Genomic DNA, 63594 nt, shown 5'->3' with positions numbered 1-63594 from the left:
CTACAAGAAGGGAGAAGAAAAAGCTTTTTTTTTTTTTTTTTTTTTTTTTTGGTTAAAGGGAACTGTGGTAGTAAACAATAGCTAATAGCTTCACTGTGCAGAAGAAAGGAAAAATAAGGCATGTTGTTGTAACAGACACCTGAAAGCACCTTGAAAGAGTGAGCCAACTGATCTGACCAACTGTCCAGATTAGATCAAAGACAGATGAAGATGGAACTACTTAAATAAGCCATCTAAAGCACGGTCCACTAGATTTACCTGTGAATCAGCCTTCTGGTTTGGGAAAATTGAATTGCAACAAAATGCAGATGGATAATTTGGAAAACTATCTATCTGTCCTGAGGTTTAACAAGTAATTCTGACTTCTCAGTACCAGAATTCCTAGAATATTGAATATTACCCAACTTCTTCTATATGTTTTATATTATGTTTTAACTTAAATAGGCAAAGATCACAAAACTACCTTTTGTCATGGCTTTGCTTTGCAGATGAAAAGGCTTAAACCACAAGGAGAAAAAGAGAAGTGAAAAAGAAATACACAGAAGGAACATGGTACTGTAGGAAAAAGAAAGAACTAATGGATGAAAGATGATAGGTAGATGTAAGAGAGAATAGGAAGTGAGGAGGATAAAGACAAAACTCAAAGAACAGATAAAAGACAGAAGTATTGAAACAGCTGGAAAGTTTACAATAATTGCTTTTCTTAACAAGCTGACAAACATAGGTGCTTCAGTAGCCATATGTCTGTAGAGTCTGTTCTCATAAGTTAAGTAGGTTTCATGTCGTCAGAAGTGCTGTGGCAGGCTTCCAAAAAAAACTCCTGTGCTGCATAAAAAAGTGTTGAGTTACTAAGTTCTGAGTCAGGGTGGAGACAGTTCTTCAGGCATGCAAGGCATGCCTTCAGATGAGTCATAAATAAAGTGAGATTCTGATCACTAAAGGCAATTTAAGCTCCCAAGGCAGCCTTCATGAACACTGTAATGTTAACTCTGCAGGCCTGAAGAATGTCAGTTCTGATAGATGCCTTCTGGTGAATGAATATGGCTATAACAGTTGGAGTTACTGTTATGTTTAGCTTTTCTTTTTCCTGTCTGCCGGAGATTACAGTTCCCATAGCAAAAGCAGCAAAGGGAGAACATCTGACTCTATCTCAGCTACCTCAGTTTAGAGTCTGGTGTCTGTTCAAATTTATCCTCATTAGTGTTTTCAGGCAATATGTCAGACTCCCACTGAGGCATCAGAGTCCATGTTTCCTCATGCTGCTCTTGCTGCCAGCACTGAACCCTGTGTTAGCAAAGCATAAAGGAGAGCTGGGGCAGGAGTATCCTCCCTGGGGGTAGTTCTGGACACAGCAAGATTTGTCTAATGATTTCAGTGAAATCTCTTGGGTTATAACATGCAAATTCTTGCAGTATTTTCATTTTCAGCTGAGCCCAGTTTAACTCTGTGATCCAGTAAAATGTCAGATCGATTTATTTGCAGACTTTGAGGACATTAGGATCTATCTGTAATCCTCTAGTCAGGCTTCATCTAGACCACAGAATTTCACCAGTGGTGCCCAAAACAGACCATAACTTCTGCCTGAACTGGAGTGTATCTAATGTGAATATACAAAATGTTGGTTTAGAGACATCAAGAGAAAGGAAAACCACTACATTTCTGGGAAAGCAGGATCTAATAGTTAAATTACTGTTACTGTTAAATATATGCCCCACTTTTACTATGCCTAGCTTCTTTATCCAGTCATTACAACATTAAAACATAGGACATAGATTTAAAAACATATAAATGTGTAAGTCAGAGGTAGAGAGTTGTTTAGTTTATTAAAGGTCTTTCCAATGAAGTCCCAGTTGTGGATTAGGTACAGGAAAAGCACAGTCACCTCTTCTGTATTTAAGTGTGGAGCTCAATTCCACCCACTTCCTGAGTTTCCTTTCCTGTCTCCTCTCCCTTAGGCTTGATTCAGGGTTGTGCATGAAGGAGTCTGTTGTCTGCAGGATCGTTGCTTCATCTGCTATAAGAGTTGAAAGGTATCTAATGAATGAGGACAGGGATCACAGGAAGAGAGAGGAATGCCATGTTGCTTAAGCCCTGGAAACCCAGTCTGCCGAATCCGGTGCTGTTCCCGCCTCTGCCGCAGGGTTCCTGCAAAAGGACAAACAAGTCCTTTAGTCAAACTCTTCCTAAGTGACCACTGTGTTTATCTCATTTTTCAATTGCCTCATAGAGGCTCTGGAGTTTAATTTGCAGAAGTGTTCGGCACACACATGACTATGACTGAAGTCACTCAGGTGCTGATTTAACAAATATTGTTCAATGATTCTCACAAAAAGTTCTAGAACTGAGAGCTCAAAATAATGCAAGTTAAATGCCTCAATTCTCTGACTGTATCTTGGGAATTACAGTAGAAAAATAATTAGTAATTGTTTACACAGCAATCAGACACTAGAGTGCCAGAAAAGACTGTGACAACATTAATATTTTCATCTTTACAGCAACATATGAATAGCAGGCAGGAAATCAGGCACAGAACTGCAAATTGAACACTGGAAAATTGTACGTTCACTGAGCTCATTCCATGGCTGATGAAGGGAGAGTAGAAATAATATGTTATATTGTCATTAAAAGACTGGATTTTTGACACACAAAGAGGGAGTCAGAAACCAAGTAACCTAGGCAATTTTAATTCTGTCAGTTTCTAATGCTAAATGCTTGATTTGGGTGAAGCTCTTTTTTTCTGTATTATAGTGTAATTTATTCTGTATAATAGTTTTTCATACTGGAATTCTTTTTTTCTAAAGATTCAGAGACAAAATTCTTTATGAAGTCTAGATGTTATCAGTGCGCAGTGCAGCACCTGCTGGTCTGTTCTAGAAACGCAAACAGTACCTCAGGATTTTCTTTGCCGCAGGTTAGAGCAGAACCAGTTAACTTGCTTGAGCGGACTCTAACTAGAGGCAAAGGACCTTTTTAATACAGTTATTCTACTTCCAGTATGGCTGTGGGTGCTCTCTTTTACAATTTGTACATGTTTTGAGTGACCATTTTTAATGTCTCATTGTTGCAAGGGAGGAGAACTTCCTAAGAAACACAAACACAACTTACTTTCAGCTTCAAGAGAAATGTGAATTTTGGAGTATGTATTATTTTATTAAGATTTTCACAGGTGCTGACATCGATACTGATCTGATGGTTTCTATTATTCTTTGAAAGTTGGCATACAATTAGTAAAAAAAATAATAGTGTATGGACGATGGAAAATTACTATGCTATTGCCCATGTGTTCTAATTTCAGTGTGCAAAATCTGATAGCATTGCCATTTCTTCCACTTCTCTCAAATAGGTAATCCTGAAATCCTTTCTGCAAATATTTCAGGAACTAATCGAGAGCCGCTTGTTTGGGTGTTTTAGGTCTGATTCTTTAGAGCTCTCCAATATCCACAGAATTCAAAGAAAGGTAAAACCATGCCCTTCTGCTGCCAGTGTCTGAATTCTGGAGCAGAAAAGTATTTCTCCTGTCCCAGATTTTGAATTTACCTCACAAAGAGCAGGTTTAGCTCAGTTGGTTAGAGCATGGTGCTGCTAATGCCAAGGTTGTGGGTTCAACCTTGCCTGTATGGGCTAGGCTGAGGGTTCGACCAGATGATCTCCAGAGGTTCCTCCCAACCATTGTATGATTCTGTGAAAGAGACTGAAGAACATGCTATCCACTTCCATGTCTCAGCTTCTCTGGGAAGGAAATTCAGACTTTTTGGACAGAGTGGGATTGTGGTTGGAAGACCCTTGGGTCTCTGTGTTCAAAGAATCAAGACTCTGAAACATGTCAAACTGCATTTGCTGCACAGATTAGACAGAGCTTTCTTCTGGCCTTAAGCAAGGCTGCATCTTCATAATGTTCTCATTTAAAATCTTTAATAAGTTGTGTTTCATGATATATTCAGAAATGAAGATAATGAGATTCATTTCCATTACCATACAGGAATTTCCAATCCCCTAGATGGATGTGTTGCCCGAGCTAGTGGCCTACCTAGTCTTTGCTTATTTTCAGATTACATGTTATTAATAGTGTACATAAACTATGTCCAAGAAATAGACTGTATGGAGCCCAGTGTTTTGGCTAGGACATCATTATAAATAAATAAAAATATATAAATATAATAAAATAAAGGCATATTCTTCTATAGCCTCTTGGGTAAAATCAAGACATGTGCATTGACAATGCAGGTCTGACCTCCACGGACAAATGCTGCTATGTTGATAATAGAATGTCTCAAAAGATCATGACAAGGGATAAAGTAATGCAGAAAACAGCAAATAACAGCCTAGCTTTCTGGAGATAAGAGCAGTATCTCTGGAACAAGAGGGGCATTCGAAGTCAAAACAGAAGAAGATACTGCCCTTCAGTTGTCAGCACCAACGCTCAGCAGAGTTGCGCCACCTGGACACAGGTGGCACAGTCATGTTAAGTGCTACCATCCATCACATGTCTGCTCTTTCCATGCTGTACAGTGACCACCACGGTCTTGATGACCACCACTACCCAGGGAGGGCACAGGGCTTCACTCACACCGAGCTCATCGCAGAATGAAAAGCTACATACACACTTCAGTCTTTCACTTATGTTAAGTCACTTTGGATTACGTGGAAAATTTAGCACTAAAAAAAGCAATAATTGTCTGTTAATATTCCCTTCCTTTCTCTCTCCCTCCAGGAGGTACTTAACAGAATTTTTATGAACTCATACAGTAAGCCCAAAATCTCACTTAAAAATATATTTAGTGATCTGCAGTTGCATGACTTGGGAGTCTACAGTTAAGATAGATCTGACTGATGACTGGATATAAAAACAGAAACCTTCTGAGCAGCTGGGGAGCAGCTATACCTCCAAATTCATCACTTCTGCGACTGCTACCAGAATACGATGCACTCCTCTGATGCTCACTGAAGATGCTAGCAACTGGAGAGATCCTGAAAGCTTAGGAGGGCTGAAAAACATGTATTACAATAAAATCTGTTTAAATGTAGTTTTAATTTCACAGGCAGTGGAAATGATGTAACAGCCTGCTGCTGTTAAAAGGGAGTGATCTTCCCTTTCCTTCCTCTTCTTCCTCTTTTCTCCCGTGTCCAGCAACGCCCTCCCTTCCCTTGCTCTGGCACTGGTGCTTGCCAGTCAGAATAGTTACCTATGTGAGGAACAAACTTTGGTAACAGGCAGCCTTGCAAAGACGGACTTAAAAGACCGAAAAATTGTTGCTGGAGAAGTTAATGCTGCAAATAAGGCAAGGGAGCAATAACTACAGTAGTTAAGTCTGAGAGCCGCTTTCCTCGTTTTGGTAGAGTTTTCCTGCAGGTCGCGTACCTCAGGTCATGGTTTCTCTCGGGGTGTTTCCCTGAGGGACGTGCTTCATTTCAGACCGACACCAGCCCAGCGAGGTCCCCGCTACGGCACCAAACCCGCACGTCAGGCGACGAGGAGCCTCTGTGTCGCTGAAATTTATAAATACACCTCGATGGGGAAAAGAAAGAAGAACCCGAAACGATCAGTAACGGATATAAAGCATACAGAACACTATTTTTTTTTTTAAGGGGGAAAAAAAGTGGAAAATGGATAGAAACGGCCCCGCCCGCCGCTGCGTCACCGGCTCCCGCGGCCGGAGCATGCGCGGCGCCGCCCGAGCTGTTCCGCCGCCCCCGCTCCCCTCGTAGCGGCGCCGCCGGGATCTGCGGGAGCTGTTGTTGCCGCCGCCGTCCCTCTGTGTGCCGAGGCCCCTTCGCGAACGGCGGCCGCCGCCTGGGTCGAGGTAAGAGGCGGGAAGCTGCCGGCCTGCGCCCCACTTCGGACCTTCCCGCCCCCCTCCCGCCGCCCTTTGTGCGGGGGGCCCGAGGCGGCGCCGCGGGGCGGGTGGGGGCTCGCGGCGGCCGCGCTAACGGCTCCCGCGCGAGGCGGGGCGGCGACGCCGGGGGGGGCTGGTTGGGGGGTGAGGGGGCAGCGCGGCCGCCGCCGCCGCCAGGGAGAAGCGGTTTCGGTTTCCCGCCTGTGGAAGCAGCGCGTTCCCCTCCCCTCCCCGCCGGGGGGCCGCCATGTCGTGCCGCGGCCGGGCCGGCCCGGGGGAGCCCTGCCCCGGGCACCGGCCCGGAGAGAGCCCGCGGCTGCCGCGTTAGGTACGCTCCGGCTTCGCGGCGCCGTGCAAACGGGGATGCAGGAGCGGTTAGGAGTCTTTGTTACGAGCGAGACTCGTCTGGGGGAGTTTCTGGCTCCTTGGGTGACCCGTACCTCTCAGCTGGTACCTGTGGGCTCGTGAGGAGACTTGTAGGCCGTTATTGTACCTGCTTTTAGACCAATTTAGTATTGTTTTAGAGGTGGGATGGATGTGCCTCTTTAGGCTAGAGAGCCCTTCCTCGGGTCTGAAATGGAGGCAGCGGATTTTGGAGGTAAATGCAAAATGAGAGCAGCTGCCAATTAGACATGTATCAGAAGAAAAACCCTCAGTTATTAGTGGAAAACGTGTCTTGCAAAAAAATTGCTCTATTCCTGATACCTCTGCTTGACCTTCAGGAGGTTTTGTACTCTGTCTCCCTTAAAGATAAATTTTTAGTTCATAAGTTTCCAGCTGTTCTGGAAGTCAAAGCTAATGCTTTGAGGTACTGGTTTTATGACCTGCTATAAATCTATTTAAATGTCACAAGCATAAAATGTTTCTTTCTTCACCCCCCCCCCTTTTCTTTTTCTTTTTTTCTTCCTGTCTTCTCTGTCCTTCCCCCTTCCCCAAGTCCTGGCTGCTGGTGCTCTCAGAGATAGCAGTTGCTACATGCTGGTTAGACTAGGAGTTCAGGGCTTAAACTGCATTTAGCTTTGTCATTTCAGACCTGAAAAATATGTCCAAAAGCCTGTTTTCTGCCAGCTATGCCACTTTGTTATGTTAGAGATTACTTCCACCTCCAAAACTTCCTGCTGATAGCGTAAGGATATCACGAGTGCTGCGTTTCCATGGGTCCCTCGGGTCCGTGACTGGTTTACTCCCTCTGGGTAAATAAGATCTACTTAGTCAGAAGTGCTGACTGCTGTGTAGCAGTATTTCCAAGCCAAAGGTACTCAAGAAAGTGGGGAGGTCTTTACAGAAGAGTTTTGTGGGTTTGCTAGCTGAATTATAACCAGATTTTTCCAACTCAACTCTTTCCTTTTTTCTGTTTACCCTTTTGCTTTTCTAAAACTTTTATAGGTTACTGCATGTATCCTTTACAAGATTTAGGAGTATATAAAAGATCAAGGCAAATGATTCTGTAGATAAGGCAATCACTAGCTACACTACTATCTTTAAGAGAGGAAAGGAAGCTAGTGATTCCTTTTGCGGTAACCCCTCTAGCTAGCTCCTGCTTAAGGGTGTTCAGAGTCTGTTTAAACTCTTATTTATACTGTGGATAACACTGGGTACAAGTTGTGGGCAGACTGTTCCTGAGATTACTGGTAGTCTCTTATAGTGAAAATGGTTATCCGGTGGTTTTATTTTATTTATATTTTTAGTTTATATTTTAAACTAAATTACTGTTTTTTGGAGTCTTAAATACTTATCTGACCTGTAATTAGCTAAAGCAGGTTAAGTGTTAAAACTGCTGGTTTTAATTCAAAGGAGCTGGAAATACTCCTTTTTGACATAAAAGCAACAAAGATACACGCTCACTAAATGTAATTACAATAGTGAACATTTTTCTAGCTATTTAGTTGGAAGCCCAAGAATAGTAACCATTAAGATTATAGCCAGGAAGTTAAGAGCTGTTCCTCAGTGTTGATAGATGGTTAGGTTTTGTGAACTTCCAGCAGATGAGGCAAGGTGGCCTATATGACTGTAAAATGGTGGGGTAAGCTCCTGGAATATTTCCTTAAGTAATCAGAGAACACATGCGTGCTTAGCTTTTCTATTGCTCTCCTGCAGAAAGCATCACACTGCTCTTGGTGAACTAGAAGATGTTTGAGATGGCCCTCTCTCTCAACCATGATGAGAAATCACAGTTCAGAGTGTGAGTGGCCTGTGGAAGAAAACTAAAGCTGGTGGAGGTGTAAACTAACTAGCAAGTGGAAATTGGTCATCAGGACCAGAAACACAACATATTTTAGGGAGAGAACTGCACAAAATCTAAAGTCACAGCTCACTGTTAGCAAAACTTCCCACTTCCCCACCTTCCCCTCATCACCTAAAACCAATGTGTCTTTGCTGTGTGTGGGAAACATGTTTTCACAGTGCTAGAGAGTGTGCTGATTTTAATAGCTGTGTGTCAGTACTTGAACCTGTAGTTTAATTTACCAGCACAGATGTAGCTTAAAACAGGACACAATCTACTTTTAGAGGTATCAGCAGCAGAATGCCAAGTCCAGAGGACTGTTTACCTAAGTGAGGGTTTTGTCAGATTTGGACTTGGATTTGCTATTGTCCATTTTGGATGAGTGAAGGCATGTGACTGTTTGAGGTCAATAGTGGCTTAAAGAATTTTAAACTGACTTTTAAAAAAGTGAATATTTAAATTATAGTTGGGACCTGGAAGCTCTTTTATGTTTAGTTTAGTTGCAGTGATTTGAAAAAAGTATTGGTCACAATTAGCTGTTACAATGTAACAGGCCACATGTGCACAGTTTATCAAATTTGTATCTCTTACCAGATTTCTGGCACTTCTTATGTTGATAGTAGTCTGACATGATACTGGAGCTGTCAGGCAGTTTACTGAACAAGTAGAAACATTGTTCATGACCTTGGTGTGATAAGAGATGTCTCCTCTGTTACTGCAATATCACATTAGGCATCAGGGTTTTTCATCTGCTTAATATCTGTATGTAGAGAAGCAGATGAATTTAGGTAGTGGTCACTTTCAGTCCAGAGTTATTTCTAAATTGTTATACAAATAAGGATCTATAAACTAGGCATTGGATGACAAAATTAATCCCTAAAACCAGAAGCTGCTGTGAACATCATTCTAAGTACACCATGTAACTTGCAAAAACTGTCTTATTTTGTTGTTTTTCATTTGTCCCCCTCCAACTTAAATGCTTACATAGTTTGGGAAAAAATTTATTGCGCTTTTGCAGTGAATTGCTGTTCCGTTGACCTTAGCAATAATGTGTGTGAGGGAGTTCATGAAAATAATAGTTCCCAGTGCCGCTGTTAACTAGGTCTAGCAGAACTAAATGTCAGTATGGTGCCTTAGAGGATCATGTGAAGTTGTGTGTGGGGTGTTTTATGTTCCTCCCTTCTTTCTTCCTGTCCCTCCTTCCTGTTATGTTGCTACAGCCTTTCCCAGCATCACGTGAGTGTCAGGTTGAAGTCTCCTTGCATTTTGAAGCTCTCCACTGGCTGAGTCTGGTTGGTTTATGGTCGCTTGCTGAAACTTACGTAGTAGGAACAGATACTGGAAGCCAGTTATCTTTAGTGACCTCTTTAGGAAACTTCAGAATCTGTAGAAATTTTTAGATAACTTGTATGACGCTATGAAAACTTCCAGAATTGTGTATATAAAAACCCTTCCTACTTACAAGGAGGAGTGTGATTAGATTTCCTATTATATCTTGTTGTCATTGCATCCTAGCCTCCTAAAGTCTTTCTTTGCAATACTACTTTTGGAACACCATTTCTCTGTATAGGCTTTCTTTGTAGTTGAGATCTAAGCCTTGATCACACTGAATATAGTAAATAAAGCCTATTATGGAAAGACTGTTGTGGATAACAGATTAAATGGCTAGTCTTAATGCAGTTTAACTACAAGTGCTAGGTATTAGTAGACTTGCAGGCTACATACCAGCTGAGGATTTCACAGCTTGCTCATTAAATGCTTTGTGTCTTAATTTTTAAGTTGCAATAGTGAGTAAGTGTTTCTGAAGTATCTGACCATCTTGTATGTTCACTTTTCTTTTTGTCCCTTTTCCCCAGTGAGATTGCATCAAAATGTCTCTTTACCCATCACTGGAAGATCTAAAGGTGGACAAAGTTATTCAGGTATAGTAAAATGTGGTAGATTTTCATGAGATGAGTTTTAATGATAGAGCTAATGACTTTAATCTAGGGGAAGAGGGACTGCTAATGTAAGCATGAGTTCTTGTTTCGCCATTAGACCTTGAAATGAAGAAACAAAACTATGGTGTGGTATAATATGATTAATGCTTATTTTACCACTACTGGATATATTCATTTTGATTTACTAACTCAACCTATTCTTTAATGTGTTGATGTATGTGTCTTTTTTTTTTTTATATATATGATCTTGACTGGACAAACATGAATAGCGTCTTCTCATAGTACAGGGCAGCTCTGAAGTGATGAATAGGCACTGACTGAACTAGTAAGGTTGCAGTGTCTTATTTCTGGTGTTCAAACCTGTGACAGAAAGCTTTCATGATCATTTAGGCTCAGAAACCAGTATTGTATCTCTTGACATTGTAGGGAATTGCACACTTGTCCTTTGCTACTTTAGGGTAGTGACTAGCTCTCACAGTACTTTGGATTAGCACATTTGTGTAAACCCTTTTGTATATAAGAGTGTTGTTAACTTTGTTTTTATTGTCATCTTTTCTAATAATGTTTATCAAACCAAGTAAGGAAACATTTTAATGAATAAAAATTCTACAAGAAATTTGAGCTTAAAGAAATGATTCTCCTTAGCTACTTCAGCATATTACCCAATTTTTACTCTCTCCCTCTTAAATATAAGGTGGATTACTTTCCTGCTTAAACAACAGAAATGAATTATACTCGTTTTTAAGGTGTCCTTTTCCATCTCATTGGGAAGCAAGTGAGTAAATGTCACAGAACAGCCTATTAAGGCTGTGGGGATAGCAAAGAGAAGTTAGTCTGGTCTATTATATGTGTGGGTAGGAGTCTTGAAGTGGTAGGCACTATGCTGCTGTTAGCCCTACTGCATAATTCTCATCTTTCAAAAGTCATCTTGCTATGGTCAGGTAATACTGAACTAAAAAAGCAGACTGGAGCTTTTTCAGTCTTTTAAAGAACAACTGTTAGTGTTCATATGTTACAATGAAAAATATTAATGCAGTCTTTTTAGTACTTTTATCACTACTGAATGAGACATGATAAAAAGCAAACTGGGTATTGGTGCTGAGCCCTGTAAACATTAAGCTGTAGATTTGTTGCGTCATTTTATAGAGCAGGGCCTCATCTTGTATGCTGTCTTGCTGATACTCTCAGCAGGGCTTATTAGCTTGGGCAGAGTTTCATGTTCATGTGACCACACCTTTGTCAGCTCCATTATGGTCTTTCACAGACCAGTAAGAGTAAGCCCTGAGAGGTTTCCATGGGGAGCAGGACAAATTATTCTGTTAATGTAGTTTTATCCTCAGTGACACTAATCTCAAAGATGATTTTTCCAGAAAATACTTCATGCTGAGCTATATTTGTAGTTGTAAAGATTGCTGAGCTGTATTTGTAGTCATAAAGATGACTGTCTAATCAAAATTTACATTAAGATGTCAGGAAAACCTACCACTTAAGTAGGAACCAATGCAGACAGTCTGTAAGAAAATTCATACCGGGGGTGAGACAGAAAGGAGGCGTCAAGAGCATTCAGTTACAGATCCCCAGTGAAAAGAGTAGGATATTCTTACTGCTGTCATCAGAGCAAAAGCCCTTGAACAGCTAGGTAACAGCATCTCACTTTATTAGTAGGAAGTGGACTGTGGACAAGGTATAGCTGTGACAGGAAGTAAAATATTTTTACAGAATGTATTGCTGGTTTTGGTAGGAAAAGCTAAATTATTTACCTTTTGTATAAGTGCAATGTAAAGATGCTATCTGGTTAAATACAGCTGAGAGAACTCTGGGGGGGGGGGGGAAGAGTACTGAGAGTAAGTCTCTAATCATAACAAATGAGTGAAATTAAAAGGACTGCTGATTAAACTAGAAGAACTTGTCATATTAAATATTCCAAGCTATTTCTGTTGTCCACCATTTGAATCAGAGGCTTTCCTTTTAAATGCATTTACTATTGGTAAATGAGTCACTTTTTCCTCTAAAACTACTTTCTAAAAACAACTGCCTTGGGAAAACTACAAAATCTACTATTTTAAAGCATTATTTCCTTAAAAACACTTGAGTAATTTGACCATTGTGTTGAATTAGGTGATTCATGTATCCTCTTTAGCATAATGTTTCACAATGCAGTTAGTGGTTTCCCTCCCCCACTCCCAACCTTTCACCCATGATAAAGATCCTGGAATAGCTATTTCCATTACAATTAATAAGCCTCTGTGATATATGCATATATATATATACACATATGTATATTTTTTTCTCCCACTGGTTGTGAGCATACGGAGTCCAAAAGGAGATAGCCCATGTATTGTGAAAAGGAAGGAAGTAGGCCTACTTTAATGATGTCTCTTATTGCAAGTCAATAAGCAATACAGAAACTTCTAAGCTTAGTATGCTTGCTGTGAGGTTGTGCATTTGGGGCCTTCTCTAGAAATAGAACATTCAGTTCTTTCAGAAGCTATCAAACTAGTAGCATCTAAGTTTTGTGGTGGTAACTTAAAAGCAATAAGGGACTATGGCAGATTAACTCATGAGTAGTCCCTGCAAACTGCAAAAATATACAACTGCTGTGATCCAGCACAAAGGAATGATGACAAAACACTCTGCAAAAGTGCATACTGTAAAATGTAATTGACTTTTATAAAGTTGCATCTTTTAAGGAGATTTTAAGTTAGAGAACTTAACAGCAAAACCTGAAGTTGGATTGACACTAAAGCCTTCCTACATTACTGTAGCTTCTGAGAAAGGTAGAAGTTGATCTACTGAAGTAGTTCAATATAGTGTACAACAGTAGCATGGAAGTTACTTATTTCAATGAAAAGGATTGACTTCAGAACTCCAATATAAATGATAACTTACATTTAAGAAAGAAGATACTTTGTCTCTTGGTTTCATAATTTTTGTTTTTGTCTTTTTTCCTATTGTATGAGATAATGCATATGAGTTTCTTTGCTCTTAGGCTCAGACTACCTTTTCTTCAAACCCAGCTAATCCAGCAATCTTGTCGGAAGCCTCTGCCCCCATTCTTCATGATGGAGGTAAGCTTATTTACTGTATAGTATCCTAAATGTTTTGGAAAGCAGTTAGGAGATATTAAAGTTTCAGAACAGTCAAAAATATTTGTAAATATGTAACGTTATACTATTTACCAAGGGTGAGACAGTACTTTTTCAGGGAGGGAAGGGGGAAACACCCCACAACAAGGTTGTAAGGAACAATGCTTATAGGAAGTAAACAGTGTTTATTTCATGAAGTGAGTTGTGGCAGACAGTCGCCCATCTCCTAACTTGTCGAAACCTTTTCCAAGTAAGCCTAACATAACAAGATCTACTGTTTGTGTCATTTGAGTTCTTAACTCTTGCCTCCAGCACATAGATCTCCTTATTTATCACTTGTGTGTTTAAGCTTTAGAAGACAGCATGAGTTTGAATGTCATTCCTTTCCACACTCAAACATGTTTGATCCCAAGATAATACTAAATACAGATCTAGGTCAAGGGAGAAGTACCCAGAAAAGTGAAACTCTTATGCTGCTAGTGTGACAGTATTAAATTCCTGAAGATTTTTTGAGATCAGTGAGCCTGATGTAAAATCCATCAGATTTAAAGCTGTCTGGCTCTTGCGCTATTTCATTTTTCTTTCTTTTTCCCTCATGCATATGAATGTACACGAACTAACCTAATGAAAGTGTCCAGGTGGCTCTTTGAGGTGGACAGATATCTTCAAGGTCAGAATTCTGGGCTAATAAGTTAAACTTGGTCTGAAAGGCCTAAAACCTCTCACCAGCATGACCAGTAACAGTACTGGAAGAGCTATCAGGAGTGTGGACAGATTAGGTATTAAAGCTTTGTGGATGTGACTGTCTTCAGTTTTCCCATTGGTACTAGTCTGTCTAAGAGGTCTGACTTTAAGGTAGGAGGTAGGTAATATTGTTCATGAGAGATCATGTTTTGATTCTTTCCAGAGTAAGATGCGCATGTAGCCTAACCCTCTATGATTAGACTGTAAGTTTGCTTTAGCTTCTTGGTAGCATTCTTTCTGCTGTCTGGAGTCTGATTTGCTCTGCAGTTTTTGTGCCTACCCTATTACTGGCCATATGACATAGTTTTGACATCAGCTTGTATATGAATAGCCTAGGAACTGTGTGTGTGTCTGGAAACTGATTAATTGCTCAAAATATTCCAAAGGAAGGGAGGCCTGTTGGTCAATCTGTAGGACACATCAATCCTGCAGGAGAATCAGCCTTTCCTGGCAGAGGCAGGAGAACATACAATACCAAGAGCTTACAGGCATTTTCTACTAATACAAAGACTCACTACTCTGAGTGAGAATGTAGTAGAGCCATTGAAGATGCGTTCTGCATTGTTGTCTTTGAAGAACGAAAGAGAATATAGTAGCTGCTTTAGGTGTATGTAATCCTAGGGCTCTGGAAAATGCAAGCAAAGGACAGATATAGGAGAAATGCTCATTAAACTGTACATGCAGTACTCATTAAACTTATCAGTAAAACTTAGCACCTCAATCTTGAAATGAGGCCAGACACTCATTTGAATCTTTTATGAAGCAAAGAAGATTTTCTGTTATTAGCTGTTACTTTGCCAAAGTGTTTACTTTTGTGTTCCTTCCCCGAATAGTTGTTTTCTGTTTCTAGTCAAGTATGGATTATTGCTGTTTTAGTACATACTGCCCTTGAATGATCCCTAGGAAGCTATTTTTTGTGAATCGAAGAGCCTGCTTTCTTTCAAGAGTTTCCTTTGTATCACCTTGCTTTTCACCAAATGAGCTTTTCAGTCCCCATTGCTTCAGTCGAAATGGCTAGTGGACTCTGTTCTTCTAACTGCCACTTGTTAAACCGCACTGTTTGCTTATCTATGGAATGTTAAGAGCGTGTATCTAAGAGCTTATTTCCAACTCTTCCACTATATTTTAAGGGCCTTGTTTATATTGCCTTGATATACAGGTGTTTAAAGATTTCATTTTGAATCTATGAGAAAATGACAGCTGCTTTCTTAAAAAGATTATTAAAGCAGACTGCACTGAAGAACTTGATGTCCTGTGTCTTGTAGGAAATTACCATTTCTGGAATTTAGAATATATTTGGCATGGATGCTTCTTGACAATACTGTCCTTTACTTGACAGATGAGCATTGCATGTAGGTTTCCCCCCCTCATACACATATGCTTCTGTCCATGCTGTTACTTTCATACATGGTCCTTAATGTTTCCTGTATTTTCCCATAATTCCCCACCAACTGCCCCCAAGCTTTGGAGGAAGGGTGTGTCTTCATAGACTGGAGTATGCTCTTACTTTCAGATCTCACCACCATGTATCTAATGTTTATGTGATTACGGATGTAACTTGGAAGTTCTGTAAGTTTGGAGGGGTGATTCTTTAAAATAAAAGTAACTATAACAAGTAGTTCTTTTTCTAAACTGTGGTAGAGTAACAGTCCTGGTTCAAATGGATCTTTGCAGCATACGTAACTGAAATTTTTGCTGAATATCACAAGACTTGTCAAAATGATGACTATGTGAAAGTAATAGAGCAAATGGGTTCTACTAAATAAATGAGTATAATGACAAGTTTTTTCTCCTTCCTTTCTGTAGGCTTATATCCAAAACTGTATCCAGAACTTTCTCAGTACATGGGACTGAGCCTCAGTGAAGAAGAGGTGCAGAGAAGCTTGCCAGTGGCTGCAGCTGCTCAGTCACAGGGTGTAGGTACCAGTCAAGGGTGTTTTAGTAAACTGAAGTTTTTATATTTTGTTTATACCTACAATTGCAGATAGTAGAGTACTAAGTGCCATATTTAATTGATAAATGAATTGTTTTAAGTAATAGTGTCTATTTACTCTGCTCCTTAAAAATTAAACACTGCATTTCTCAAATTTTGGGGGAGGGGAATAAAACTGGTATTATGATTTTAATTTGTGCTTTTCGGTATTGCGTGGAACAGATCTGTAGCTGTTGAAACTAAATTGTCTGGCTATTTTGTTTTAATCAGCAACTGGTAACACGACCTTCTACTAATTACATGGTAGCTCCAGTGACTGGAAATGATATTGGAATTCGCAGAGCAGAAATTAAGCAAGGCATCAGAGAAACAATTTTGTGTAAGGATCAAGATGGCAAAATTGGACTTCGCCTTAAGTCTGTTGACAATGTGAGTATAGAAGGTTGCTAATCTAAATATAGAAGGCTGCTTTTTGCTTGTAGAAATATTATTACTGAAATCAATAAATAGTGAAATTAGTATACACTAGATAACTTTTGCTGTTATAAGTTTACTTATCCATTATCAGCTTTCAAAAATTTTCCAGTAATCAGAAATGTAGAGGGCTTAAGCTGTTTAGACTTGGATCTTGGTTTACAGCAGCAATTTCTACTTTCATGTGTTCTATAACAGCTGAGAACTATGTATAATGTGTTTTCTACTTTGTGCAAGGACAATTCCGTACTTCAGTTGCTGTGATGCTTGTCAGCAGTTCAGGACTGTTATCTCTAGCTTCATAAAAGCATCGGATGATAATTGCAGATCAGCAGTATGCAGGGAGATACCTGTGCCTATAAGTACCTCCCCTTGTATTGCTCTTACTGGTGAGAAAAGGATAATGAAAGTATCATCTTTGCAAAGTAAAAAGAGTAATTTCAGAGCAGACTTTCTCTGGTTTCTTTTACCATGGATGCAGCTGCAAGAAGATTTTTTTTTTTTTTTAATGGCTCTGGAGCATCTCTATTTTAATCTCTTGATTCTCAATGTGGAAAAATGCTACTTTTTTCTTGGCAGACCACTTTATCTGAACAGCAAGTTTAGTTTCAGTAGATTCTTAATTGCTTCTGTAGTCCTTCTAACATAAGAATGATAGGGATGTCCTAGACATTCTAATTCTCTCACTACATATAGTAAGGAGAAGAATATTTACCTTTTTGACATGACATGCTTTATTTGTGTTTTGGGGAGTACTTTGACTAGAAATAAACATTGTTTAACACCTTGTTATTAACAGGTGCTAGCAAGTCATTAGCAAGGTGCAGTTGAAAACTAATGAGGTTGAGAAGGATTGGAAAATCTGCCAAAGAGTTCCTAGTGCTGCTGATGTATTTCTCCAAATATAGTCTGTGATGCCTTAGAAACGAATTGTTAGTTAAATGTGCAAGCATATCTTATTAAACTTTATCAGCACTTCCTTGATCCAGTTGTTCAGGCTTCTTATTGAAACAGAGTAGTACCCACCCCTTCAAATAAACACGAGCACAATATTAAATCCTTCTATCTAACTTTTTCAGCATTAATTATCTTTCATAGTCTTTGAGACATCTAGGAATGGAGACTAAGTTCAAATAAGTCCTTTTATCCATTTGGTTGGTATTGTGTAGATAATGGGGAAACTCGAAAGGGATGTGTGTTCTGTTATTGACTCATCTTTAAGGAAGATTATTTCTGTTTTTGTATTTGCCCTTTCTTCTTTTGTAGGGTATATTTGTCCAGTTAGTACAGGCAAACTCTCCAGCATCTCTAGCTGGTCTGCGATTTGGGGACCAAGTTCTGCAGATCAATGGTGAAAACTGTGCAGGATGGAGTTCTGATAAAGCCCATAAGGTTCTGAAACAGGCTTCTGGAGAGAGAATTTCGCTGATCATTCGGGACAGGTAAAACTAACCAGATATACAAAGTCATTGTTACTCATCTAAGAGTAATTCTGTGGGGTTTGGCAGTCCTCTCACTTGAGAAGCACTGCAGGCATTACAAAACTGTCTACCTGCATAACATTTCTGAGGAACTTCAATACTAAGTTCCCTTTCATGGGTTACTGTAGAAATAATTATTAACCTGTAAAATTTCAGTACAAATGTCTTACCTGGACATGTTTCCCTCAAAGATGTCAGGCCTCAACTAATGAATGCCAGCACAAGCCAAATTTAAGTTCAGAATTCAAGAATTCTGTGCTCTGACAAACTTGACTCTTGCTCATAATGATGGGAAAAGCAAAAAGATGTACTAATATTTTTGGTACTGAGTTTAAATCTTCCTTTGCATTTGTATTTAGGCATGGTAGTTCTCTTGAGCTCTACTTACGGTATGAATTCATGCCAGCTTCACTGAAAGTAAGCTTAGGGAATTGATATAAACTTTTGTTATTAGATATGAGCATGTATTGAGTTTTATGTAATGATAATCTGACAAATCCTACATAAATCCTGTAGGCTGTGAGAAGTCAATGTGATTTGACTAAATATGTTTCTTCATTTTTTTTTTAATGTTGTGTTTCTTGTTTATGAACAAAGCTTGAACCTTTATGTAGCAAGACTACTAGCATACTACTTCTCTCATGTATTAAACTAAATTATTGTGGCCAGTGGATACCCTGTTCTACCTGCCACCTCTTCTTCCCCTCAATCCTTTGCTGGATTTAGCAGGTTGTTAAGACACAACCTCAAGGATCTATGTTTATAAGACAATGGTAATGTTGATGGGGATGCCTTGATCTCCAGTCATGTGGTCTATCTGCAGCTGTTAAAACTGCCTGTGTTAGTTTAGCTGCCTTCTAACCCTTGTAGACAAAACTTACATTTTAGTGCACCGCTTTTTTTTTTTTTTTAATATCTACACAGAAGGTGGAATATGGGTAGAATAGGTTTAGAAACAAGTTTACATACCCACGTAATGTGACTTCTTTGGCCTGGGAAGAGATTAAAATAGAGAATACTTGCACTTTCAAAAAATAAAGTTTAAACCCAATTACTATGAAGAGTAGTAGATGTATGAGTGTTATATTAGAATTCCTTTTTATAGATCAATGATACTGAAATAGCATCTTGGTTCTTTCTGTGGCTTAGTAGATTGGGAACATCTTCTATTTTAAGTGCATTTCTTTCTCACAGGCCTTTTGAACGAATTATTACTATGCATAAAGACAGTACAGGGCACGTTGGTTTCATATTCAAGAATGGAAAAATAACCTCAATAGTGAAAGACAGTTCTGCTGCAAGAAATGGACTTCTTACAGAGCACAACATCTGTGAAATTAATGGACAGAATGTAATTGGATTAAAGGTAAAATAAGTATAGTGTGCTTGTGTGTACACAAAATGATTAGAATGTAATGCTGAATATTTGTAAAATTCTCATCCCTATTTTCTTAATGTACTTGATTAGAGAGCCTAACATTTTGAGCTTTTTAGCAATTTTTTTATTTACAGGTAGAACAACTTACTCCCTCTTCACATTTATTAGGCTGACCCTCGGTGTTTATCTTTAGTCTAGCTTTAATGGCATAAACCTGAAGCACAAGCTTTCCTCTGTTCCTTTCCCTCTGTGCCTGCATTGAATTCCAGTAGGAATTTGTTCATGTATTCTTTCTTCAATCAGGGTTTGTAAGATGCAACTTCATAAATATTTAGTTATCAGTACTGCAGGCTCAGTGACTTGCCCTAAAGGTTAAATATTCTAAATAGAGTTGTGGGTTCTCTGAAGTTGTATAAACCTGTCTGGAAAAAGCTCTCTAACTGCTGCTTTATTGATCATTCTGGGTGACTTTCTGGGCTGTTCATGTGACTTCTTGTTTAATAACAGGACCCCCAGATAGCAGACATCTTGGCAACAGCTGGGAATGTAGTGACCATTACCATCATGCCTTCCAGTATTTATGAGTATATAATAAAGAGGTAGGTGTTAAACAAAGCAGTCATGTTGTTGATTATAATCAAGTTGACTTTTTAAAAGTTTAATAAAATGTAATTATGTCTTATGAGTACAAACTTAACCTAAAAGCTGGATAAGGGAAAAGTCTGAAGACTTATTTAATTCTATGGGTTTACTCAGATAAGGTTTACTCACATGCATGTATCTGATTTATTTTTAAAAGTTGATATGTTAGTAACATTTGTCTGCTTTTTCTTCTCTTGAAGAACCTAAATAGTTCTAAATAGAATTTAACTAAATTTGAGTCTCCAAGAAGTTTTGAATTGTGTGGCTTACAGAAGTCATATGTTACCTTATAATTAAATGTTATTTCTAATGCAGTTAACTCAGACATAACCATAATTCTTGGCAGGATATAGTGTGTGGGGATTTTTTTTTTTTTTTAAGTCTTTGCAAGGGATTTAGTTACAGAAAGCTAGCTAGTGCTTTCAAAGTTAAAATTGCTAGAAATTAATGCTGCAGCTTTTTGAATGCTTCAGATATAATCAGACCCTCCCATAATTTGTTTATATATATATCTTTTTTATATATAATATATAGAGATGTTTAAGTCTAGACTACTGCCATTTCTGCTGCCTCCCCCATCCTGGTGTTACTGTATTGTTTGCACGAATCTATAAACCCTGAAAGATGTTGGTATTGCCTTGCAACTCAGTTGCTAATAAAGATGCTGAATATTACGGGCTTCTATCCTGTATGTGCAATTTGATTCAGCTTTTCTATAGCAATGTACTTATTGCCAAAATTATGGAGTAAAAAGCTAATTGTTAAATTCTATTAGAGCTAGCAATGGTGAAATGTGTCAAAAGCTTCTGGTCACTGTTTTTATGATAAAGATGTAATGTCTTTTCCTTTAGGATGGCAACTAGCATTATGAAAAGTCTGATGGATCACTCGGTTCCTGAAGTCTGAACTTTGGGGTGTGTGTGTATGTATATATGAGAATTCCACTAAACTTGGGCTATTACTCAGTGATTTCTTTCTTCTGCACATGAGCCTTTCTAGAGGCCCAGAAAAGAAATGCTGCATCAAGCATTCGCATCTGTTATGGCTGGGAATGTTACAGTTCAACATGTTATCTTGTTTATTCACAAACTGTAAGACTTGTAGCCTTATGCTTGACAAATGTGAAATTCCAATTGTGTTATGACTTCTTTTAATGGATCTCTTAGTTTACTACTACAATAAGCCATTGCACCTAAAGGCTCCAGATATCACTTGCAAAGTTACGTATTGTTACCTACAACCTGGAACAGTGCTGTGCTTTGCATCTTTCAGGCACAATGAGTATTTTTATTGCTTTCTGTTTGCAAGAGTAGATTTGAAATAGCATATTAGAAATATGGCTAGCACTAGTTTATTTTTTTCTAGTAATTCCATTTATACAAGAATGCCAGCTAAGCTGAATATAGCTAATGACGTTCAATAAGTAAGCATATGAAAAGTAGTATAGATATACTTAAATCTTTTTATTACTACTTATACAAATTGTAATTAATATGCTTTAATCTCTTGCCTTAACCATGTTCTTAAGGATTCAGAAATAACCAAATAAATGATTGGAACTCTAGACTATGTGTGTATGCTTTATTCAGATGAACAATGAAAGATTCGTTTTAAGGTAAGTTTTCACCAGCAACAAGCTAGGAAGTAATTAAAGATAACACTGTGTCAAGCTTATTTAGAAAGTTTATATCTAAAGTCTACAATTTTAAACAAATTTCAGGTATATACTCGTCTTTTTTCTGTTGAACAACTTACCCTAGACAGGGCTTAGGTAGGGCCCTATCTATCAAACAATTATATAATTAAGTTGCAACTTTAAGAAGCTAAGTGATCTGAAGTTAAATACAAGTTTGGGTAAGCAATTTTTTTAGTGATCTGGTCTAGGTTTCAGCTGTGCCACTGAAAATTAGTGAGCTCTATGTTTTTAGTGTCAGTTAACCCAAAGTCAAAGCACATAGTTCTAGTACTGTTACTACTGTTGTAAGTATTACTAGTGGAGTAAGGGGTGCTCATGTGAGAAATGGCTCAGGAAGGACATCTAAACCTAACTTGGATCCAGAATTGGGGTGGGGAAGATAAGTACCTTACTTGCTTATCTACTTGAACTGAAGTAACACTCCAAAGGATGATCTAAGAGCTCATATAATAAGTTATTGCAGAGTATGTGCAGGCTATGAAATAAGTATAGCTTCCTACTTAGGTATGTAGGTGTTTTTCTTTACTGTGTTCAAAAAGAAAATGGATCAGGAATGAATTCTGCCTAAGCCACAGGCGTGCACTCAAGCTTCTTCCTGGGTGAGCTGTAAGTTCAGTATTGTTTGCTATTCTAGTGACAAGGATGAGTTGGCTTGAGGGCAGGAAGCCCTTGTTTTCTTTTGTAGCTGCTTGTTTGTCAAGTGAATTTCTGTTACAGTTTACATTTAGTTATTACATTTCCTCACTGTTACTTCAGTTTACAGTAGAGTGATCAAACTTATTGTGGGAAATGCTTTAATGGGGTACTTTAGATAATAAATGACAGATCTCTGGAACCCCTGAGGCAAGAAGCAGTTACTGGCAGTAGTTAGAGTTTATATGGAGTAGCTGTGACTTCAGGACCTCTGTTGCCTTTAGTGGTGCTCATCAAGTTTTCTTTGGCAAATGAGTTTCCTTTAGCTATGAAAAAATGCTGCTCTCTCCAGCTTCTACTTCAGACTATACTATGCAGCATGGTTCAGGCTTACATGGACCAAGCTTTAGAGATCTGTTACAAACAGACATGATGTTTGGCCACCTAAAAATCTTAATGTCATCAGCAAGCCTAAAGGGCTAGAATGAGATCTCATTTAAACAATGAGGTATAAAGACAGACAAGTTGAAGAAATAGGAGGGCAAAATAAACATTTTCCATTATCAAACTGCTTAAAATAAAGTGGCATTCTGAGGAAGTAATAAGGAGGTAAGACCTTCACTGAAGTATTAAGTGTCTCCTTTCTGGATGCTCTCTAGTGCATGTAGGGCTGAAGCATGTAGCACATGGAAGTACAAGAACTAATCAAGGAACTCTGGTTTTCATGCAGAATTACTTAACTGCATGTGAGACTGAGTTAGAATGCTAGAGAAATACTGGTCTACATGTAGTTTCTTATGCACAACTCTGCTGCTTAATTATAGTACTGCTTTTCAGTATTGCATTTATTAGCCTATTAATTTTTCCCCTTAGAAAACTTGAAAGTTTTTACAGGAAACTGCATAAGTTGAGGCTTTACAGCAGAACATACAGTCAAAACTGTTTCTTACACACCCATATTTATCCAGAAGTGATGCTTTTCCAGGTAGCTTAAGTTAAAACTCATATATTAAAATTCATGGTCACTTTCCTGTAGGTTAATACCTAGGCCCTCTAGTGACAGAACAGTATTAACTTGCTCAAGTCTTGGACAAGAGAATATGGGAAAAGCACAGGCTTATAGCTGTTATGCACTTGAAAAGTTGTGAGATACATTAAAGCTTTTGTAGTTTCCTTGTGATTTTCAAGCACAGTGAATGCAACTCACCTGAGCTGTGAAATTAGATTAGCCAGAGCTGAGGGGAAAAGACTGTACTAAAAGGTAAAACAAGTTACAAAGGAGATCTTGAATTCATGTTGTACTTATATGAAAAAAAAAATAGCTGTGGGCCAGGGAGGACAGTGTAGTAGAGGTAAACATGCAAAGATATGCACAGTTAATACAAAGAGCTTCTAACTCAGTGCAGAAGAAGTACCTTCAAGAAAGTAGAACTTGTATGTACTCAAAGAGATAGGAATCCAGGTGTATTTAACTGAAAGAAACAGGTCAAGCTGTTCTATTGCAAGATTTTAAGACCAGTAATAGTGCATATGAGATGTAGCTTAATCACTTTTAACCTGACAAAATTTCATTTTTCCAACACTTGCCCTTTACCACATACTTACATAAGAAGTTATCCGCTGAGCCAAATGGTTAATGCAGATTAAACCAGTTTACTTTGACATCATACGTTAAAAAAATGATTGAAAATCCATTATAATAAACATTTCAGGGAATAATAAAAATCCACCACCTATATGTCAGATGTCTGTAAAACTGCTAAAGAAACAGCTGCCTACTTAAATAGTTGTTAGGTGTCAAAACTAAGATATTATGTCTACAGCCTTACAAGACAGGCTAAATATCTTTTTTAGAAAAATGCTTGTCCTAGACACATACTTAGGGCATTAACAGTAGCAATAAAGAGTCCAATCAGAGAAATAAATATTCATCCTGTGGTCGCACTTGGGAGAACATCACAACTGCAGATCATTGTAATGAAGAAGCCATTACAGAAACATTTAAAGTTTTCATCCTCAGAAAAGCTTTTTGCAGGGGGATATCTTCTGAAGTCCTACAGGGAAAACAAGTTTACTGCAAAGAAAAAATATCACTATTATACATGTATAACTTACCTGTTACAGGATCAGATTTGTTTGGCTTCCTTTCAAGTTAATACACATTAATTTCATTTTTTTTTATAGGTAAAAGCAACATAGAATGTGCTCCTACTCTTCACTATGCCTTTGCAGAGAGCTACATTTGAAGACTAGTTAGGGGACCAAACCAACCTTTGGTCTGATCAAGAGCTGCCTTGATAGGTGTTCAAGTAGTATTTGCTATTGCACACATCTTCACTAGGCAAGAAGGTTTACTACACAGGGACACATATTATGTAGTGAGACATGACACTTGAGTTGCAAGCTTCCTTAAAAGTCCTTTTTAGTTAAGAATGCAAATGCTTATTTTTTTGAAATCAATTCAAACAACATGCTATGATGCATCCCCATGTAAATCAAACAAAGACTGCAAGTTAGGAGCTCTTTAATTACAGAAAAATAGGTCTTTAATTTCATCTCAGATGTCATTTAAGACAAGCACTTTCAAGTATGATAGTTAATGAAAAACAAATGCATACAGTATGGAAGTTAAGAGCTCTCAGTGAAGTCACCATAAATTAGAAAGTTGTAGCTGAACAAAGCTTCCTATCCAGTTGAACTTCAGCAGCAGCCATCATTGCACGCAGTTAAGTTTCTTTAAAAGGTTTGGTTTAAAATAAGAGTTCATGTATATGTCTGGAGGGAAAGGCACTTAGTATTGCAGTTTCCAGAACATGATCTGTCTGTCTTCCCCTCCTGTAATAACACTGTTGCATTGCTCACTCATCCACATGGACATTACAGCACCTGGGGGAAAACAGATTGAAATACACATATAGTACTTAGCAGGATGATGAAACAGATTTTTAAACCATTTAGGATCCTCTCATCATTGGTTAGGATTACACTGACACATATATGCTATGCATGTATACCATATAGTAGGCTGGTAGGTGATCTTATCCACAGCAATACTCTCATGCCACATTTCCTCAGTTTCTTTGGGAACCAGAGGCAGAATGTTTCTCCAGAGAGTTAGCCTCTGCCATTTGGACCTTTTCCCCATTAAAACTGCACTAGCATCTTGCTTCTAGCAAATGGCTAGAAGCCCATTTCAGCTACAGAACGATCTCTGTGTAGGTCAAGTCCAAGAGTACAAGCTTACAGCACAGAAGTTTGAAATAGCTGTTCATGAAAGCAACTGTATGAGCTTTGAGATAATGTAACTCATTCAGACCTTTTGGCTGTTAATGCACTGAAGACCAGGCACATGCATGTAAGACTTTTTTTAATCCCTATTCCTAACAATTTCATTGGTGAAATGTACTTTGTTGTTAGATTCACTCCTTGGACAGACCTGATATCAAAATGTATGACATGGTCTGTATTGCACTTTTTTAGGGCTGCGAGTTAAAATGTTGATTTTTGGGATGCTATACAAATTTGACTATCTTGTTACTCTTCCACCCTCAATCCATCCCACATCATCTGCTTTTGATTACCAGTCTTGTAAAAGGCAAGATTCCTCCACTGTTATTAAATTTCCTAGGAAACTCCAGTGGACCTACTTTTAGTTCCAGCATTCCAGATAACATAAATATCAGGAACCATTTACTGATCAACTGGTTCCCAAATCTGTCAAAGCCAACACATTTAGATAAGAGGAATCTCACGTTTAATTTGAGAACAAGAATAGTTCAGGCGTACCTGTATGTCCTTTGATTCTTTCAATGACTTTTCCTCCAAGAAGGTCCCAAATCAGTAACTCACCAGACTGACTTCCTGATAAGATGGTATTTCCATCCCATTTGAAGCACCTGCAAAGTAACTCCAGTCAGTTCACTTCAATCTTTTGTATAATGAGAGCTAGACACTTCTGAACTGAACAAGCCAAAAAGAATTAATAAGGGACATGTAAAACTGAAGGAAACTCCTACTTTTAACACAGTCCCCCTGGAAAGGTTATTCCCAGGCTATTTTAAAGGGTCATGGCCCAAAGTTGCTGCTGACTGCACTGGACACAGCTTTTTCCTCTGCCAGGGGGATGAAATACATCCCCATTACACAAGGTGATCCACTCAACTGTACTTTTCTATGCGTCCTCAAAGGCTTTCACGAACTATCACTTTCCATCTGTCACCTCATGCTTCAAGAACAGTCACTTGACATGGAAAGGGACAACTTCTTGGCATGCTTTTGCAAAACATACTGACGGAATCAGCAAGATGTGCAAAGTAGCAGGAATCCATGTATGGCTGCTCTATTTTTCCTCCAGTAACTGAGTAACCATTCTAGGAGCTTACCTGCTGAACTATATAGGACTGCATGTATTAAGATACAAAAAGTGCTGATTGCTGTTTAATTATAACAGCCAACCTTTTCTTAGTTTATCCAAACAAAAGGGAAGCATTGCTAAATAAAGATTATTACCAGAGATGATTCAAGTAAGAACTGTCTCCTCATTAGAAATTTCATAGCTTAGAGCTTGTTAACTTTAGCTCTCATCTTTTTTTTGTGGAAGTTAAAGTCTGAAAAAACAAGTTATTTGCTTAGATAATTGTTTGCATCCACACTTGGAAACCTTGACCATAGTGCAAAACATTCTAGTATGTTAGCTTTTGCACTTTGATCCATTGATTTAAGTGACATACTTCTTGGAAGTCTTTAGCATTACTGCCCTTCCCATTCTCTAAAAAGAGATTTCATGAAACTGCTGTGGCCAACCATCAAGCCATTTCCAGAACTAAGCTGGGCCATGCAACTTCACACTCCTTATTTTCTCAACATTACCTCTGTGGCTCATCAGCTGTTACAGAAGAAATAAGCATTCCAGTCTGAACATCTATTACTTTAAAACAGTTGTCCTCTCCTGCACTGAGTAGATGTCTGCTATCTGTACAAAAAAAAAAAATGCAGTTGTCGTTACCAAAGTAATCTGCAATATAGCATGTTGGATGTGATTTTGCCCGACATATTTAATTTATTATCAAGTATCTATAAATAAGTCTTCAAGAAAGCAATGCTAAACGTAAGTCTAGAGTCTAGTACAGCCTTTTGTACCATAACAAATTAGTGGAGAGCTGTGTCAAAACCAACATATTTGACCATTTTCATTATATTAATAATTAATAAGTTAGGAGTATACTAACTGAAAGTGTCAGTAAGATTCCCTTCACAATTTCCTACAGTTTATATTAGATACAGAAATCCTACATACCAGGACTAAAAGCAGCATCGAACACAGTCCCAGAATGACATGGCAACTGGTGCAACACTGTTGCTGTTGTAACATCCCAAATACTAATGGTACCTTCTTTGGTTCCAGATGCTAGTATAGTATTTGCAGCATTTAGGTCGATTGTATTTACCTAGGAAGTTAAACATCTCGTTATTCTCCTACTCTTTTGCTATTCTTCTTTCATGTGAGTCATCTTAAGATAGGTTTTAAACATGCACAAAGCAAGCCCATCATCCATAAGACTCCCATTTTATTTACAAAAGGCTTTTGCATTTATTTCTGCATCATTCATTAACGAAACACAACCCTTAAACTACCTAAAAAATCCGCTTGATATTTTAATATTTATTTACAGAACTGGAGATGTAAACTGATTTTTCAGACTATTTTTAATACTCAAACTAAGAATTTAAGAGTAAAGAAGAATTTTATCTTTAAAAGTTAAAAAAATTCTTAAAGTCCAATTCTTAAATGCTATCAGCTATTTTCAATATTTGACCATTAAATTAAAAATTTTAAAGTTTTAAAATATAATTCTAAATACTCCTATAGAGTAACATTAGATGTTACAAGTGCAAGTGTGCAGTTATGGGTTTAGGTTTAAGTGTAATTAGCTGCACAGAATGTGTTTATATATTTACAGTTGAACTTGCTGATTCTTTTTAGCATAGTAAACCACTCCAGTTAACCTTTTTCATCTGCTTGCCTACGGCTAAAATACTTTATGAAGCCAGAGAAATGGAAATGCTTCAACACTAGTCTGTTTTCTGGAAGTGGGGGAGGAAACACGCACATATGCGTGCACACACGCAGACTAACAGGAACTTTGTACAAGCTGAGAAAGACAAATTAAAAACCTCCCTGTTTAACACTAGTGCTTCAGTCCAAGAATGGACATTTAAACCAAGGAAGCAGAGGATACTGGAGTTAGTTCTCACTATACCTTCAGCCTCTTCTTTCCTCTTCTAGTTCCAACATTCTCATATCCTGACTTGACTTTAATTTTAATGAGCAATTAAAAACTAGATTTTGAGATTTTATATCTGTATCTGCATACTTACACTAACATCATGTTCTAACTCTGCAAATAGTTCAAAGTGGTGTTTTTTATTGCTCAGGGTCTCTCCAGGAACACAATGCCACACCTACAATACAAACATTTACATTTGCTCAGCATGTATCCGGATAATTCTTTGGTAAGTTCCTGAATTCCCACATTACAAGAAAGTCTGCTTGTGTAAATGTGTGTAAGTTTATACAGCACAACACAGCAATAATGAATGATATCTGAGCTCATTTAGCCTAAGCAGAGCAACACATTAACCATGACTACACTGATACTAGATGGATTATAGAAGCCTACCTGAACAAGTATATACCACTGCACTGAATGCATACTTACCAAAAGCCATACACAAAAGGTTTCTGGCTCTTCTTTCCTGCCTTTCCATCTCTTTTGCTTAAGAAGTTCCTAGTCTGCCTAACTGAACAGCATAAGCTACAAAACTATTAAACTTGAACTTTAAACAGTTTGCCCAAAGAAAGCATATTTGGAGTAAGTTAGAGTGAATGAAATTTCTTTAAATAGCACTTCAGCTTTGGAAAAGAGTTGATATAAAGCTAACGAAGATTATATTTATTGAAATACTAGCTTATTTGCTTCTAATACAGCAGGTACATCCACTTCAAAATATTTGTCTGGCTGAATATTGAAGTGCTGGTTATTGAAATAGCTGACGTACAAACCTTCACAGTGGAATCCCAAGACGCAGAATATAAGCGCTCATCACGCCAACAGACCTTACTGACTGCATCATCATGTCCCATTAAGATGTCTTGCTGTCTTCCAAATGCAACCGAATAAAAATATCTAACAAGAGCATTATAAAAGTATTACTTCTTCAGAAAACTTAAACAGTTCACTCTAAATTAAAATAACTCTACTTCTACAATTTCTAAACAGGAATCTATTACTATAGTCACTGCTTATAAACAGTGAACTTCTGTCCCATTATCTAAAACCTTAACATAATTACCAAGCCACTCAATGTAATTCAGTAAAGTCAGTAGGATGTAAATACACACATATGATTGTCCCATGAAGAACATATAACAGTGGTATCTCCTGGTAAGATTAAACAAGATGACAAAGCCTGTAAGAAAAAGGAAAAGAAAGTAGGGTTCAATTTCTAACCCCAAATCAACTAAAAGTACATTAACATGCTTTTGGAGAACAAGAAGAATTTAATCTTTTACACTAACATACTGGTGTCATACAAACATTACTTAAGAAAAACCTGATAGGTTGGATACTGAACATGCTGTAAAGCAAAAATATTAAATCCTTAGTAGTACAAAGTTAACACTGATGTTCAGAAATGCATGCAGAACTATGATGGATCTCCTGTTTAAAAAAAAATGGTAGAAAAGGATATGGTGTGTTATTCCTCACTCAGAAGAAACTGGTCACTTCTCTATCTTGCCAGTTATTGTCAATTCTAGGGTAAACAGCTAACTAACTAAGTTTCCTCTGATGTTTGTGCTCCATAACAGCTCAGCTCTTTTAAACGAATGTAATTAGATAATTTCCATCCTCCTCAAAAAGAAGTATTATTTACAGATAACTGCACCGTTACATTACTATCACTGGAGGCATCAAGGGAAAAATCAGCCCAATGCTTCTACTGGTATCATTACTGCTTGTGTTTCAAGTCTGTTTAAAAAAAATAGTAAGCAGTTGGAGAATAAAGAGACTAGTGCTTCCAGCATTGCTGGAACAGATCAACACTAAAACTAGAAAAAGCAGAAGCATACAAGGCTTATGAGTAAGAAAGACTTTTGGCTTAGGGTTCAGAGACAAGGTTCCTTCTTTACAGGGTCAGGAAGTGAAATTCCTAACTTTGCCTTGGCTAAAGCATTAGGATCGCTGTATCTACATTCACCTACCAGCATGTGTGCCATGGCCTGCCTAGAGTCTTGTTCCTGCAACTTACTTGGGAACATGCTATGGCAGCCTATGGCTTCTAGCTGGGCAACATCTGCCATTTCCCTTTCCTGGGGATGAGGGCAGAGAGAGAGGCTGATGAATCCTAGGATACTGCCTCCATAAAAGTGTCAGAACAAGACAGTTCTGGACCTTTAACACCCAGGTTCAGACACAGAAAATAAAATATAGAATACCTTTCCAAGTTCTAGTTTAGAAGCAGAAGAAAAATGTTGTTCCAAAGTTGCTTGGTCTTTCCCTACTGATTGACTTGCAGCCTTCAAAAACTTGGGACCAGCAGGGCAGTGCTGGGGCTGAGCACCTGAAGGGTATTTCAGTTTTGTAATACTGGGCCTAATGACTGTTCAAGGTTGTTTAGGAAGGCCCCTCTGCACATTTCAGACCATTTTTGTCTACTATAGGACATTCCCTGGATAACAGGGCAATTCAGAATAGAGCTAGCACAGAAGTAAAAATGCAGCCACTTAATGATCCCTTTCTGTATCCACAGAAAGGGCTCTATCTCACTAGTGGCATGACAGTCTCAATTCACTCTGGTAAATTATTCACACAGAAAACTAAATAGGCAAGAGAAGAAAAGAGAGGCATCAATGCATGCTAAGAGCCTGCTTATGTGGGTAGCATTCAGAAGACTCCTAATGATCTCATTTTTATTTTGACAGTGACTTACCATGTTTGAAAAGGACACACTTCTCTGGAGTGTTTTTGATTCTCTGGAAAACATCTTCAAAGTTGAATCTAAGAATAATGGACAAAATAAACAAAAGATAAAGGATTGTTTTACATTATAGAAGCTAGTAACTTTGCTCCAGTTTAAGTATTCAAATATCTAACTATAATAAGCAGGAAAGGGTTTCTCATAATCCTCGTGAAACTCTTAAAACTTGCAAGTCAGACCTGGAACTAATCTGCCTTACATCAGCTACACATGGACTCCCAGGCCCACTAAATTCAAAAAACTAACTCTGGTATCAAAAGGGAGAAACTGCCACCCTCCCAGCTATAGATTTAGATGGTACTGAAATCCTCAATTCAGAGCGATCTAAAATAAATAAGTACACACACTAAAAAACTAAATTTACTCACAGGACACAGGAACCAACTAAGTTAAATACACAGAACAGGTGACTTGCAAAGCTGATAATCCAAGAGTCAGGCAGAAGGAGCCTTTATATGTGAATATGGAAAACTGTCTCTCCCAAACAGTAAGAAGGAACTGAGTATGAAGCAAAGATAAGCCTTGCATTTGGTAGAAGACTAAGGCCACCCCTTTCACAGGTATGCAAAAAAAGAGACCTGAATCATTCAAAAATCCCATTTAAGACTGCCTTAATTTTGCTCTCAGTGAAGATACTCAGGGATTCAATCTCAACTACTTTTGTAAGCGTTATGTTTTTTTTTTTTTTTTTTTCCTCACAAAACATTATTAGGCATCATAACCTTTTACTGAAGCATTTGCACTGCAGGATCTAGTAAATGCTTCTGCAATAATACTCACCTTGGGATGTAGTGAAAACAGAAGACCCATTGCAAGTCACTGCTATTCCAGTTATTGCCCTGTTTAACATAAGTAAGCTTATAGGTGATTTTATAAGGTTTGAAATTTAACAACCATAATGTAAATTGACAATTTATGACAGACTAAATTTGTTATTTGACCTCTGTGAAAGTTAGACATTCAAGAGATTAAGAGCACTATATAGCAGCTTGTTATGTGCATGGAGACAAAAAATACGTCTTGGCACAGTATGTGAAATATGAATACAAGCTCCCCGTATCATTCTGCCAGAATTTCATTCTCATCAGAAAGGACATCAAAGGATAAATAAAATCACGTGCAATCTTCCCAGTTTGGGATAAACCGCAGAAAGAGTCAGAAATCTGCCTCCAAGCAGATACTGAATACCACAAAAGTCAAGGAGAAGAGATGTCCAAATTCTGATTCGAGTTTGGCACTGTCAGTCTTTATACTCCAAGAATGTACCCATCAACAAGCTTAGAGCAGGAGGTGAGTCATTAGGAACTATAAAGCACTATGTATGGCTGAAACATTACCCAAAACTACTACTACCTCTGTTTTATTCTGCTTTGGACAAAACAAAACAAAACGAAACGAGATGAAATCCAAGTCTCCCCATGTGATCAGGATTTCCCTAACCCTACCAACCAGGTAACAGGGGCCCTTTCTCACCACAAATATTGCCTTTTCTGGACTAGAGGAAGAAAATGTCTCCTCTCTAGATTAGCTTACAGACACCAAGAAGGCACTTGCACTCAAGGTAGCACGAGATCCTACAACTACCCCAGCCAACAGGACAAGGGACAGGGTCAAAAGGGGAACCTGCTCTCTAAGAAGGGGCTGCTGTTGTCCATTACTATGTATTTTTTAAAGTTCTCCTGGAAATGCCTCTGCTGGTTCAAGACACCCTGGGAATCCATCAGAACTGTAGTTGAGCATGTGGATTCCCAGAAAACCTATAGCTGGAGACTGACAAACTGCTCATACAGGAAAAGCTCTAGGTATGCAGAAGTTGAATTTTAAGTGTCTTAAGTTTTCAAATGAAATAGAATGGGGGAGGGGAAAGTTGTGATTCCTGAAGTTTAAGAATACGTCTGTATCTATCTCTAAATCTTTGTTCAGCCGCTGCTACAACAGTTCTAGAGAACAGTAATCAGTATCTGCTTTAGGTACTCAAATGTTAATGAACTAGCTCTAGACCTGTATAAGAACTAAAACTAAGCAGATAAATACCTCTTCTGGACTGATAATCCCTCAAACTCATTTTGGATAACCACATCAACCAAGCAGTCTCACAAAAAAAAAAAGTACTTACCATTCAGACTGGCAAGCAAATTTCCCCCCCACCCTGCATATCTCCCTCCCCAATCCTCACCAAATTAAATGGAACAATTTTGACTGTTAACAATACACCACAAAAGAAAAAAAAATACTTACTCTTTGTGAATTTTATATTGCTCATGTAATTTTAGTTTGGCAATATTGTTCCAAGCAAGTGTTATGCTTTCTTCTGTTAAGTCTTCAAATGATTCTTCATTTGCAGAAACTACAATAAAATGCCACAATAAAGTTTCATCAGAAATAGAAAATGAAAAGATTAATTTCAAATAATGAGATCGTGGATGTTGCAGGTATGAGTCTAAAAGTTCAGAAATAGTCATGCAGAACTTCAGGAAAAGACTCCTTTCAGGCTCTTGGTTACTATATTTAGTCATCTTATTATTGTCTTTTTTCCAAATCTCTTACTGAATACATAGGCTTACACAATCAAAAACATGATTTTTCCCTGGAAACTAGGGTTTTTAAACTGAACACTTCACAGAACACACTTCCAAAATGGAAAAATACTTTTCTGCAGGGACACTTTCTATTCCCTAGAGATGTCAAAAGCTTTCTGAATAGAGAAGTAACAGGAAAGCCACCTACTGCTAACAGCACATGCTTTTATTAGTATATTTTATTAGTCTATTATCTTGTTAAGACTGTCACAACTTTGTTTCACTACAGTATTTTAAAGTTTAAGAGATATGGAGGAAATGAAATTAACTGAGCCAATTATATTTCAACTGCTATAAAAATGTAAATCTCAACAGAAACTGCTGATCTGTAAATTAACGACTTAATGGGCAGTGTACGACTACTACAGTGTACTAATGTATTAACATTCTTAACATTAAATACAACTTTCAAAGCCAGACATACCATTTGGATACTACAGGCTGGCATGCTAAATAGCGCCCACCTTCACTTCTCTACTTGAAAATCAAATGCTATCAAAAGGTAAGTGAATTGAGGACAGTCAGCTGGGAGTAAGGGAGAAATCATCTTTCCATATGATACCTGCACTTAAGCTTCAGTTCAGTTTAGAGTAAGTTACTATTCATATGATAAGGACCACAGCATCTTCATTTGAGAAAAAAAGAAAAAGTCAACACAAGAACTGTCATACATATCTAGAAGGGCATTTAACATCTGCTTCTTGTTTTAGAAGCAGCTATTCAATCAACACTGTCCCTACACTACAAATTGAAAGTAAAGTGACTTCTTAGATTTTAATTCAGAAGTCACAGAAAAGAAAAAAGCATTCATATCCAGATGCTTAAATTATTTTCTTAGGGTTCATTTAGACTAGGCCAATTGACAGGCCTAAAGACATCTCTGTTCAAAAACTGAAAAAAGTTTTAAAAAAAGTTTAAAATTTTTTGGAGTAGTTGCAGAGAAAGGCATTCAAGCTGCTGTCACATCAGCTTGACTCTGAAGTGGCAAGAAATGCCAGGGAAAGATGCCCTCCCACAACTTCAAAAACAGAGGCTGAACAACCCCAGTGAAGACTGTTGAAGCAGTCTTATAAGGAAAAAATGCAATTTTTTTCCCCCCAAATTTAAAACTAGCCTTGCCAGTTTTTCTTTAACAGTTGGTTCATGCATTTAATTTGAACTGGCTTATATGGAAAGTGGCCAAGAGAGTTACATAATGAGATCTCATGGGAAAAAGACACAGAACTTCTCAAAACACCATATCAGTTGTATTATCTGTTTACTTGTTATACATTTACCTGGAGATTCAACTATGGAAACATTGTGACTAGATGCTCCAGACAAGCTTTTAAACAATTTAGGTAGTATCCTTTGGGGATGAGGAATTGTGAACAGCTGTTTTGGTGTCTGTCCAAACTCCAAGATTTGGGTCAGCAGAGCTACTTTTTCATTGGGGTCCATAATACTTAAAGGGGAGAGGGGCAAGCAGGATAAGAAAAAAAAACAAACAAAAACAAAAACCACATTTAATCATTTAATTAAACAATATTTTCCTGAAAGTATAGGTCTGCATATGCAATTACTAGAGCACTACAGTGCCATTGAAAATAAACTGATTTGTCACAGATGTGACAGGGGTTCATATGACAGCTCCATAATTTTATGTACAGTGACAGTATGCTCTTCAATTAAAAAATAATAATGAAACAATTTCACTGAAATCAGACTGAAGAAGTGCTCAAGTAACAGTCTTTCAAAGTGTTAAAACTGACAACCTGATACTGGTTGATAGCATATCATTGCATATAAAATGCAACATTTACACAATTCGTATTGTGGAACTTGGAGAAATACTGACAAATTTAGCTGACTACTTTAACCAAAATATTCTGATTTGTTTTTAATTACCTGTCCAAATCCACTCCTCCTTCGTAAGTTAATGGGTGAAACACTGGAAAAAAAATAAAAAAATTCATTTGTACAAAGGTTTACACACCTACTGTAAACATGCTGTATTTTTACTCAACTAGGTTATGCTTAAGCAGCTAAGTCCTTTCAGCAGGCAAGATAATTTGAGATCTTGTGTTTTAATTGGACTTCTTACTTGAAGGAAAGTTCATGATTTCTAAAAGACCTAGTGAAAGCTTTGGAATAAGTCAGTCCTTATAAGCCACTCATAAAAGAAACAAGCCACTCATAAAGGATGAATAGCTTATTTAAGCCTTATTATACATAAAGTATAGTTGCATAATCAGATCTCTGTCAGGCTTTGTCAAAAGACAGATTGATACTGTGTGTGTGAGTGTCAAATCTCAGTGTCTTATTCTCTGGACAGGTAACAACAGGTAGAGAAAGTGTTCATAAAGGTCTATCCAGTCACTTTTTCATTTTATTTAATTAAAAAGATCCCTTCTGCCCCTCTCCTCTATTCAGATGCAGGCCATTACGCTAAANAAAAAAAAAAAAAAAAAAAAAAAAAAAAAAAAAAAGCCACATTTCAGTACAAGAAACCTAATGGGCTTAAGTATTCTCACTTCACAAAATAAAATATAGACACCATAATTCAATGCCAACTTGCCTTATCATAAGTCTCTGCCACATTCTGACTGACACTTACAACAGCCAATCATATTGTAACCAATTCCTGCACACCTAGAATATAGCCAATCATAACTTAGAAGACATGTGAGGGAGCATTAAAGAAAGCATCATGCTATCACACCTTAAAAATTTAAATTAATGACTACCAAAATAAAGAGTTGCTTATTCCCTCACTCCCAGCTGTTTAAAGTAGTGTGTTTTTTTAAAAAGCTTATTCTGTCTTGCTAAACATAAGCTTTGCTTTCCAATCACTATCTTACATCGTTTGTTGCTTATAGCCTTTAAAAGGATCAGGACCTTCTAGAACAAATAAAATGCCTTCACCCTTTAGATCTGATCTGCTAACCTTTCTTTAGAAAGGGGACAATTCCTCATAAGAGAGTAAAGATATTGAAGCTAAGTATCAGACTACTGAACATTGCTATTTTAATTAGGTCAAGAGAAATACAACACATTGAAATAGCAATCACAGGGTAACATCCTCTTTTGTAAGCATTTACAACAGCTACATACGTGCTCAGAGCTAGACTACAATGAAACTTGTCATATGTAGGATAAAAAGATGCTTCAGCACAGAGCAGACCCAGCCATCTGCATACTTTGTCCTCCATTCTCAATCTTAAGAAGTGGTAGCCTATTATATTCCTTGCTCATTCTCTCAGGAGAAAAAAAAAATGAAATTCTTACACTGCAATTATAGTGTAGAGGCGTGAAATGCATACATACATGGAGACTCCTGCAAACTCCTACAGACTCTTACAGACTCTCATTTGTAATTAGGAAACTCTTACTTCAATGTTATATTGTTACACTGAGCCGTGTGAATGAACAGTGACAATGCTGAGGAAAGAAGTTGTACTTTAAAGCATGTATTTACCATTGTGAGCTGCAATTGCTTCGCTTCCTTTCTGCTTGTAACCAAATATTATGTCGATCCATTCATGGAGATGTTCTGATACATACTGACTTTCTAAAGCCTCTCGGCTCTTCTGAAGAAAGTCATCAGGACCTGGCAAGATAAAAGGAAAAGATATCCCCTTTTCAGTACTGGCATCCATCTCTCTTGCTACTCAAAACGAATGAACAAAAATGTCACACCACACCCGAGAGCCTTCGATTTCTTATGAAAGTAAAATGCAACTATTAATGATGTCAATGTTTAAGAGTTAAAAATTCTTTAAAAGAAAACAGAATGAGCATTCTGAGGAAAGAGAAGAATCATCTAGGAACACAACAGTGAGGATAGTCAAGCTATTTGTATAAAGGAATGCTGTCACCTGATGCCCACGGGGGAAGCTCTACATCTTCAACAGTTTTTCCACCCTGTCTTTTTCCCAAGTCCAATTTCAAACTGTTCACTAGAAAACTAGAATCATTTTCATAAAATTCTGGAATCAGCTGAAAAGAGGGGAAAAAAAATGAGATTAGGTTGGCTTTGATCATTTTAAGTACCATACAGTCAATAAAAAGTGAAAGGGATGAATGTTCACACTAGCCAACTTTATGGCCTATTCTAACTTCTCCAGGCTTTCTCCCTTGTCAGCAAAGAGGGGTATTGGAAACTTCCTCTCATTACCCTTACAACTACTATTGGACTTCTTGAATACTAACACGACAATGCAGTGAGGTAAATTCAGTGTCTATAGTTGAATAGCATGAATACTTCTAAAAATGTAAGATATGATAAATGAATCCACAATACCTAAACTCATCTTCAGAACTGTGATTGCATAGCTACTTTCTCATTTTTAAGGATCAAGTAAAACTCAAGCCAGAACTATAGAACAATACTTATACAAATAAGTAGAACTGTGACAAAAGCCTCACAGGTTAAGTCAGTTGTTTAAGACCACCATAGTTACCTACTCCTAATTCCACCACTAAGAACTTCATTATAGTATTAAAAACACACACACAATAAACTCCTTTATCAAAAAGAATGATAATAGCACCACTATAAGACAGTTAATCCTTCTCAATGTGTTCTAGAAGTACCTGAAAGATGAAGATAGAAATCCTGTATCTTTACCTCTCTAGATGTATTGTTATAATGTAGCCAAATCCTAAAGAGATTCCAGGATGTGAACTTGATACATAAAATTGACATTTTCCCCCTTAATCTATTCTGGTAATTCCCATTTATTCCAATAACACATTCACAATGACATTCCTGTTAAACAAAAAGATGGAAAGCAAAGATAGACAAGAAATCATGCAATTACAGAGAAGGAAGAAATGCAAAACCATGTAAATTTCATAAAATTCAGCCAACGGAAATAAAGAAAAAACACCCACAGGAGACATCTGAAAAGAGAAAGCTCAGCATGGACACCAAGAATTACTTGAATCATGTTCTGGTCATTTACCTCTTTGAAATCTGTTGCACCATCCAAACAGTTTTTCCATGTTTCTGCAAGACTGGATAACACATAGCAGTCACACATTAGTTAAAAAGTATTTTAAGACTTTACACCTCCTCGACGCATATTTCAAAACAAAAACTTTAATAGGGGAAAGAACAATCTAGTTATAGGCAAAATATAAACAAACCTGTTGAACATTCTGTCGGCATGATCAAATTTTCCATTCTGCAGACAGAGCATGTACTCTGGTGCTAGGAAGAAATATATAAAAAAACCCATCAGCTTGCATAAACCTTATGCACTCCTGGAGATAGCCATCTGTTCAGATAGCATGCAACAAGTATCTTACCAACTCTAACAAGATAAAACAAAACATAACCCGGAGATGAATAGTGGCTCCCATACATGAATTTAGGGTCAGGCATTTCCCCATAACGTGTCTAAAACAACAAAAAACAAAAACTAAAGTAAGAGCTCTTGCTTTCCTTCAATATTAAACACATGTACAGTCTTCTAAGACAGACACAGACTAGGACTAAATCTTTTTTGTTAGATAAAACACATCAGAGATACTAATAATCATGCACCTTAATCAGATCAGTAAACCAATAAAGCAAAACTGTTGTATTTTCCAGAATTATCAGTTCTATAAGCACACAAAGCTAGGGATGGGGGCAGGGAAGGATGGGAAAAAGGCGGACACAGTCGAAGTTTCAGAGTTTCTCCAACACACACACACCCCTCCCACACATATGACTGCAATGATTAACATCAGGGTAACGGGAAGAAAGACTTCCTTTTTTGTCTTTTCCCAAGTTTATGTAAAAACATATGCAACCCTTTTAACTCTCCACGACTGAACTCAATATAGAGATTCCTACCTGTCTTAAGCACCTATATATTATCAAAGTTATCATATTTAAAATAAAATGTGTATTACTGAAGTAAATATGAGGCAGCTAGCAAACTGAAGAAACAGTCACATCTTAGAAATCTTCATTTGCTATTATTAAAAAGGTAATATCTATCAGTCATGTCTACAACCTTAAGAACCTATGGTTTTAAAGTATTTAATCTTGTTTTGCCAATAAAATGCAGTTAGTCTGGCAATATTTTCTCTTCCAACGCTTCATTAAGAACTAGTGATGGTTTCCAAATGTGGAATGAAGTTATATTCTGCAAATGATTTTGGAATAATTAGCTTACTAGTTGCAGACATCAATTTTCTACAAAGAATTAAAAGCAAAGAAGTGAAGATCTAACTCTGCAATCATGTATTAGACCAATTATGAAAAGAAATCCTACCTATTCTGAGAACTGGAAAAAGTCTGTGAACCATTATCTGTATGTGGAAATTTCAAGTGGCTGCTCTGATCACCACATTTCCTCCCTTTGAAATGCTTTCCCTCAAATTCAGCATTTTTCTTAAATTAGTAGAAATCTTAAGTCTGTCCACTTACCTTATTTAATTCATAATTATCTTATTTAATTCATATACCTATTCTACTTTATGCATTTATATCCACTGGTCTTAAAGTTTTACACTTCAAAATATCTCCATTATAGCTCAATTTGAACATACACATGCAGTTACAATAGTTAAATGCTTTTAAGATTTGATTTTAAAAATAACAAAAAAAATTGTAGGACCATAAAAATAAAAGAAAATTAAGAGGGATGAAGCAGATTCAAATAAGATTTTAAGTTAGCACTGACAAAATCAGGATGAAAATAAGAGCCATAATTTTATAGGTAAGCTTCTTTCTGATAAGGTTTAGAGTTTGTTTTAGACATCTGCATAATTCCCAAAGGTTGCTCAACAGAGCTCCTTTTATTGCCAATATACATAAGGTCCACAATAAGCAATACAAAAAAATCCAACCCATACATACCAATAATCTATCCAGTCTTTCCTTATTCAGGGCACCAATCGGCTTACTAAGGTCACGGAATGTTTCAGGCTTTGTCAGATCTAAAAAACCAACCAAACAAAACACCCACACAGCACAGAAATCCCACACACCAAAGAAAAGTTAGACTATGCACTGCTTCTACTAGATAGAGTTTTTTCCCTAGTCATTAAAAAAAAAAAAAAAAAAATTATTCTAAATGGTTACTCATATCCTTCCTTCTTCACAGATATACTGTCAAACCTCTTGCTTCAGAGTAAGCAACAGCTGTCAAGTATACATACGGCAACTAACAGCTCCTACTCAGTATGAATCCTGCCAGCTAAGGCACTAGCATGTGGTATTGTCTTCTTTCTACTCATTTATTTTGTCATGTTACAATTAAGTCTCAAACAGCCATATTGGAGTGCTTGAGTAGGTGCTGATAAACACATTGAGATTCCCCTATTTTCATTCTCCTCCTTGTTGAGGGGCATATCACTGAAAGAACAAGCTTTCAACGCAAACTGCACAGAGACCCTTTATCAAGGGTCCTACTGGCACAAACCTTGCCATTTAGCCTCTTTGTTTCAACTTGCAATTTTAAAAATTGTAAAAGCTACCTCAGGCTAGAACACCTGAATTCTAGATTCACATTCATCTAGCTTGTTCCACAAAAAGCTGATTCTTTTTGATTTATTAAAATTTATTAGAACCTTTTGAATTTGAGCCACAGAAAATCTTTGAATGCCCCACACCACTGATTTTCAAAGTGTCTAAATAGATGTTAAATACTCTTAAGTATGTCACTTTTCAAACACACACAAGAAAGTGTGTTTGTGTCTGTGTGTGTATTTATATTCTACCCACTAAAATCCAGAGCAAGTCTAAGTGCTCAACATCCAGTTCACTAACTCCAAGTGCATGCTGATGTAGGGGCACGCAGTAAACCGACCTTTAACTCAATGTTTCAGGCTGCAGACGATGCATTAACATATCTTTTGTACACACGTACCTAGTACTGAACTGGAGTAGTCTGCTATGATCCAGGGAAATACAGGATACTGGGAGAGATCATTGCAGCTCCTATCAGCCAGATTATTGAGATGAAGGAGATACTGGTAGTTTGAAATATGCCCTCGCTGCCATTGTAACATATAACTTTCAGCTGTATGCTCTGTAACATGATTTTCTAAAATAAAACAAAACATTAAATGTTTTGGGGTCCCTCTCAAATTACAGTGCAACTAACAGTATGAGAGGCACTATAAAATAATTAAAAGCACAGCTGTTTAAAAGAAAAGGTTAAAATTAAGTGGTAGCTTTATGCTTAATGGCTGATATACTTTATACATTTTAGAAGACCTATTTTATACAGCACATTCAACAGTAAAATCACACAGAGGTGTTGAAACTGAACATGAAAGTAATAGATGGGAAAAAAACATTGAACTTTTATTAAAAAAAAAAAAATTGCAGACCACGAACCATGAACCTTTCTTGACAATCAGGCAAAACAACCTTTAAGATTTCAAAGTTCTAGAAGCAATTCTGCTAAGAGGCAAGAAAACAGTTAAGTGTATCTTCCTACCAGACAAGTAAGGATGCCCGCTGACAACTGCTTGTGAAAGAGAGTCATGCATAAATGTAAGTGAGGTGCAATTTCAGAACCACTAAAACAGACTAGGAGACAAAATCTGTCCATCACACAAGAAAGGAAGAATTGTGCACGAAGATTTTCTGTCTGAAGCATGATGCAAACAGTCAAGAAATTCAAAACTGCATTATTCTAAAATCTATAGTTACAATATGCAAATAAACTGGTGGAGGATAAACTGATGTGAGCATATTTTATGCTATTTCTCCATCTTAAGATGAAATTAAAGAAGTTTGTCTTCTTAATCTGTCATATTTATCATAATAAACCTGCAACCTATGAGTCATTTGTGTTGTTTTTCTTTAAGTCATTTAAAGCAATGATCCAGTAAGCCCCTTGCCAAATGCTTGAAACAGGAGAACTGAAGGAGTACAACCATGTCAAGGTGACAGGAGCCCCTCTAGCCTACCTCCTCATCAAATAATCACTGTGAAACTGCATTCTCAGTGCACAAAGTATTATACAGCATGCTTAATGCATGGGTGTTATGGACTGCTCTTTATCCTAGCTAAAGGACACCAGCTCTTTAAATTACCTTTCACCACTACTTAGAGGATCACACTTTCAAATGCCAGAAAATTGAAATTTCTATGAAGTTGCTTATAGATGGCCCCTGCAATTACTAAATAGAACAAAATGATTTAAGGTTAGAATATGGTGGGCTCAAGCTGGAAAAAAAAACATATGCCAAGCAAGCCTCTCCTCACCTCACTTCCTGAAACCCTACAAAAAAAAAAAAAAAAAAAAAAAAAAAACACTATACAGCACCTTTCAAGAATCTTCTGCTGAGGATACCACAGCCATCTTTAGAGAAAAAGTTTACCATTTAAAAATTTTTTAATCACTAACAAAAGAAATCCTTAAGAAATGATAAGGAGCTGTTCTGAAATGGGAAGCCAAAAGAAAAGACTACCTTAACTCTTCCATTCATCCCCTTTGACTTTTTATTTATATATATGTGTAGGTGTGTGTGTGCATGTGTGTGTGTGTGTGTGTGTGTGTGTGTGTGTGTGTGTGTGTATGTATATAAATAAAAACAGGAATGAGTGACCTCTGAGAAGTACAACTGGACTCAAATCTCCATAGGACTGGATGCTTTACTTCAGTTAGTGCATCTGGAAGCTTTGTCTTCGAAAGAGTACAAAAAGTTATTCAGAAATCTAAGCCTGAAATAGGATAATGGCATGCATGTATTTTAGCACAGTGAAAAATAATTCCAGAATCTACTTCATTTTTGAAAGAAAAATCTGAAAATTTAAAAAACATTCTCAGGGTAGGTGATCATTACTAAAACTTGGAATGTCCACTAAGGCTACAAAGGAAAGCAGGGAAAATGTCCACTGATATTTAGGCGAGTTCGATACAACAAAACTAGAGTTCTAATACAATAATCAGAAATTATAAAGTTTACCTAAACACTTTCAATATTGGCAGTAAACATGAGTTCCGATGTTTCACTTGTAGTTGCATTATAGAAAGTGAGGGGTAAAGGTAATACTTGTTTCTTCAGCGTACATACTAGCCTTTTAAAAAGGTTGTTCGTGGTCTGCAAGAGAAATGTATCACTTCCCAGGAACTGATGCATATGAGATTTAATAGAAACGAGAACTGAACTGTTTTGGGAAGGCACTTTTCAAACATCGATAAGGACTGAGGAAAGTGCAGACATTTGTGTGTGCTGAAAAGCCATTGAAACACAGGAATTCCCTCAATACGATTTTTACTTGTTAAGCTAGAGTTAGCTAGAATTAAAAAAAAAAATCCCCCCTGCCCCCTCAAAAAAAAGAACAAAAAAAAGCAAAAAACACAACCAAAACCCGAGCCAGTCTTTATATTCTTTCAGCAAAACACTATTTGGCTTAGTGAATCTTTTTTACATCTTGCTTTGAAGATGCAGACTATTCTTTTTAGAACAGTACATAAAGTTGCATAATCACAAGAATCAGTTTCACTTTAATGTTATCTCAGCTTTCACGCTCACGTCTTCAAACACAGAACATATGCAACTCTGGAGTGTTCAATTCTGAACTTTGCTTACTTCTACAAAACATTGCTATAATAGTGCTAACTTCAGCTGTTTATCCTCCTAATTCTTTCCACATATCAAGATAGCATAATAATAATAATACTGCAAACCTATATATGTTGCAATAAGGAAATAGAGCTCATCTCGATCTTGATAGTTGTAGAATTTCAGGTAGATGTCAGAACATAGATCATTTTCTGTGCAGAATACTTCAAGTCCCTTAGAAATTAAAGGCAAGGGAAATAAATTGAAAGCAATTACTAACAAGCTACAATATTCATATTTTTACAGAATGTTCCAGTTACTAGTATCTGGAACTTAAGACTCTAATAAATTGGCAACAGTTTTGCCCACATACAGTTTAACATTTTGCTTTTCATCTCCCCTATTCCCAACCATAAAGGCATTGAATTTACAGCCAACTGAGCAAATCTGTTTACTGCTGTCCATAGATTGGCTCCACCTGAATTGTTTAAGGACAGGTTACGTATTTCATGTCCTAAATGAATGGAGTGAAGCAAACAGTTAAAGGTCCATTTAGTTTAAGTGTGTTTTGAGAAAAAAAAAATACTTTTGTTCAAGACTGAAATTTCAGTATAAACACTGAAAGCACACAGCTCAAGGTTTCACTGCAGCACTGGCCTTATCCCTCAGTCACTTAAAGCAGGACTCATTGCTCCATGTTAGTGTCAGTCTAAACTAGTGATTAGGCTCCATCTATGAATCAACTCCAAGAGAAAGTGTACCATGAGGGGACATTTTATTCAATCTTAAAATAGATGTTTGAGAAGTGGGATGAACTGCCCCCAGAGTTACTCCCTTCTCCCTCCCTCTAGAATGACTGCTTACAAAAGAAGCTTTTCATCCTTGACATAGCTCACTCTTCTTGTTTCATCTTTTTGATAACACAGGGAACTAAAACACTTCAAAACAAGACTAGATCTTTGAGTGCTGTTCACCATTTAATCCACAGTTCTTAAAAGTAAGATAACTTTTACCTGAAGATACACACCATTTCAGCTGGTCAGTTTAAGCAAACACATATACAGCATGAAGTAACAAATAAATTGAGCTTACCAGAGGCATTAAGCCATGTCTTCTTTTATAGATGCGGCGCACATTTTGCAGTGTTATCTGCACTACAGGTTTCTGTAAGAAAAGATAAAGATATTCCAGAAGGAAGTATCAGACTATACATTCTTCTATATTAATTCTTTTCAGTCAACCGGGGGTTTTTATAGACTACCGACACCAGCAATATGATAGCAATAGCCACCCATGTTATCTTAGCAGTATTATAGTGATTTTAAGCAGTTACTTTTTAAAAGACGAAAGATGATTTGACTGTTGGTTCTTTCCCAAATAACAAAGCAGTTTACAAAAAAAATAATATTCACAAATAATGCATTACCACTTCAGTCTTCTACCAGAGACAACAATCATGCAAAATTAGGATATTAAAATAAGGAAGCCACAGGGCTGTTGGATAAACCATTCACCAATAGTGCCATCTTACGGCCAGAAATTGAATGGCAATTTTTCATGTTCAGCAGTGAATCAGATTTTACTAGTCCAGACATGTTTTTAAACATATTAGTGGTCTGCTGAGACTTTTGTTGCCACTTCTGGAACAAAGCTTCAAAGCAGTAATCAGTCTATGACATGCACTTACATTTCCTCTCAAGGAAGAAACCGTCACTTTAATCAAGAATTGGAAAGCCACTTTCTGCATGTAGCTAAAAATCTTCTGACATAAACTAAATATACATAAAGCTCTCACTAGGTAAGAATTGCACTGTGGAGTAAGATTTTGATTTTTATCTTGAATTAAATGTTTAAAAAAGTGATCTCTACTTAGCATTTTTTTTATTTTTATTTTGGATTAACAGACAATTAGCAAAGGACATTTTGTGCTTTGTGAGCAAAAGGTCAACTTCAAGTAATAAATGCAGAATATCTCAGTGTACTGAGCCACACTGAATGCAGCCGAGCTGTCTCAATTAAAGGAAAAGATTTGATCGTAATTGAAAGTTGAGTCTTTTAGAAGCTGTGCTCCATGTGCATTTAAAAGGAATAATGCAGAAAAAGAGAACTGTCCACTAGGAGAGCAGGGTGCACATATCTGCACAAGACTGTTTACTGGACACTTACAGGATATCCATTAAGAGGCTGGAAGTACAAGTTCGCATCAGTGACACACACATGCCCTGGATTGGTCACCAGCGGTGTCACCATTTCTGCCTTGCATTCCATATGCAGCGTTTCAGAAATGCTCTGAAATCTACAAGTGAAGAAAGGGAATAAGTTTACCTCTGGATCTAACTTAAGGAAAGCTACCCTTTGAAATCCCTTTGAAAGCTATTAGGTTAACTTACTACCTTGGGACACTGGATTGGGACCTTACTAAGGGAGACTATTTCAGATGTGAAGAGTTCAGATCTCTTAATAGACACTCCAGAAAGGAAAGTTATTATGTTCTCCACCATTCTCAGCACAGTAAATACAGAGGAAAGAGTCCCTTTTTGGCATATACTAACGCCTCGTTTACAACAAATTCATGGATAATCTTAACAGTTTGTTGAGACACAAAAAAAGGTATTAGGTTTATCTTCACAACACAGTTTCCCATTCTCTATTCTAAAATGGATGATAATTCTCTGAATTAGAGAGCTGATGGTGTCCGAAACATCCACTTACTAAACACCAAAACAATAGACTAATCCTACAAGTTGAAACTCATTTTCCAGTAGAACGTTACTAGGAAGATACCTGTTTTTATCAAACGAAGTTCTAGCCAAACGTGACTGCAGTATAGCAGTTATCTAATGGGAGATGGGAGGGGAGGAGAAGAAAAGAAAAGAGTTAGTACGGTCCGTGATCCGAACGCAAACATTTCATTGCTAACAGTGATAATCCAACAGAACTCATCAGGTACTTACCATGGCAGCTTGATCTCCCATCTTATCTAGACAAGAGGCCCTGTAGAGCTAAAAAATAGTAAGCTTTAAGTGAAATACCACAGACATCTTCCACACAGCTCAGAAGTCAATAGAAACTAGGGAGAATTTAGCACTTGGTGATAGACTTTCTTGACATTTTTGTTTGTATGTTCATTACTGCATTATTACTTTTTCTATATACTACCATTCTACATAAAAGCTTAAGACTGCTCTCAGAACCAGATGCTGTATGTTCAATTGCAGCATTTCAAAAAGAGACATTCCAAAAATTCACCTTGAGAATGGGAAGTTACTCAAAATGATTAAAGAAAGCTACCCTTAAACATTAGAAAAAAGTTGTGACAAAACATGAAGTGATACCAAATAACATGTACCTGATGTAGAGTTTGTACAACATCTCCCAGTTTCCCAGCAACATCCAGCTGGAATAAGTATTCAATTCTTCCCTAAAACAAAAAGGATGTTTACTACAAGAAAACTCAATTAAGCCAAAATTAGAACATTATAAAACCCAATCAAAGTACATTTCTCAGAGGTTGCCATAGTCCTGACACATATTGAAGATAGGCGTGAAATCTTAACTGCGTCAAAAATTTATCTTCCTTGAGGTAACACTCTTTGTGGACAATACTTGGTCAGTTATTTAATACAATGCAATGTAACAGCTTTACAGTGCTTAAATTAACATAGGCTAAATATTTGTAAAATGTACAATTAGTACATGCTCCATCTAGTAAGTGACATGATACATTTAGGCAGTTACTGCATACCTTTTAGGCAAAAGAATTCTAATCCATCAAATCTTGAAAGATTATGCTACACAAATTATCATTCTCTATGGCAACTGTTTTGAGCTAGAATGATCCAAAAATGTGGTCACAATCTTTTTAAAACAGTCATCTTTAACTCACTAACATACCTCCTCCACCCAGAACATAAGGCATATCCTTTATTGTCCTCCAAAAAGTTTTATGCTTTCTTAAGTGCTGTTTTACAGTACATATTTTGTGCATATTTTTATTTTAGTATATTAAAAGTATGTGTGCAAATCAATCAAAATTAACCCTTACATATAACTTGTTTTCAGTAAATCAAGTAAACTTGTTTTCAGTAAGTATCCTGGGGTGCATTAGGAAGTGTTGCCAGCAGGTGGAGGGAGGTGATCCTGCCCCTCTACTCAGCCCTGGGGAGGCCTCATCTTGAGTACCATGTCCAGTTCTGGGCTCCCCAGGACAAGAGAGACATGGAGCTACTGAAGAGAGTCCAGCAAAGGGCTACAAAGATGATCAGAGGGCTGGAGCACCTGCCCTATGAGGAACGGCTGCGAGAGCTGGGCCTCTTCAGCCTGGGGAAGAGAAGACTGAGGGGGGATCTCATCAATGTCTACAAGTACCTGAAGGGAGGGTGTCAAGGGGACGGGGACAAACTCTTTCCAGTTGCCCCGTGTGACAGGACAAGAGGCAATGGGCAGAAATTGAAGCACAGGAAGTTCCACCTGACCGTGAGAGGGAATTTCTTCCCTGTGAGAGTGACTGGAACAGGTTGCCCAGAGAGGTCGTGGAGTCTCCTTCTCTGGAGATATTGAAGGCCCACCTGGATGCAACCCTGTCTACCATGCTCTAGGTGACCCTGCTTGAGCAGGGAGGTTGGACTAGATGATCTCCAGAGATCCCTTCCAACCTTACCCATTCTGTAAAGGTGACAGGATCCCTTGACAACTCCCAAATATACCATAGAACTGTATCAACATATTTCTGTAGGGCTTTTTCCTTTGATTTTTTTTAGAACTGATCAGTAATACTATATCTACAGATCAGTGACTTGAAATAATAAGATTAATTTATCAAAGTATCCTCTCTTTCAACTTAAGAAAACATGGAAATCTGGATTATCTGCACAGAGCTGTATGTTATCTGAGCTAATATCCAAGAAAAAAAAAACATGCTTCAGAAAACAAGTAGGGCTGGGATAAAGGGAGACAAAAAAAAATCCAATACGGCTAATTTGGACGAAAGCTTTGCAACATTTCACTGAATGCACCCTTACCCTTCAATGGGAGAGGCATGGATCTGAGAAATCCTAGTGAGCAGTTTATAAGAATTGCTTGCAGTCAATATGAAAGCTTTTGTGAGCTGTTCTCCACCTAGCTCTCTAGCCACACGCAAAAACAATAGCTCACTATTTTTGTAACTTATCAGTATTATACATGTTCATGCACGTGTTAACAAGACGTGTTCACCTAAAACGTGAAGTGAATCTCAAGCCCTGAGTGAAGCTTCTGGAACCAGTAACGCTTCCAGTCAAAGGTATTTAGCAGCAACAAAAAATTGCAAGTTCTAATTACTGTTAGGAATGTTTTAAGTATGAATGAATGAATTCTGTCTTAGGACACTGGAGTAAAATGAAAAGCCTTCCAAATGGATCTTCTGCCCCCCTCTCCCCACTGCACAGACAGTATCACAATCATGCACATAGAGATGAAACAGAAAATACAAGGACTAGAGCAGAAAGCAGGTTCAGCACATGAAGAACCAATGGCATAAAGGAAAAGGACGATCAAAAATCCCAGTTCAGAGTCAACTCAAAACAGTTGAGAGACTAAAATCAGAGATCTAGTCTCTTTGCTGTTCCTAATGGTATTAAAAATTTATGTACTCCATCACTCTTAACATTTTTTATTTGTACAAATACATTGAGCAATGCAATTCTGTCTGTTGCAATTCTTGCCATGGACAAGAATCCTTGGGCAAAATGATGTTTATTAATAGCTTAAGAGCTCAAGTTCCTTGAAAAGGAAGTACACAGAAGTTTAGAATTCTGTTGCCTTTCCTTGATCTGGGTTATATTCTTCTGAGACATTTCAGTAACTCCACATTTTCACTTTGGATTCATTTCTTAATCTCTCTCTATTCCAGCTGAAAACCCTTCCTTCAAGGCCTTGAAATCCTCAAACTCAAATCAGAACAGACACTACACATACAGAAGCAAGCTCTGGTTTCTGCCATAAAAAGACTTCTCAGCCATTTCTTTGAACTGTGGAGCACTCAGCTGGGAAATATTAATTAGCAATATCTTTTCTGAGAGATAATGAAAACTGAGAAGTCCTCAGCCAGGATGCAGTTTCCACTGAACAGTGGTGGCCAGTTGACAGTTCTATCTGATTGCTGAGCCTACAAAGCTGCACACCAAGAAAAATAGCAAGCATCAAGTCAGCTGTATGGTCTCCAACAAATACATCACACACAAATTATGCATGAATTCAGATACTAGTTTTATCTAATGCACAAAGTGACTTAACTTCTTCATGTTTTATTGTCATGTTCCTCAAATGATACTTCGGGAACAAAAGCAGTTCCTTTCAAATCATTAGTTCCCTAAGAATAGTGAAAATTGTCTACTTACTCTTACTGTTTTATAGGGTCCAATAATGTTTCTTTCTTTAATGAGAAAAATCTGAAAGAATAAAAGAGCATTAAAGATTTAGGCCTTAAAATACGAAGTACTGATAAAGACTGCAAAGCTGCCCATATCATTTAAGCAAGTGAAAAAAAATGGGTTGTAATATCTTGTGTTAACTGACTAGCCTAGTGGAACTACAAAAAAGATCAATAATCTTTTATAACAGCTAACTACTAATTGCAAAAAAAAGCACAAGTGTCCAATTTAGTTCAGAGGCTTACCTATTTAAATAGTTTATTTCTTTCATTCTAATCATATGCTCTTCAAGGAATTGCAAGATTAAGACAATAAGTCTAATTGCATTTAATAGAACATTCCTCTGTCTCTTCTTTTGCAGCTTAGGCTTTTACGGTTCTGCCTTGAAATACAGTTAATTCACAATGTAAATTACTTTGTAAGCCTTTTCAATGAACTCTTATTCTTTTTCCATTATCAAAGATTTTGCTTCCAGTTTCAAATCAGCCGCTAACATCATACTTCCTCTCTCATTCAATAGCACATTTTTGAACAGCTTTGTTTCTATAGTGCTGTTCTCAGGTTTGAAAGGCTCTTCCCCAGAAAGCATATGAAACTACTCTCCTTCTTCAGAAGGTTCTCTTCTCACCCACCCACTGAAAGGGTTAACCCCTAGCACATTGGTTTGTAGAAATCCTCTAATTATCTGACTTTTCACAGTTCTTTCAGCTGGCAGAAATGGGTCATGTTTTTGCTCTGTCTAGAGGAAAGGCTCAGACTCACTAACTCAGCCTTGAGTGTGGTTTTGAACTATACAAAGTATACTACACTGCACTACCAGCTTTCTTCTACTCCATGGCCCAGGCTTTGCTGCACCCAACACATGGCTCCACCAGGCCCAGCACTACAGTTTGCATACTACCACGCCACATCCAAAGGCATCGTGGCAGCAATGTCATATGCTCAATCAAGAACAAATACTAACCTTTTAAGAACAGATACTATAGAGTCTCTCAGGCAACATGCAGCCATCTAGCACCTACAGTCCTTCCCACATCACACGGGCTGACACTACAGCTGACCTTTGCCACATGACAGGTTGCCAGAAGAAATCAAGTAGTATGCTTAGAAGCTAACTAAATCAGGATGCCTTTAACTGCTACATTAAATAATAATGGCAATCAGTGCATTTGATCTGATATAGACTTTTACAGACCTGAACCAGACCGTAGGAAAATCAGTATTGGACTAAGACACATCCCTAATTTGTACTCAGGTCTACATAGGTAAACATTTTTCCATTGGCTGCCTCCAAACCCCAAATTTACATGGAAACACTCAAGTATACGTAAGTATGCTCTTGCATATGTAAGCAGAGCAAAAGGCTTTAGCCTATAGTATTCATACTCTTTTTTGAAGGAATCGCCCCCTATTCTACAGTGAAAAAAAAATTTGAAAATAAGCTAAACTATTTTTATTTCCTCTATTTCATAGGGTTTCATGTAAAGCAAAGCTTTTTATCCAGCTATGCATTAACAACATTTTTTTGAGCCTGAAGATAATGCAAAAGTTTGAGATGTTCTAACTACTCACTAAACGCAGTTTCCTACAAGACAAATTCTACACAGGAAAAAAAATTGTAATTAGATTGTGATTTATCAAAAGTAGAGCTAATGTGTACTACACATTCAGAGGTTTTTATCTTTTTTTTTAAAAAAAAAAAGTGTGGGGTGTGTGTGTGTGTGTGTATGTCTGTGTAAAAAAACCCTAATGTCTTATATTATCAAGATATTCCAGAATTTTTCCACAGCAATATAAGAATGGCTGGCAAGCAAAACCAAAACTTGTTCGTTTCACAAGTTAGCTCTCTTTTCCTCCAAGATGTTTTATACTCGTTCTACCTTTCAGAACACATACTGATGATTAATGGTGACATTAAAAAACAGGGTAATTAAATAAAAGGCAACACTTCCAAAAATTTTTTTGATCACCTTCAAGTTTGCAGAGCACATAATCAGAAACATCTTAAACAAAAGTATTCCTTAATACGCAACAAAAACTGTCAATGCAAGGAACTGTAAACAATACTCTTCACAGACATAGTTTCAAAAATTTTCAAGAAATTAAATATATTGATTACTTTAACAAAATCCACAAACATTTCTGAAGTAGAAAAAATTAAGTGTTTGAATTCATTTTTGACTGCAGCATTATTCAACTGAGCAAGGCTATCAGTTTATTATTGTTAAAGGTAATGGATTTTACAAAGATGTTAGCATATTTAAAGGGATATTTCCCACCTCATTTCTGTTCTTTCCTGAAATGAAGACATGAACATTTTGTTGAAGCTTTTATAGCTTTCAAATGCCTATCAGCTTCAAATTTACAAAGCTTAAAGCATATTCTGTTGGTTAACATTAGGTACAAACATATTCAAGTTAATCACAGCTCATAACTGAAACCTGAATGCATGTTTCAAAGCAGCTACTGAAAATTATCTGGTGCACATCCAGAGTCCAATGTTTTCATAAAGCTGAACTCAAAGGATTAAGATGGCTTTGCTGTTATCACTACATGCTGCAGAAAGGAGAAAACTACAGAAAACTGTAGCAAGACCAAAACAATTAAGAGAGATGAGTAATAACATATTTGTTTAAGTAAACAGTCAAGTCTCCTTTTCCTCAGTTCTAAAATTGCCCCAGGCTCCTTCACAAACTGCACAGTACAAAATATTCATCTTATCAAAGTAATCCACTAACGAAGTCATAAGTAATTTGGTATTTCCAGCATCAATAGCTTCACATTAATGCTAGGTTTGTGACAATAACTAATTTTGTTTCCAGTTAGAAAAACAAAAACAGAACACTCCAACTTGAGGAAAAATGCCATCACAGAACACAACTTCTCATTTATACATCAAGGAACTGTTACATGTAGTTCTTACCTGATTACACACAACAGAAATCCCTCCAGATACATCCCTAAAATGAAAATAAGATATCTGAAGACATGTGGATTTGGGCTTTAAAAAGAGTTAAAAGCAAATATACGGTAACTCAAATTTACGTACCATGTGAAAGGGTTATTTGCTTCATTGTCTTCTGGGGCTTTTATACTAATACAGTCTCTCAGGGGTATCTACAGCAAGTTACAAAAAGCTTTATTAAATTTATTTATTATTATATTAAAAAGCTATTTTAAAAAAAGCTTTTTAAAAGTAATCTGAAGTTACTAAAAAGTTGTAAGATTGCACTGTTTACCTTGATAATGGGTTGGATTTTTTCATCAGGTTCAAAAATAATCGATTTTGAGCAGATCTTTAGAGAACCTCTGATTTTTCTGAAAGGAACAAAAAGTAGTTGCACATGTTTTAAAAATAGATGAGACTAGAATGACTCCAGTAAATGAATGTATTTAAGAGCTTTGTACCTTTCATCTCTGCAACCTTTATTTACAATATGATTAGCTGTGTGATGTTCAAAGTAATATTCTTCCAGGTTAAGAAGAAGCAGTGAAAACCTACAAAACAATAAATAATTTCAAGAAGAAAACATCATAGAATAGGTAGTGTATAGCATCATATATTTGGAAGTCTTCAGTTATTCGGTCCTCTCCTTAATACGAATTCATTTAAAACTGGCTTTCTAAAAGAACGTACCCATGTGGAAATGTGTGTACACATGAAGACAGATGATCCCCCAGTATACGTAAGGTTACGTAACCAGTGTTTCATACATCTCAGGTGAGAACCATCCTAATATACCCAGCTTCCCCCCCCCCCCATTTTATATTAGTTTAACAGGATCAGCTTAGCCCAGTCAAGATGCACAGTGACACAAAAAGCACAGCAGGAACTAACAGCTTGAAATGAACAAGATTAGATCTTTCTGAAACAAAACCAGGCTATATTGGTTTAAAGTGGTAACAGAAAACATAACAGCTGAGCCACTCTGGCTCTAAGGAGGCATTACCTTCCTCCCCAGCCACACTTCTGCACTGCCTTTGTGCCAGTGATGGCACTTGTTCAAACCCACAACAAGCTTATTTACAAACTATTCTAACAGAAAGCAAACCTCAAAGAAAGAGTTTTGAAAAAGTTCCTACAGTAGCTCACTGCAGGATCAGAGTAGGACCAACGCTGGCACAAGGGAAACCCAAATAGGCTAGATCAGACATAATGTGAAACTATATTATCTAACAACTTATTCTGAATAATCACTGTAAGTGATTAGGGCTCATTAGCTTTTTAACAGGGTGAACCTCTGACTTTCAGCTGCAGAGAGCAGCATGAGTATTGGCACAGCAGAAGGAGCAGGAACATCTTAAATCACTTCTGTCAGAAATGCAACAATTGGTCTGCAACAGCGGCCTGATTTCCAGAAGTACTTGGCATTTATTCACATGCATGCTTTGAGCCTAAGTCTCGCATCCTACCAGTGATAAGCTTTACACAAAATGCCCATGGTAATGCTAATAATACACAGCAGATATTTGCAGAGCAGTATTTAAATAACATGCAGTGAATATGTTGAGAGCTCACAAGATGAACTACATACAGAACTGCCTGCTCATTAAAGAGGTATCTTTCACACAGAAAAAATAGCATTCTTGGAAAATATATTTTCTTCATATAAGTTTTGTCACGTTTGTGCTACATTAAGCAGAACATAGTAAAAATGGTTTGCTGTAACTACAAATAAGACGGTTTGCAAATGTTCCAAAACTTTTCAGAGACTCTTCATCCAAGACTGCTTTCCCTAATGCTATGGTGCTTTCTCAGAAAGATCAGTGCACTATCTTTACCTTTCCTATTTTGAAATCATGTATTTTACCATGGCCCTGAGAAAAAGGCTAATGTTACGATGTTAAAAAATACAAGTTAGAATAGAATATGCCATTCAAAATTTCTTTAAAAAATTCAACATAAAGTGACTCCAAAAGTCACGTTAGCCTTTATCCCAACTGCTGCTAATGTATGGGTCTCTTATCTCTGGTTTCCAACTCAGTTTTAGGGTATTTGTCTTTACATCTCCTTTCTCAAGGAACATAGTATCAGTTGTCTTTTGTTTCTCACTGAAGCCTGTCCTTTAAAGGATGGGAGTCCCTTTGCTTACTGCAACCTTTGAAACCATGGCCTATCTATAAGGTGTAAAGTAGGTTTCCAAGTTTTAGAGCCTTTAGTGCCTTTGAAGCACTTTAATTATTCTTCTCATACTTATTCTGATCATTCACTTAAGGGAAGCTAAAATAGAAGATCTAGCTCCACATTTTGAGGAGAAAAGCTTCAGGAGAAACAGTCTACATACTAAACTGGCAGAGAAGAGTAAGAATCTGTAGCATGTCTCACAGTGACCATTAAACCTCATTTTTCAACAGATCATCCAACTAAAGTCATCTGGACAAATTTAAAATTTCTGGGATTTTGCATCTTGCAAACGCAGCTCTAGCAGGTGCTGTCATATTTTGATTTAAGCTCTTCAGTAAAGCTGTATCAGAATACATGAACAATGAGCCACCATTAAAGTGTTATTTCTAGCAAATACAAGCATACTCAACTTATTACTCAGAGACCAAAGTATACAAAAAAGAACATACAAAAAAATGCACACACACATCCCTACACAAAGCTATCATTCAGATTTGTCTGGAAAACCAACCTATTCTCCCTCCTCAGGGAATAGGCACTATCGATATAGGGAAACAATTAACTTCACAGTTACACTGTTAATGGTCCCACTGAGTATTTTTCTAAGCAAATTGGTGAAAATGGTCTATAGAACCTACTCAAAGGCAGAGGTAAAGTTTCTTCATAACCAAACTCATTACTAGTGTTTCACTATAAAGAAATAAAGAATAAAATGAGAGATATTCCGCACATCCAGTATTTTCTTTATTGGAACTAGAAGCTGGCAAAAAACATGCTTATTACAATTCTCATGCAACATCAAACTGAAATGGATCCCAACTAACTGGAGAGCAGGAACAATCAAAATGATCTTGCCAAAATACAATGTGTAAAAAGCACGTTGCACAAGCACAAGGCAGCATACAGCCAAGAACAGCTGCTGCACAAAAGATCAGGAACAGCTGCATAGTCAGCAATCTTCTAGAAAAGATACTGGGGCTGATCATATATACATTGCGAAGGATACAAATAACTGAAGTATAAGCCACCATGTATCACCTTCAATAAATGTGGAACATTGGATAATATTCTAACATTCAACAGAAAATAGCAAACAAATGAAAAAAAAAAACAAGAAAATAAAACTAAAAATACTATTTGAAAGAAACTGAGGAAGACACATCAGCACCGTTTGAGCCCACTAAGGCTATTCAGGTAGCAGAAGTTTATTCATAGTAACTACAAGACATTTACATAAACCAAATTACACACATGAAAATACAGAGGCTGTGTTTGGCTAACAGATCTAGACCACTTCAAGTAATTGCTAACAATGAACCTCAGGAATCATGAGACATGATCTTAGGAATATCCTTCTGGAATTTCCCAACTCACACCAAATCTTGTTGCCTAAGTATTTAAATTAAATTTCACTCATTCGCCTGAGTTTGTTAATGATCTATAGGGCTGTCAAAAAAAAAAAAAAAATACAATTGACACAGTTTTCAACATGCAACTAAGCAGTCAGACTTCAGACTAGCCAGCAGGATGACTGTTTTCCAAAGAATTAACAAAGGAATTCCAAAGACACTCGTGATATCAAGATGACTGACATTTAAATTTATGTACTATCAACTGTCAAATAGTCCTGTGATAGGAATTTGTATGCATGTTTGACATAGGTATATAATAATCTAATTTTTCTATGTAAGACAAAGAAAAAAACAGTAACAAGAAAATGTTATTTAAACAAACTGATTAAATGTATTATGATGGGGAACTGTATCTTATTTTTGATCCACTGAGCAGCAGTAGTTCTCTATGCTGCTAAATTAACCAGGATACAGCATTAAGCCCTTGACTTACTGTACTGCCCCAGAAGAACCGCCAGGATCACAGAGCCAGAACACTTAAGGCTAAGTACGTTTGGTCCCAGACAATCTTCTCTTTCCTTTAAAGCTGACTTTAAGGCATCAACAAATGCAGTGTGAGCAATTAAAGTTGGGCAAATACATAAACAAGGTCTTCCAGTTCCACTGGACAACTTCAAAAAAGCTACCAATCTGTCCTTCCCCTGCCCTCTCCCCCATTTTTTTTTTTTTTTTTAACAACATCTGCTTTTTCCTAAAAATAGACCAAAAGGATCAACTAGGAAATGCATGACATCATTAGATCTAAAATAATAATAAAAAAATCCCTTTTAAATTATCAACAAGAACTAGAATTTGGAGAAAGTTTATAGTTCTAACACAAACACTTGACTTTTTTTTTTTTTTTAAGATAGACATTCTATTTGTGCCTACTGCTCTCAAACCTTGTATTCTTACAATACCATAATAAAACAAATAATAGAAATTACTCTGTTTCAGGCAAACATAACAGGATCAAGTCTGAGGTATTTTTTAAGCGTCAACAAGTAGCTCATTTTAATTCATTTTCAAAATATATAACTCCGCTAATATTTGAAACTTCCTAAGTACAAACCACTTAATTAGCATTTATTACCAATAGCTTTATCTTCTTCCTCTAACTAGACATCCTCTCCTGGAAAGCCCATGGAAACCAACTGAAATACCAGTTGACACAAGACCAAAACCAAGCAGTAAAGCCTTAGTGTATTGTAGGATATATCTGCACTAGCTTCCTAATAACCAAAGCACATTTTACATGCTTATGTTCATAAATTTTGTAATCCCCATGCTATTTAATTGCTCACAACATACTGATGAAGTCACATCAGAGGACACTTTAGACAACATTTTCAAATACAGCTTAAATCCCATGAAAACACCTGTTAACAGGTGAGATTTTTTCAAAGATGCTCAATGCCCTACACTTTAGCTTCTTAACAGTTTAGTCTTCATCCTCAAAGTCCTACCAATAACAAACAAGCCTTCATGAAACTCTTCAGAAAACTATAATTTGCTTAAATCATTTGATCATTTGAAGAGCTGAACTTGAAAGAGGCTTCAGTTGCTTCCCCTAACCAACCCAGCCTGTCAACTTTTAAGGCCTCAACAACTGCTACTTAGCTGTGAAGACAAGCTACTTCCAGTTGAAGACGGTACCAAATTAGCACATACACAAGAATAAAAGCTTCAGTTTAGAACAGTTTTCCCAGGGCAGTTTTCCATGAGTGTAGTTATCTGAATCCATTCATGGAAGGGACCAACAAGCACCAGAGACAGTACTATGTGATGGGGCTAAGGCTAGAAGCCATCCTGCCCAGCACAGCCAGAAGTAAGACCTGCCCCCTTTGATGCAGTAAGCTCTGCTGCTAGGGAAAGCAAGAAGCTGCAGTTTCACTTTCTAGAGGAATTGACAGCCACCAATCAAGGGAAAGTCTTGAACTTCAGTGTTTGGAAGAGCACTTCAGCTGTTACAGCTCAGATTTAATGAGATCCCACATCTGAAGTCAGCAGCAGAAGCTTTGGGCAGCTGGGGGAAACATGCTGTTATGGAGTGTGGACACGTTAAGTGAGGTAACATCTTCTATTGTAAGAACTTGCACAGCTGAGGGGAAAAAAAATCAAGTAACTTTAAAGAACAAGGACTTTCTCAGGTCTGAAACTGAAGTAAGATATTTCAAAGTCAAATACAAGTCAAATAATTGCTCAGAACCCAGTCACAGTTGATCAGTCTGAGGGCTTGGGGCCAGGAGAAAGGCAGTGTATAATTATATAGCATTATATTGTGTTATTTTTTTCCACAGAAAACCTTATTGAATGCCCTAATACCTTTTGTGTTGGAGCATCTTCAGTTCTCACCCACATCAGTCGACATTAGAAGTACACAGAACCTGTGGAGTTAGGAGCTAATCCTTTAATAATATATGACAGGCCTATTTGAGATGAAAAGGTCTGTCCTATACTTAAGGGAGAAGTAAATTACATCTTGCTAATATAATTTTGCTTGAAGACTTATTTTACATATTCTTCTTTTTGTATTATCCCAGAAAAAAATGTATTGATTAATAAAATCTGGAAGAGTCGCATGAAAATGATGTCAAAGGTATTCCTTTGCAAAGGTAATCAGCATAGACAAGCAGCATCAGGAAAAAAAGTGCCTTGCCAAGGAAAACACAAGTTAGCCTATAGCAGCAGAAAGAAATGTGTACTACAGAAGTGCAGCAAGTGAACAAAGCAGCCAAGAATTCAGGCTGCTCTTTTCTAGGCTTTATCTTAAAAAGAAAAATGTTAGCATTTCATTTATTTTTGCCTTTGTTTAAAAAAAATAAAAAACCCACCACTCATAACTGCCACTCAGAGAAGGGCTAGGGAACACGAGTTAAGAACACACCCAAGACCCATGTGAAAACCAGGCAAGATACTAAGCAGCAAGAAAACACTTGCAAAACTTAAGCTCATATGATGTCATCCACTGCATACAAGGTTTGGGAATCCAAATGGCACCCAAACATTCCTAGCATTGCTCACAGCATAAAGCAGAGAAGCCAACCATAGTATTATTTTAAAAGTAGAAACTGAGGTTTAGAAGTCCTGCCAAGATACTACCAAACATCCCCCAAATAAGAGTTTCAAGCTTAGTCTACTTCCGAACCTTACTTTGTGCTCCAAGCACATATCTTTCCATACTTCGGATAGCAAAGAACTCGTCTAAGATCCAGCAATACAAAGAGGAAGAAAAAAAAAAATCCCACAATGAAAACCCCACACTATTACTGATGACACCTATCAACTGACGCACCAGACTTGTCAGAATCAGACACAGAAATGAATGTGCAGGGACCAGTGTTCTGGCAAGATCCTATTTATACCATCTAGAGGAGAAGATACCCCAGTGATCTGCTTTAAAGTCAATCTATGACTCGATTTTTAACCGTTTCTATCACTTCCAGATGATCTGACAGTCAAACTGCTATATCAAACCATCTATACTAAGCAAAGAATATCAGAATTATGAATCCTTCAAAAAAAAAAAAAATGAACCTTTCAAAAAAAAAATGAACCTTTCTTTTCAAGCTTTTTGAGCTTCATTTCTGCAAATAGTTCTACCGAATCCCACTGAACTCAGCAGCTTGCAAAATCACACACTTAGACAACAAATACAGGATTATTTTTGGTTTATGCTGTAGCACAGTTCTAATAAAAATAAAAACATTGCATGAAAACAACCAACCAGCACCTAATTTAATGTAAATACAGGCTGCTCTGAAATGGTAGGCCTCACTACACCTTCAGTAGCAATTCTCCTTTACAACACTTTAAGCAATCAAAAAGGCACAAGTTGGAAAACTATTGGAGCAGAATGGTTTTAAGTCAGATCAAGTGGCTGAGCTGACACACCTTGCAAAGGCACAGTCACTTGACCCAATACCATGGGAGTGCATTGCCAGGAACAAGGAAGCAGGCCAGCCTGATTCAGCAGCAGCCCACAGCTATATAAAATTAAATATAATAGTAAACCTCACCCCAGCAGGAGCAAAGTATCTATACTTGCTGCTTATGCCAGCTATAGAACTCATTTGCTGATATTTGAATAAAAGCTTTTATTATGTATGTTTTGTCCCCAAAAGATTAAGATAAAGCTACAGATATAAAAATAGAGAAACCAACCCAAAACAATTGTCACACCAAAGTCACGCACTTGTAGGACCTGCATGCTGCCAATATTATGTCTTGCATGAGGGATGTTAACAGCAAAACAGATGAGCTCCTTGACCAGAAGCACAGTACACAACAGACCAACAGAACTACTTACAAAAAGCCTCTGTATCCACTGTTAGCCTTGCCCACATTTCAGCACACAGCCGGCAGAACAGAGAGCTCTGTAAACACAGCAACAAGCTTCCCCCCAAAAATCACCATTTTATTTGAAATTTTGTAATTAAAATTAGTTTAAAAACCTCCTACTCACTAGCATTAGATATTCTAAGGGTTAACTTGGTAAGCATGGACAGCACTACATTAATTAAAAAGGAAAATATCTCATCTCTCTTTACACTGAACACCTGTGGAAAATGAAAATGGATGTCTACCAGTACAAATAAGTTTAAAGTGGAGATTCTTTTCAGAATTATCCCTACGCAGCAGGGATGGATCTGTTTAATGAAATGTAATGTAAACCTTACTCTTTGGTCTAAGTTTGTGCACACAGAGAAGCATTTAGTATTTTCCTGTTTTCTTCCAGAAAACTGTATTTAGTCAGAAAAATAAGTTTACATAGTCAGATATCAAAGTAGCCCACCTAATTAGTTCATAGGAAATTATTTTTCTTCAGATCACTTAAAACTGCTTTCATCTTTCTTCCCACCTCTAAACCAACTGTACAACTTTTCATCTACTAATTTTCACAGTGGAAGTTGCCTTTTTTTCTGTTATGCCTCCTTTTGAGTCAATTTCTGTACTCCTAACAAATCTTTTATAACTTAAATATTTATATAGATAAAGCAGTGGCTTTATCCAAAAATTGACAACAAAGGAGCTAAGAAACACCACTTCCACAAAGTTTCAAAAAGTCCTGGTCACCCACCTATAAAACATTTAAGCAAGAGTTGATATCTCTGTAACAATTTCCAGCAAGAAGGCTAAAAGAAAAGCTCTCAGTGGCCATCTCTTCAATTAAAGTGTTAAAATTAAAATTTTCTGTGTTTTTAAGGAAGGATGATAAGGAAAACAGAAGCCAGAATTTGGGGGGGGGGAGGGGGGAAACAGACACCTTTAATGCACTTCAAAAAAATTCCTCATTTAGAAAACCAATGGAGAAAACCACATCATATGGTACAAAATGCATATAAATTTATTTTTATTTTACACAAATATTGTTAAGCAAGGGAAAGCAATAGAGAAATGTGTTTGCAGATATCTACATGGGAAAAGCTACAAGCCTATATGAGAACAAGACTTATCTTGATGTGCTCAAATTACAAACCCAAATAATAAGACAAAGGATCCTAAAAGACTTCCAAATATTAGCAAGGAAAAATATTTCTCATTAGAGACTTTCAACAGTAGCAAACCGGCAAGGCTGGCAGACATTGGTAAGTCCGTTAGATTTTGGGGGCTTTTTACAAGAGATTTAGAGCCCACTTTCTTTGGGACAAATCTGATCAGTCTTGGGACTTTCCCAAGGCTTCTCAATAAGGCGAGACATTGAATCCTGATCAAAATGATTACAGCGATTCTTTTGTATTTTTGGAGGTTGAAGACATTTTACCTCAAATTGAAAAATCTTTATCTTTTCCTCCTGCACAGGAAGTTTGTCTATATTCCCCCTTATCCCTCGTACATAACTCAATTCATGACAACCCCCAAAGCAACAAGAAAAAGATATCCAAGAAAAGAAAAATCGCTCCGGAATATATCTGTACTTTGAACGTACCTTAAAAGCTGCAGTAGAACAGCTATGAATAGCTATGAATCAGAGCTTACAGGGACAAAGCGAGGCATGCTCCTGTCATGCGGGTTTCTCCCCAACAGCAAGCAGCGCGGCGCAGGGCCTGCACGGGACCAGCTTGGCGTCTGCTCTCCGCAGTAGGGCTGCGTGGGATCCCCAGGAGAAAACCCCGCCAGCCCTCCAGGGAGCCACTACCCCGGGGGCGAGCAGCTCTTCCGATTGCTCTTACCTTGCAGATATCTCCTACACGGCAGTATTAAAAGTGCCAAAGGTTTTGAAACATGTGACAAATTAGATGTAGGTAAGTTACATGCAAAATAAATAAATAAAATAAAAAGGCCAGGCACTGATTAAAAGTAGAAGACTAAATTCATGACCCACAAACAGGTGTGATACACTTTTCTTCTATGTTCAGTTAGCCACAGGAACAAAAATAGAGATTAGAGTCAGACAGAAGGAACGGGGTAATTGCATTTAACACTTCAAGGAGCTGCCAAAGAGTCTGTAATTTAAGGGTTGACAATATGTTGATTATACTGTT

General features: G+C 37.3%; 2 protein-coding genes across 2 annotated transcripts; one reads left to right on the top strand and one right to left on the bottom strand.

Annotated features, from left to right (window-relative positions):
* Positions 1 to 5669: 5669 nt before the first annotated feature.
* SDCBP (syndecan binding protein) lies at positions 5670 to 21302 on the top strand. The gene is made up of 9 exons (XM_085313566.1): positions 5670 to 5801; positions 9915 to 9980; positions 12988 to 13066; positions 15635 to 15744; positions 16032 to 16190; positions 17502 to 17677; positions 18911 to 19082; positions 19602 to 19693; positions 20588 to 21302. The coding sequence occupies exons 2-9, from the start codon at positions 9930 to 9932 to the stop codon at positions 20640 to 20642; spliced, it is 894 nt and encodes a 297-aa protein (XP_085169692.1). The 5' UTR covers positions 5670 to 5801; positions 9915 to 9929; the 3' UTR covers positions 20643 to 21302.
* Positions 21303 to 24572: 3270 nt separating this feature from the next.
* NSMAF (neutral sphingomyelinase activation associated factor) lies at positions 24573 to 54096 on the bottom strand (the record flags this gene model as incomplete). Its single annotated transcript, XM_085313563.1, has 30 exons — positions 24573 to 24951; positions 25852 to 25961; positions 26935 to 27037; positions 27362 to 27512; positions 28444 to 28527; positions 29129 to 29252; positions 29468 to 29535; positions 31057 to 31124; positions 31885 to 31943; positions 33343 to 33451; positions 34961 to 35127; positions 35571 to 35613; positions 37141 to 37272; positions 37541 to 37661; positions 38630 to 38681; positions 38814 to 38877; positions 38976 to 39066; positions 40519 to 40598; positions 41531 to 41707; positions 44309 to 44417; positions 45276 to 45347; positions 46350 to 46479; positions 46968 to 47020; positions 47138 to 47185; positions 47533 to 47604; positions 50561 to 50611; positions 53517 to 53553; positions 53643 to 53710; positions 53833 to 53911; positions 54002 to 54096. Coding segments are annotated over 30 exons (2712 nt in total), but the record flags the coding sequence as incomplete, so codon positions are not given.
* Positions 54097 to 63594: the final 9498 nt, after the last annotated feature.

This window comes from Rhea americana, unplaced genomic scaffold (assembly GCF_003343005.1).
Source record: "Rhea americana isolate MKP2758 unplaced genomic scaffold, rheAme1 scaffold_39, whole genome shotgun sequence".
NCBI classification, from domain to species: Eukaryota; Metazoa; Chordata; class Aves; order Rheiformes; family Rheidae; genus Rhea; species Rhea americana.
Note: the sequence above shows the minus strand (reverse complement) of the source record. Positions and strands in the feature narration are given on the sequence as shown.

Bases quoted from the DNA above. Each gene is read 5' to 3' on its own strand.
- SDCBP (XM_085313566.1), top strand. From the start codon at position 9,930: ATGTCTCTTTACCCATCACTGGAAGATCTAAAGGTGGACAAAGTTATT. The intron at 13,067-15,634 runs GTAAGCTTATTT...TCCTTTCTGTAG, and splicing joins CCCCATTCTTCATGATGGAG to GCTTATATCCAAAACTGTAT. The intron at 17,678-18,910 runs GTAAAACTAACC...TCTTTCTCACAG, and splicing joins TCGCTGATCATTCGGGACAG to GCCTTTTGAACGAATTATTA.